Here is a 63,445-nt window from a genome sequence, read left to right on the forward strand (position 1 = left end):
TTTATTGTTTATAATAATTGGAGACTAATCATGACAACATGCATAGATAGATTTTGATTTGAAATCCCACGCATGTTTGCGATGGTAATTATGAAATAAAGAATCTATCGGGATGTTTATAAGTCTGTCCTACTAGATTTGTTGCATTCCCCGAAGTGAATGTAAATATAAAGAAAATAAAAGATATACTAATGGACCACTAAAAGAGGGAACATAGTAATAAATAAGAGAACAACTGGAATTCTCAAGATAACTCTTTAAAGAGTAAAGATAACTTACGTTATGAATATGTGATATGAAATATTATTGGCCACATATGTGGCGTATGCCCAAATATTTTGTTTCTGTTAATATTCTTTAAGGAAGGATATGAAAATGTAGGAATGAATTCTATCATTATAGATAGAAAATATTTATCTTATTTGGTATTGAAATAAACAAATATTATCCCAATATTTATAGTATAAAATTAGTTGAAAGCTCCGGAAGAGCTAATATATCACTAGCTAAAAAGCACAAAATTTGTGATGGTTAATGCATTACATTTAAAAGTTATTTGTAATAGATCTCATATTGAGATTGTGAATGAGGAAAATATTATATTTCATATTAATAAAAAGGGGATTGAGTTATTAATTTGTAATCTTTATGATATTCTTTTGTCATCATCCCTATTAAAGGGTTGAAAGTAAAATATTTGATTGTGAAAGATATACTCATGAGTAATAGAATATGATAATTCTATCTAAAGCTTATTATGGTTAGATGTATCTAAAGTTGCAAGTATTTTTTAAAAACTATGAGTATAACTCTACAGTATTCAGAATAAGTTTTCAATTAAAATTACATGGTAAAATATTACTGATGAGAACTTGCAAGAGAGAACTTATGTATGAAAAGTCATTGGTTATGTACCTATTATACACATGGAAAATAAGATTCACTCTCAAAGTTTGCTATTAATAGATTTTTATGGGCATTTGAAGATTTTGACATATTCCTTGAAGCGAATATTGCATACAATTATTTAGAAATTATATTTATTGACTTGGTGGCATTATAGACTTCACATTGATTTAGACATTTCCAGTAGTAAATGTCACAATAGTACTTATATGTGGATGTAAATTAAAATGAATGATAATAAAATTATCAATTTGTTACAATTTAGTACAATTGAAACACATGCTAGAAGTTTACTAATACAAATGCGTTTACTACTTGGCATGACCAGTTAGACCATCCTAGATCATAAATGATGCGAAAATTAATTGAAAATTCATATGGACAGTCAATTAAAGAACCAGAAGATTCTTTAATTTAAAGAATTCTCATTTGTTGTTTGTTCTCAATGAAAATTGATTATTAGAAACTCACTAGCTAAAGTTGAGATTTAATGTTTTGCATATATGAAATGAACATAGGCCCATTAATCCACAATGTGGATGGTTCTGATATTATATGATTTTTGTAGATGGATCTACAAAATAATCACATGCATTATCAACTCGTAACCTGTCCTTTACGAGATTGCTTGTTTAAACGATTAATTTCAGATTATGCAATTAAAACAATTCATCTTGCTAATGTTGGTGAGTTTACATCCCAAGTTTTTAATGATTATTGCATGTCAATTGGGATAAAAGTTGAACATCCTATAGCTCATGCTCATAGACAAAATGATTTAGCTGAATTGTTTATCAAATGCCTCCAACTAATAGCTAAACCATTACTTATGAGAACTAAACTCTCTATTTGAACATGAGATTATGTTGATCTATGTATTGTACACATCAAGCCAATAAGTTATAAATACTCCCCATTACAATTGGTTTTTGATCAATACCTAAATATTTCTCATCTTTGAATTTTTGTATGTGCGTATATATTTCAATTGCTCCACCACAACGCATAAAGATGAGTGAATCTTGAAAGAAAGTTAGGAAAATATATTAATTACATGTTTATTTGTGATTACAATTTTGATTCGATAGTTTTCCCTACATTAGGGGGAGAGAAATAATAACTTGTAATGAGTTAGAGGGAGAATAATTTGAACCAGAAGTTCAATAAGGATAACTCATTACAAGTTAACTGTTAGATGTATTTACAAACTTAATGAGAATAACCAAGTGTTATATACCATCTAATATTTTAATTTGATTCAAATTCCCAGTAGGACTATCAATTGGAATAAATAATAGATTGATCGGTTCCAAATATGAAAATTATTCTATATGGTCATATAGTGGAGGCGGGTGCTCCAGGAAAGACCCAAGACATAACTAATATGTAAAACTTCAGAAGAGATTCAGGTACCTGAAACTGAATTTTAAAATAATGAAAATAAGAGATCTCGATAAGTTATGTCAATTCGAGAAAATGTGGAACCGAATAATAACAGTGGTCGACAATGATTTTGCATGTAGTATTATTATAATGAAATAAAAGGAAGATCCTGAATAAATTTATTGAGAAATATAGATATAGAATAAATTGATCAAAATAGAAAGACCCAACTCAAGTACAATTAAATTTGTAGAGTTTTTGGACCAGTAGTCCAAATATCTAAAGGTATAAAGCCAGTAAAGGTGCAATTAAAGTAGTTTTGCAAAGCTGAATAAAAACATGAATTTTTTCGCCAAGTCCTGGCATTGATTATGAAAAGATATAATATTCTTTTGTGGTGGATGCAATAACCCTTAGATATATTATTAAATTGACAATTTATAAATGATTTAACTTGCGTCTAATGGATATTGTTACAACCTTTTATGAATCACTATATAGTAAAATTTATATTAAAATCCTTGAAGGATTTAAAATGCTAGAAGCATATTAAAATTCTTGGGAAATTTTTCATTTATATGAATTGAAATAATTGAACATATGTGGTAAATTTGACTTAGTCAATAGTAGATAAAAGATGATTATAAAATGATCCAAAATACCTATTTGTATTTTTATAGAAGGATCATGATTAAAGTTTGTTATGATTATTGTTGAAATTCCTGAAGAGATCAAAATATGTTTTCCCAAAATTTTCCCTCACTTATGATTTTCAAAAGAATGGTGGTATAAATGCTTAGCAATACATTCAAATAGTCATTTGAAAAACTAATATTCAAGATTGAATACGTAGAATATGAGAAAGTATGTTATGTTTTCATGAAGGGGAGTAAATACGCGTTGTACTCTTTTTCCCTTAACCGATGTTTTGTCCCATTGGGTTTTCCTAGTAAGGTTTTTAATGAGGCAACATATTATGCGTATTATAGATCGTGTACTCTTTTTCCTTCATTAGGTTTTTATCCCACAGGGTTTTTCCTAATAAGGTTTTATCAAGGCACATTATCTACCAATGGACATCCAAGGGAGAGTGTTATGAATATCTTATTAAGTAGATGTCCATCATGATCAAGATAAAGTTTTAATGTACTTTAAATTCTAATAGTTAATAGAATTAGATCTCTACTTCTTTTATATTTCTTATGAATAGAGACTCTGGTGAAACATTTTAATCATCTCTTTCAATCAATAAAGTTCATTCTCTGTTGCTTTCATATTTTCTTTGTTCTTTGTTCTTTGTTCTCTCCATCTCTCTTTATTTTATAACATTATTAAAATATTAATATTAATTATTTTCAATTATATGGGAAGAATATTATTTAAAATTATTATTTTTAAAATTTATTATTAAAATAAAATTGAAAATATTAAATAATTTATCAAAATAATAATTATATTAATAATTTATTATATGATTAAATATAAATAATTAAATATGTATGTTTAATAATATTTAAAATTATAATATTTTATATTAATATATTAATATATTAATAATTTTAAATATTTAAAATAAAATAAATTTTATTATCGATATGATAATATTAAGTTTTATTTAAGTTAGTTTTTATATAAGAATAAAGTTACGCATAGAAGAGCTTTTTTTCGAAAATTGACTTACACTTTTCATAATGGTAAGTCATTTTATAGTAAAAATGGCTTATTTTTTGTTAAGTTGTAGCTAATTTTTCGTTGACCAATTTGTTTTTTGTGAAACAAACATAAAAAAATGCAGAAAACATTTTTCATAAATTATTTTTTAGTGAAAACAAATGGAGCCTATTAAAAGGAACTTATTTTAGATACATATTGTTTGTAAATAAATTGTTTTTGATTAGTTTGTGACTAAACTTTTCAAAAGAAAAGATTTAGTGGGGGAGTGAATCTAGATAAATATATAGTAGTGAGGCAGCAAGATCTTTTGTACTATTGATTCATAATGAAATACTCTTTAAACAACATCCTGTAAACATAAGAGGTTTTGAATTGTATGACCTATTCTTGAGTTCATTAATTTTATTTTTGGGTTCCAAATGTATCTCTAGTTGTACCAACAACTCAACGTTAACATGGTTTATTACTAATTTATTAAGTTATAATTAATGATTGAAAATAATTTTTAATATAATTGTTGATGTCTTCTTGATTTGTGACTACGCTTTGATGACAACTTTTGAAGTAATTTTGATGACAACTTTTGAAGTAATCGAATTGAGCTATTACAACATAAATGTTAGTTAATGTTTTAAGTGCTAAGGGTCCTTTAGAGAATTTTTAGATAATGATAAAATTTAACGACTTTGTTATATGAATTAGACTTTATTTAATAATAAAATTCTTAAAACAATTATATAGTACAAGGTGTTAGGGATAGTTATGGTGGTGGTTCACACTGTATATGGTGTTAAGAGTCATTGAGGATGGAGGTTTAGGAAGGTGGGAGAGTTGTTGTAAGGTGTTGATATTACAAGTACGTACCCGAGTTCTTCTATGTTTATCTTGTGTCATCTTTGGTGTTGAAGGGGGGTCGACTAGGCATGAGTCGCAACCATCAAGCACTCTACACTATAGGTATAGAGGGTAGAATGACTAAATGTCAACTACAAGCACTGTTGCACTCAATGTGAGATGACTAGATGAAATGTTATCAAGCTTGAGAAGGTGATGGATTGATGAGTTTTTACATGAATTCTTTTCTTTAGAGATTTACATGATATGGCGTTTGACAAGATAGAGCTTCTCCGACTTGGAAGAGATGATATGACAAGAATATAAAAAAATATTATTATAAAAAATTTAATTATAAAAGTATAATTAATAGAAGAATATTCTATTGGTTTTCAACGCCCAACCAGATCATCAAATCAGCTGTGAGGCAAGCAATTTCAGGTCATGGCTTGACCCTATCATTAATCCGTGAACAAGTTTAGTTGGTCATCACATCAAACGCTCCAGAATTCTTCTCCTGGATTCTTTGAAACCGTTTGATCCTTTTTTCTGATTTTCACAAAGTTCTATGTACGTGGGCAGCTAAGCATTGTCCCAACCTTGTCCCCATAATTTATAGACAACAGCCTCAATTATGCTGTTTCATGTTACAAACACCTTAGCTGCCCCAACATGTCCAATTTCATGTGCTAAAAGATACCTTTGCCCTAAACAACTAAAATTTTCTGTTTAACATATTAATTAAAATATTTAAATGCCATCTACTTATCTTAATTTAATTATAATTCAAAATATAATAAACTTCAATCATTGTTTTTTATGAACGCGTAACGTGTAATACATCATTTCTTTAATCTTCAACTTAAAATTTTAAAAAAAATTATTTTATTTATTTAAAGACTAAAAATTTAATTGAATATGAGTTATGAATTAAATTTTCACTTGATTGCAACAAAAATATACGCATATGCTTAAATTTGAAATTTAATTTTTATATTTTAATTTAACATAATTTAATTATTTTATTTTCAATTTAATTTAATTTAATTCTTTTATTAATTTAGAGGAGCTGTTTTTAAAAAAAATCTATCCAAACTAATTAACTATTACTTAAATTAATTAATAACATCATAAAAATAAAATAAAAATATATTATATTATATTACATGAATTAAACCTCAAATTTCAACACTAAAATCATAATTTCAACACATACAATTGCTTATTAAGATAAAAGGTAAAATTAATTAATTATTTATTTATTTTAGCCATTAATTTTCTAAACAAATGTCCTTTACCTTTTTTACCGTAATCTTTCCATCTATAAAGATACCATTGAATTTCCGCAAGGCCTAAACACATGCATATGTTCTTTCTCCTCTAAGAACTGATCATCTTTCAGCTAAGCTTTCAATCTCTTAGAGCTAAATTTCTAGCTTTAGTTATAGAAAAAAAAACAGTGGAATTAAGGGTACTATGGCATTTGAGAAAGATCTCAACCTTGATGCCACCGAGCTCCGACTAGGCTTACCAGGATCCTCCGACGAGTCAGCTAAGAACCAAACGCCAGCAACTCTTCGGAGCAACAACAAAAGAGCCTTGCCTGAAGAATCTATGTCTAGTAATGCCACAGCTTCCAAAAACTGTGACCAAGAAACTGCTCCACTCCCCAAGTAAGCAATCTTTTTTTAATTTCGACCAAAAATGAAAGATTCCTTTTTTTTTTTTTTGTTAATCACTCATGTAATTGTAATAATATTGCAGGGCACAAGTGGTAGGGTGGCCACCGATCAGATCTTACAGAAAAAACAACTTGCAACCTAAGAAAAGTGAGGGTGAAATTAGTGGGATATATGTGAAAGTGAGCATGGACGGGGCTCCTTATCTTAGAAAGATAGATTTGAAGGTGTTTAAAGGGTACCCAGAATTGCTTAAGGCCTTGGAAGAGATGTTCAAGTTCAAAGCTGGTGAATATTCAGAGAGGGAAGGATATAATGGATCAGAATTTGTGCCCACTTATGAAGATAAAGATGGTGATTGGATGTTGGTCGGAGATGTACCATGGGAGTAAGTTCCTTTTTCTTCTCAAGAATAATTATATAAGCCAACTGAATTAAACTTTGGATTAGACTCGAAATGTTTAAGATCTGCGCGTAAGATTCGAGAATTATATCTAATAGATTTTTTTTTCCTGAATACAGGATGTTCACGAATTCTTGCAAAAAGCTGAGGATCATGAAAGGATCAGAAGCAAGAGGCTTGGGTTGTGTTTGAAAAAAAATAGCCCTTCAGCTTAGGGTATACAAAGAAGAAATTACGATCCCATTTTTTTTTTCTTCTTTGTTGATTAAGCAACAAAGAAGATTAATCTTAGGATGTTGTCCAAGGCATAACCCAAAAAATATATATTTTCATGTATAGTTTTGGCATGTTTCTAATTTCCTTGTGGAATTTGTACAAAGGAAAACATATGAAGTTCATAACATGGTTTTCCTTTTTTTCTTTTTCATGTATATTATAAATCAAATCCTTCTTTTGCCTTTGGTCTTTATTTACATTATCCATCACTCTTGAAAGAGGAAAAAAGAAAGATGGAATCTTTGGATTTCAAAGTTAATATATATAATGATGTAAGATGTTTTCAAAAAGAGAAAAGTAAGGAAGAAAAGGGATTTAAAGTAATTCTTAAATTTCAGTACGTCTAAGATATGATGATTTGTTCAGGAAAAAAAATAATTGTGGTTCCTATTGTGTGATATAATTTGAATGAGGAAAAAGATACATGTTTGTTGAGGTCAGTTTTTGGAAGATGGTCATGCTTGTTGAGTATTTATAGGTTTTATGACATCTGCTCGGAGCTGTCCGAGCTTGTACTAGCATCCATCTGTTATACTTCATTCATTTTTAGGGTTGTTAATCTTCGCTTCATTCGGCTCAACTCCCACCGAGTTGGTAGAAACTTATGGAAGCATGAACGAATGGGTGAGTGCTTGTACGAGCTCTTAGGCTCTGCAGGGAGAAGATTCGAATCGATTGTCGATTTTGATCTTTTTTTTTCCCTCATCCCTTAAAATTTATACGAGCAACTCAACAAGCTCTCATGCAAGATGAGAAGTTGGAGGACTTGAACTGGTTTGTATCGATGTCTGAAACAAACATGCACCGGTAACTATGTACTGAAAGATTATCTCACCATTTAATTGAGCAATCACTAACATAACTGATCTACATTCAAAATTATTTGTTCGATGTTCATCGATACAACAGACATACGAATTGAGAAATTTCACCAACAAGACGATGGTTTTAGGAATTCATACACTTTCCTTTGAGCTAGAGACCTCAAGATCTGGTTTCTTCTCTTCACTAACAGCAGTGGTATTCTCCTTCGGTTGCTCTGTCATTGACTCAGGCTCCTTTTTCAGTTCAGTCTCGAACTCCTTCGCAGCCTGCAAAATTTACGGACTATTAGGTTTAATTTTATCAATGATGTAGAATGTAAGCAAAGCAGGGCTAAATCGAATTAGAAATATTACTTGAAATATCTTTGGCAAACATAGAAGAACAGATTTTTTTAGTAATTGTGAAGGCAGCACAATCTAATTGGAAGTACCCATGCCCAACATCCGTATCTTGCACAATATCTGGGCATTGGTATGGATATATAACCCTCCAAGGACTCCCCAAATACATGGAAAGAATTTGAGAAAATTAAGCATACTTTGTATCTAACATAGAGTCTGAATAACAAAGAAACTGACAAGTGGAATAATGTCCTACAGGGAGTAAACTGTTCTTCGCAAACTGCAAAATGATTGCCTATGAACAAAGTCTAAGAAGAGCAATCACACACATGAAAAATTAAATCAAGTCACTAACAAGGAGACATTAGAACACTCGGCATGAGCTGCCAAAACGTTTTCAATGAATCATCTCAACATGAGCTGTACAAAGATTTCTTCGGAATTCAGTTTAAAAGGAAATGATTCTCAGGATATTTGAGACAAATAACCAATCTCTAATTCACGTCACTTACCGAACAAGAAAATGACATTCCTTTCACTGAGCAAACGAAAAAAAACCTTCATGAAAATGAGAAGAACGTAAAGCAAGCTATACCTAATTCAGATTTCCAATCATCTAGTTGCATGTTCTTCATATTTATCCCATTAAAACTAAAATTTTGGAATAAAACAGGCATAGTACAAATCCACCCTCATCCTAACTTGACCAAACAAAGAATGATAAGCTTTAGCAATTGGAATTTGGAAGCAAAGAAAAGTATGTTGAAGTTAAGATGATAAGAAAAGAGGTCTTTCTCAAATTAATTCACTGAATATAATATATATAGCAATTGCAATGCAAAAGACTGGTATGATGAAGTTTGAGGATGGCACAGAGTAACTCTATCAAAAGAACATAGCTATAAGAATAGAAAGTTCACTAACAGGAACCATACGTGATGTCAGTTTGAATTAGGATTGTTACATCACAAGAGAAGGTCATAATTTAGCAGGATTCTCATTTCAGCTCTCCACTTCCTGGGGAAGCGAAGAATGTTAGCATTTAGCTTAAGTGGAAAGCACCTGCCTCGGTCCCTTGTTAGCTGGAAACATTTAGCTTCAACATTAATCCATTGTGAAGCTTCCAACATGATAAATGACAATGTCAATAGGGATTCTTTCACCCCTGCTAAACTTACCCAAACTTATCAAAACTTTACATTTTGTTATCTGAAAACCTAAGAAGAAATTGTTTTGGTAAATCATGATTGGTTTTACCTTAAACCCGAAACCCCTAAGGACAAAGTTATTTTACACTCGGGTTTCCTACATTTTTTGACAAAACACAAGAAAGAAAGTGCATAATTATTCTATTCTAGTTATATTATACTTTGTTTTAGGAAAAAATTGTATTCTAGTATTATTGATTATTTCATTCTGGCTATGTGATTCATATGGGTTTGAAATAAAGACTTCACAAATAACGTGTAAACCAACCGCTTACAAACTTTTGCTATCAAACTCAAACACTTCCTGTAGAAGAGACGGCTGCACTAGAGCGGCATATGGCACTGAAGACTGCTAAGTTGTAAAACTAGCAACCACCGGAATTTGACCATAGTCAAACCTAGCTTTTAACAATAAGAAACTAATGCAATTATCATCCATGAAAACCAGTAAAACTAAACCATCGACCATACTTATCTGGATAAATTTCCACAAACACAAGGTGTTCACCATGAAGAACACAGTCAAAGCTAATACTGATGTTACTCTAAATTTTCTAAGTGTTTTCATGTATTCGGAGGGTTGAGAGTCATATCCTCATGGTGTGTGTGACATAGGTACTTCATGGGCATATTGCATTCATTTATCAATAGTTCCCCAATGTATTCAAGGTGATTATAATTGATGAATTTTACAGTAAGGAATCTAAAATCAATTCAAGACTCATTACTATTGGTTTACGGATGAAACTTCAGCAATTATTCCAGGGAAACAAAGCTTGTAGACCCTAGCTTTAGTACTAATTCAAGAAATGCCAAATAACTTACAAATGCAAATAAAAACGTTGAACATTTAGGAAAAAATCAGAATTTGAAAACCCGATTAAACAATTCACAAAAAAGAACACATTAAATTGATCATCTCTTAGCTCAATTATCTGTCAGATATGACTCTCAATCAAGACAACATAACAAAAGTAAAAAACCCGGTTCCCTTTTTATTGTTCTCCTAAAGTTTCTCAGTGAAAAACACCAAAGCCTCCATTTTCACAACAATCCAATAACAAAAGAACCAACTTTTTTTTTTGAACAAAACAAAAAGGATTCAAATTCTCGATCATTTTCTTGAGTTTTTGACATATCAAGCAAAACCCAGGTAAGGAAATCAACAAACCTGTTGAAAACTCTTGACAGTTTTCCCAATACTCTTCCCAACTTCAGGCAACTTCTTTGGTCCAAACAGAAGAGCAGCCACTCCAGCAATAACAACAAGTTCAGGCACACCAAGACCAAACAAAGCATTGCAAGTAAGACCCTTTTTAGCAGGCTCGGCTGTTGTCCCCCTCCTTGGTCGACCAACAACAAATGAAACAGATTTGGTGTGAGATTTTGCTTTGTTAAACAAAGAAATGGTGCTACCGGTACTAAAAAAATTGGATTGAGAGGAAGAAAAAGGAAGTGAAGGTGCAACTGGGGGTCTTGCAAGAGAGAGAGTTATAGAAGTAATTTCCATGGTATTCCCAGTCAAGATCTTAAAATTCAAAGAAAATTGATGTGTTTCTAAGAATTAGGGAGGTTTATGAGTGTGAATCTGAGGTTTTGAGCAAAGGTAAAAAAAAAAAATCAAGAAGAACAGATAACAGGAAGCGTAAGGTTGGGAACTTATTAGGGTCAGTTCTCTGTATTTATCTAGGATTTGACTTTATCTGTTGTAATCCTCTTGGCATGAATTTGATGAAAAATAAGAATTACATTCGATTAATTTTATTTAATTTATATCCTATATTGTTTTATTTCCCTACTACACAAATAAAAAGAATATTGACTTGGTAATTGACTGATAGTTTATAATTATAATGGCTAATTTCACAATTTGATTATTAATTTTATTAATTAATTATTTAAAAGTGTTTGGTAAATTTTAGTTGATAGTTAAAAGTTGATATGTATAAAATGACAAATAAAGACATGACATGTTAATTATTTATTTGTTTATAATACTTTAGTTTTTTTTAAAGGAAATTCATTAATTCATTGCATGAATAAGATCATACTATTCGATGAAAAAATAACAAACACCCGCTATACGTGCTGAAGAATGAGCTCTATCAACACAACAAAAGCTTTAGCTACAGCATTAATAGAACACTATGGCACGTTGACAATTAGCTCTATCACAAGTCAAGCACAACATACAGGAGTTATTGCAAAACTAACCCTAAAATCACTCGCAAAAGCAATACAACATACATAAATAAGAGCTACCCACTCTTCTAAAGAACCTATCGGTGGTCGGTGGTGTTTCAACGATGATATGCATCGTCATTTGTCCATCACAATTTATGAAAATAACAAAGATATTAGCTATTAGAGGATTTGACTATCCAATCCTCCATTTGTGCCCAAATCAACTAAAAAATGTCCAAAATTTTATTTATCAAACACTCTATTATGTGACAATCTAAAATTTCAACAATTGATATATCATACATTATAATATTAAAATAATAGTTAAGCCAATCATTAATTACAATATAATATTTAAAAAATACCTATATTACATACAATAATATTTAAGGAAATGGTTACATTACATACAATACAATACTATTTTTGGGATGATCCCCATATTTTGGGAAAGGATGCAAATTGAATGAGACATATCACTATTTTTAGAGAATTTGAAGGTTTTAGCAAATCAACACCTGTTTTAGATCTTAAAGCCTGAATATCTCTTCTTAATGCTTACATCTAATCGTGCCAGCCTACTTGTTGTCGTGGAAAGAACGATTGTGGTTGATATTCCGGGTGGGGACTATAAGTGTGATCTTGAGCATGTAGAGAAGAAGTTGCTTCATCATGCCAGGTTTGGAATCATAGGCTATGATATATGCCCTCAAATCTCTTGTACTTTTGGTATTTTGGCAGAGTTGCTCTTAATACTGTTGCTATTGTTGTCCATGTCCTAAGTTCTTATGCATCATTTGGTCTCTCTAGAACTCTCATTTACTCTTGAAACTCCAAGAATTACCCAAAGAACTAATTTGGGTTTGAATTAGGATTCTGGGCAATTTATTCATCGAACTTTGGTATTGAACATGTATTTGGTAGAAGGCGAAATGCAGCAATGTGTGGAGGTTGATGATTATACTAGCTCATGATGCATGAATGAGGTTTGCTAGTTTGACCATGTAGTTGAGTTGATGGATGTAGTAGGTTTTCAGGAATGTTTTTACTGGGCTGAGTTATATTGTAAACTCTCATCAAATCAAATTATTGAGGTCAAAAAAAGGGGGTGAAAAATGGTGATTCACACGGTAATGAAATGTTGAGAGCCACAAGAGAAAGGAGAGGAAAATATACAAGACATAGATGCGGAGAGTTGAAGAGAGAGAAGAAGTTTCCTTCTAAGGCCAAGGATGAATATTTATAAGCGAAGGTGACCTCGCCTTAGTCTTAAGTTTTGATAAGTAATTTGTATTTATCTTATCATGATTGACCATTTAAAAATAAAAATAACTTTCTAAATAAGTGATGATGTGATTGATATGAATCAAGTAGAATATCATGTGATTCATACAGAGAATAGTATATCCAACACCTTTTTTGAGGAGATAAATCAAGGGAACACCATGTATTCATTTGCAATTTAGATAGTTGATAAGGTGGTGGTTAACGAAATAATAATTTGATGAAGTGAAAGTAATGAAATCGTGATTTGACAAAATAAAGATGGTGAGACATTTTATACTTAGATATTAACTACAATTTTAAATAAAACTATAAAATAAACATAAAAATTTTAGTGAAACTTTTTTTTTTTAATATACTCTTTATCTATATTTGAATATGCCGTCTAATAAAAATAATAAGCATGAAAACTGTGAAAAATAGAGTCGGTGGCAAGAAAAATCGTCACACCATTTGAACTTCACCTTTAGATTCTACAAACGAAAACTCATGTGTATCATACACTTTATTATTATGCCTCCTACCCACTAACCTCTCTCCCTCATGCCATAATGCAAAGGCTTCCTCCCCATGCACCGCATCGTCCCCATTTTCCAGTTCTTCATCCGACATCCTCAGTGGAACTATTAACCCAATGAACCAGCAAATAATGCTGGTCACAACAACATTCAAGACGATCACGAACCCCATGGCAGCAATTTGAATCCCCATTTGTTTAAACCCAGCTGGTGTTCGACCATTTTGCAGACCATAAACAAGGCCGAGGTATTTTTCCCAGTCCGTCACCATGTAGAAAAGGCGGCAGAGCTTTGGGACGGCAAAGAAACCTGTAAGAATGCCTCCAAGGCCACCGGCGATGGCGTGGGTGTGGAATATGGCGATGGGGTCGTCGACCAACTTCAATAGCTTAACTTTGTTATGGAGAACCATCATTGTGTACCATGGTACACTTCCTGAGATTATTCCCATTATAATAGCTGCCCAACACTGAACTACCCCTGTTAAAATGTCATATAATATGCCTAAGTAACCATATTTTCCGACTCAATATTTTTCATGAAATATAAAGCCTCTCAGGATATAAATATAAGATAAAATCTTCTAACTATTCTTAGAATATATAGAAGAAAATTTCAACTTTTATACTTTTGCTTATTTAAAATTTAATCTCTTTAATTTTAATCTCAAAATTTAATTTTCTATACTTCTCATTTAATATTGATGTTCAATGACTAACATTAACAAAGAAATTCCTTTAAATTGAAATATATAACATTTCAAAGTTTTAAAAGAATGGTTATATAACTAATATTACACATGTGGGAGGGTAAATAGGCAAACACAAATCTTAAATATAGGGTTGTAAGATTTGTTTTTCTAAATTGGGAATTATTTTAAAGAAAAATTTTAAGAGATTAAATTTCAAATGTAAAAAAATATAAGGATTGGAAGCATAATTATACCAAAACAAATTAAACATACTGAATCAAATACATACATGTATCGAGTACTTAAACCTATCCATGCGAATAACATACTAAAAATCTACACCTTTTAACCATTAAATACAAGAAAAAGTTCAGACGCAAGCCCGACAAACATAACTTACACATTCACACACATTCGAATCTGAGTAATATATATAGGTGAAACGTACCTGCAGCTGAAGTGATGCAAACGAGGCCAGTGATCATCCCTTGTATGGCACCAAGAACAGAGGGTTTTCCAAAGAAGAGACTGTCAAGAAGGAGCCAAGTCAAGATGCTTGTAGCAGTGCAAACGTGAGTGTTAAGTATAGCTAGACCTGAAACAGTGCTTGCCACAAATGGCGCTCCACCATTGAACCCACTCCACCCCATCCAAAGCAATCCTGCTCCTGCTAGCATCAATATTACATTGTTTGGTGGGCAATTTCGCCTGTCTTTTTCAGCCCTTGGACCAACCTGAAACAAAATCAATTCATTCCTTAAAATGTAATATAATATACTTTCCTTTAAACCAACATTTTACTCACTACATTAGTGCTTTCTTACCCAAAAAGCTGCAGTGAAACCAGCAACTCCGGCCGAAAGGTGAATAACAAATCCGCCGGCGAAATCTATAACGCCTAGCTTTGCCAACCATCCTTGAGGACACCATATGCTAAAAGCTGCAATCGTATACGAAAACGTAAACCACAATGGCACGAACAATATCCATGCACGAAAGTTCATTCTACCTAAAAGCGATCCGGCTATCAAAACCACCGTGATCGCCGCGAATACCGACTGGAAAAACACCATCGTCGCCGTTGGCAAGTACCCCGCAAATGCCCTCTTTAGCAAGAACTTCTCGTCTAATGCAACACCCGGTTTTCCTAGAAAAAACACGAGTTTGTCCCCGAATGACATGCGGAAACCCCACCCTACCCAACATATGAGAACCATAGCAAAGGCGTAAAACGCCATGAAAGCCGAGTTGATAGCCCATTTCCTTTTCACCATGCTTCCGTAGAGGATGACGAGGCCTGGGATGGTTTGGAGGCCCACCAGGGTTGCTGTTGTTAGCTGCCATGCGTTGTCACCTTTGTTCATCCATTCAGGGCTTGCCTCATCTGGTATAAGGTTAGAAGGCAGCTCCATATGGAAATCAAAGTTGAAGTTATGAATATGAAGTCTAAATTGAGGAGAAATAAAATGGTGTTTATAGCTGTTTTGTAAACTTTTTGCTTGGGATGTGATGTTTATTTACTTGCATTGATAGTAGTTCCTTGAGGCCGGCCATGCAGGCTAGTAATTGGCTTCATCTTTCAATTTTCTTCGGTACTTGTGGAAATTTGACACTGACAAGGGAATATCCAAATTGCCAAGACTCCGGAAACAGCCGATCATGGAAAACCAACAAAAGAATGGATGTATAAATCTCGAGTTTTAGTTCTTTCGGATTCGGATCCGGATATCTATACTTCCTCTAAAATTATGTCCTCATTCGAAAAATATATATCGGATTAAATTAAAGGATTATATTTGCAGGATTTTCCATATATCTTTTTCACTGGTTTCAACTTGTAAGTTACATAGGAATTGATGTGACCTTTTAATAAAAAAAATTATGACCCTTTTGTTCCTCTTCATTGCAGTGCCGGCTTGGGCTTGGCGTCAAGTTTACTGGCAACCATTCAAATTTCTTGCCAATGAAATTTGAATGTTTAGTCTTTTTAATTTACCATTAAATCTAGTATTATGTTTCATTGTCCTGGAAAAAATTGGCATGACAATGACCAAGAGTTAAGAGAAATATCAAACAGGCTTTCCAATCAATTCCAAGCTCATCCTTATATTTTCTGAAATGCTTTAGAATGGTTTAAAACTAAAACTTCCAACAGCAAAATTGACTTTTAGCGGCGTTTTTTAAGGTCTTTAGCGGCACTTTTAACTATTTGCGGCGTTTTTACAAGCGCCGCAAAAAACGCCTCTGTAGACGGCGCCACTAAAGTTTGTGGCGTTTATTTAAAAAAACGCCGCTAAAGGTCAAGACCTTTAGCGGCGCTTTTCCCACAAACGCCGCTATAGGTCATGACCTTTAGCGACGCTTTTCCCACAAACGCCGCTAAAGGTAATGAAATTTAAAAAAATAAAATATTATAAAAGTCATGAAAATATAAAAAATTAAAATTCATTATCAAAATATTGAGAAGAATAATATCCATGATATAAATATAAAAATTTTCTATTAAAATTTTAACTAAAAATATTAAAATAAAATAAAAATTTAGAATCAAAACTAAAATAAATAATAAAAATTAGATTAAATATAAAGATATCAACGAAATAAGGACTTAAATCATAACCATGTAAAATATAAGATATTATCATCAAGATTTACATCCTCATCTTGCTCAAATTTTGGTGGCTTGTACCCTTTCTTGAACCATTCATCTTGTAGAATTTCAGGAATAGTTATACGCTGCCAAAAAAAAACATGCAGAATTTCAACCAAAATGCACGCGCTAAAGCTTATACTGTGATCAAAGATTGCATGTAATCACAAATTTTCATAGGATGAATTGAATTTGAAATTTACGTAAGAGGGTTTGGATCAAGAATACGCTTAATCAAATTCCTAGGACCAGATGAAAACCATGATGGGCAGCTGAAAGAAGCCTCCTAGATCTGAAATTTATCAAGGTACAAACAATTTTAATGAAGTTCTCATCTAAAAAGACTGGCCAAATCTGTAGGGTACTTACTTTCTTGAAATCACCTCAAGCAGATAAAACTTTCTTGAATATTTAGTGCAGAAAGCTAAGAATTCAGGAGGATTGTCTCAACTATCACCACAGTCCATTACTTACTATGAAGGTTGTTTCTATGAAGATGATAAAAGTACAAACCGTTGTTCTTAAGTGTGCAGTAAAACAGAAAAATTACGTTTCTCCACTATTATAGATAATAGTTATCTTAGAAACAAGAAAGCTGGCAATTTAGAATATTTTAATTCCAGTAACTAATATTTTGGAAACTCAGTCTGTTGAAACAGAAGCATAAACACTTAGAAAGTGATGTAAATGCTGCCAACTTACACATGCTAAAGGATTAAGACAGAGCATAGACATTAATAGCCACCTCTTATGCTTTGACCATACTGCGGGACAACTTCCCAAAAACAAATCAGAAATGAAAAAAGTGGTGTATGCCACACATTGCAGCAGTTTCCTAAAGAGCCAAATGTTATTCTTCATGAATCAGTATCAGTTCAACACTCAGAATCACAAGAAATTATGAAGTACCATAAATTTTTAATCATAAGCTAACAACCGGCAACATTGCATCAAAATTAATTATTATCATATGGTTTAATTTCACATCCTAGTAACAATTCAACATTCCAGAATTCTGAATAGCATTGGTTCCTAAAGGTGATTTACTACTCAAGCAATTAAAATTAGCAGAGTTATAGTGACATTTTCAAAAGACAAAAGCCCTTGAAAGTTATCAGAAAAGTAATCGTATGATTTATTCTAAGTTCTTAACATCCCAGCAATAGTTCAACATTCCACAATTAACAATACTATTGGTTCCCAGAGGTGATTGACTACTCATACTACTGGAATTTGCATACTATCAGTCAAATATTCAAAAGAAAGGCCTTAAAAGTTACCTGGAAATGTAAGCTATTGAGGCAAAGTGCAATCTGTCTGAAAAGCGGAACCATACATCGTTGGAACTCCACAGACTGTGTTGCTTCAAGTACTTCCTCAAGTTCCCCGAGGAAGAGAACTTCCTTCTGACAATTAGTCAAAGGCCAATACTTCAACAACCCTCTAATAACCGTATCAGCTAACTTATAATCCTTCTCAACAAACTGTATAATACAATAATCCTTCTCAACAAACCGTATCAGCTAGTAAATTGACATAACATTATATATAATTTATTTATCATATAAGATTTTTGAAATTATATAATTTAGTTTAAGGAATTTAATGTCAGAACTAAATTTCATTTTTTAAAGGAAAAATCGATTAAAATAGCCAAATTAGAGTATAAATACTAAATCAGTAACATAAACACAGTGCAATGACAAACAGCAGAATTTGACATATATATAATACTTTAAAAAGTTATAAACACAATTTTAAAAATCATTTATATGTAACTCAACAGAAATTATAAACAAGAATGGGCTCTTACAGTTCATTTGTCAACTTAAGAACACTTGATTATAATATGGTAGGAGAGGTTTGAATATAAAAAAAAAGCATTCAAAGTATGACTAGACCTCCAATTGATCAAACAAAAGAATACATAAATAAGACATCATCAAGGCAAGATTTAGACCGAAAGGCCAGCTTTGAACAACTCTCATAGCTTACCGTCAGATCTTGAACTGCTTGTTCCCTTGTAATTTCCTTTTGCTGGCGAGAACGTTTGAGAAAGCCAATGCATAACTCAACTCAAAATCACAGTTCTGAAGCCTTTGCTCAATTCCACCCCAAACTATATTTTATCAAGACATGAAAGTGAATGATAAACCTCAAACACCTCACTCTTTAATTACGTACAAAAGATTGGCAAAAATGCTTTAAATAAAAATGGTATTTCCCTACATAAATACAAAGTCCTATTGCCTTTGTACAATTCTCAGGGCTTTAACAATGTCATCTCTCAAATCAAATGGTTAATATTCTACATATCTCTTCAACAAAAAACAACAGAGTGGTAAAAACTAAAACTAACCCCAAAAGGTAAAAATAAAAAAAAAAGGGAAAAAATGATACAAGAACATCAGAAAATGCACATCAGCAGCGTAAATCCCTATTACATCACATTCAGTCTTTTTTTTCTTTTTCTCTTCAGAAATCAGAGAACTTAAAGCAATTTCAAGCCATAAATATCATCATACACAACATCGGTTTCGGCTTTGGTTTCATTCGAGTGCTAATTAACTAAAACATAAAATGGGAGAAGTAAAAATAAAAATAAATAAATAAAAAGCATGAGTTTCACTTCTACATGAATGCTGCTGGCAAAAGGAAAAACACCCATCCTACTGTCTCTCTCGAATTTTAGAATGCTGTGATCATTCTATTAACATTAAAACATGCAATTTTTATTTGGATATATACAAACTTATATATTGTCAATAATTCAAATGCAAATCCTCGTTATTTTTTATCAAGTTAAGACTTTTTTTTTGGTAATACAATAAAAAACTAAGACAAAACAATATTAGAATTATTCTGATCTTTCATCAGCAAACTCAACATTAAAATTGAGACTGTTTCAAATATTCGCATATTAATGATACTAGCAACCGAAATTTGTGATTTATTTAATACATAAGAAAGACATTATTAATTTAAACATAAACCTCATGATTCCACACACTAACGAAAACTAAAAATATGCTCGAAAATCAGATGTACCTTTGATTTATCTCTAAGAGACCATATAAAAGGAACCTGGCTAGCCTCTACTGCTTCTGCTAGTGCAACAAGTTCATTTGGAGGTGGGGTCACAACTGATCCAAAGCTGATATACACCACGGTTGCAGGTTTTTGCTTGTCGAGCCATGTCAGGCAACCATATGGATCTGAAGCGGATGGTGGTTGTGTTGCAAGGATGAACGGTCCAACATTTAGGTATTGCTTGAACTTGGATTTCAAATCAGTTGTCCTATCAGGGTCTAGTTCTTCACAAGAGTTTAATCAGGAAGACTGCAGTTGCCTCTGGTAGAACTTGGCCCATTCGATGCAGCATGCGCGAGAAGAATGATTCCAAGTTTCCAAAGACAATTCCTTCAGGCAAGTCACGGATTAACAAATGTATGCAAGCAAACAGCAAAAACCACACATATAAGCAAATCTGCAACTAAATCTCAGAAAAGATAAGTTGGGAATCTTACAGTCATAATATGCAATCAACAAAACAACATTGTACGTAATGTTTATGTGTACTTCACGAAAAGGGAAAAGAAAAAGAAGAAAAAAATCATAAGAAGAGAATCGCTTCAGATCTACTAGAAACCGTTCATAACCAGAAGAAAATACAATAAGTCAAACAAAACAACATCAATGTAATAGATCAGACAGATTTAAAAACCTTAATTTTAAAGATATGAAATGTTTGAAAAGAAAACAAAGCAAAAAAAAAAAAAAGAAAAGAAAAGGGGGGAAGGAGAGAGAACGTACAGATTCAGAGAAGAAGGCCATCAAGCGTCGGAAAAAAAAGCAAAAGCCATTACAACGAACTCAAGATCCGACGGCAGAGATTGCTGCCTCTCGTCGTCCTCAGACATTTGGTGTTGTTGGAAATGGGAAATTTGGGGGCAAATTTTCAGAGTAAAAGGAAAAAGAATTAAGTACAAACTTTTACTTTGGGGATTTAGGGCACGCGACAGAGATGGGAAGAAGAGGGAATAATAGGCGGGTAATAAAAAATTATTGGTCTTTTACGGCGTTTTCATAAAAAAAACGCCACTATAACTTAATCTTTTGCGGCGTTTTTAGCACCATTTTTGTTCAATTTTAATTTTTTTTTATTTTTAACATTTTTTATTTTTTCTTTCAAAATTTTTGTGTTGAGTTTATCATTTTTTTAAATTTTGAATATTGAATTTTTTAATTGAAATATGGATTAAAATATTAAATATTAAATTTTTAAGTTTTTATTTTAAATTTTAAATTTTAATTTTTAATTTTTAATTTTTAATTTTTTAAATTTTATTTTTTAATATTTTTATAATTTTAAATTTACATATAAAACACAAAAGGAAACTTTAATAGAAATAAAATGGAATCGATGAATTAAAAAAAATACAAAATGACAAAGCAATACAAGTATTATTCTTTTAAGTATAAATACATCAATATATTTTATATTGAATAAATATAAATATTTATATATGCAATATAATTGTGCTAATAATTTACAAGAACTGGATCAAATTAAAGTTCATGCATGTATACAATTGCACACTAAACTATTGTTCACGTATGCTTTTGGGATTTAACCCATTTTGATATATATTTTTAAAAATAATAATTTATATTTATCTTATTAAGATTTATATTATAAAAAATCCAATGTATACAAGTTAAGTAGTTCACCATATTTACCCCTAAACACTAAAAATTAAACCCTAAATCTTAAACCATAAACCCTAAATCCTAGACCATGAACATATATATACTTAATATCCATATGAAATTTATTTTTTAGATTTTAGGGTTTACAGTTTAAGAGTTTATGATTTATGGTTTATAGTTTAGGGTTTATAGTTCACGATCTATAGTTTATGGGTTTAGAGGTTAGTTTTAAGGCTTGGGGTTTAAGGGTTGGGGTTTAGGGGTTGGAGTTTTAAGGGTTTATGATTTGAGATTTAGGGTTTGGTGTTTAAAGAGTTATTGATTAGTGTTTATAGCAGCGTTTATAACCTAGCGCCACTAAAAATGCACCTATTGCAGTGTTTAGGGTTTTAGGGGTTATAGTTTAGTGTTTAGGGCTTGTTAGGGTTTAGGGGTTTACCATTTTAGGGGTTATAGATTAGTGTTTTATGTTTTTTGGGGGGTTTAAGATTTTAGGAGTTACATGACTTTTAGCGGCGTTTCACCAAAAGCGCCACTAATGCTCTGGTCTTTAGCGGCGTTTCACCAAAAGCGCCACTAATGCTCTGTTTTTAGCGGCGTTTTAACAAAAAACGCCACTATTGCTCAGTTTTTAGCGGCGTTTTGACAACAATGCCGCTATTGCTTTGTGTTTTACAATTTTTGCGGCGTTTTTTGATAAAACACCGCTAAAGCCCTATTTTCCTGTAGTGTATTTTGAGTCGAGCGGTAAACTTCAGTGTTGTCTCTTTATTAATGGAGAAAATAAGCTGCTATAACATCCCTAGTAGGTCGAGTTGAGAACTGTGTTAAATCGAGGTAAATATGTTAGAATTTGAGCAGTTATAAAATAAAAATTATCAATGTTATATATATATATATAACCGTCAACCTAAATGTCCTAAAAGGATTTGAGTCTCCGACCCTTGACCTGAGTAGACTTGACTTGAAATAGGTGTGTTCGCCAAAATAGGTCTCAAAAAAAGTTCACGGGCGCACCTCACAAGATGGGGTCACGAACTGTATTCATAGAAAGGGTTGCGAACCCTGCAAATAATCTAAACTCGTGACCAACTGGTACGAAGCTCGTTGTGTTAGAACACCTTCTTGACATAATATATGGGAAATTGAAGTACATCTTCTAACTTGACTAGAATTTATCATAAAATAATAATGAAGGAATACAGTATAAGAAAAATATAATATAAATATTAAATATGATTATGGTATAATAAAATATACAATTTTTTATAAATATACAATTTATTGCATCTTAAATAAAATCTAATTGAATAACTATATTAACATATAATTAATAGTACCAAATACAAAGTCATAAATTTTATTTAGAGAGATTGAGATAAAATTATAAAATTTTGTAGGACCTAAATTAAAATTTTGTATTAAAACTTAATATGCTTAAATGGCATTATTATTTTGGAGAAAAAAATATGAATTTTTATTTATTCATGAGTTTAAAAATTTTAATTTAAAGAATGTTTTTTCATTTAACAAAGAAAGTCAAGACCCTGACTTCACCTATTTTCAACATGTTAGACAAACACATTACGGAGCACATATCAAATATTATTTATAAATTTGAATCTATAGTTCAGATGTAGAGTGTACGTAGGACAGGTTAATGCCTAAAAAGGACTGCAATGAACAACCATTTTAAAAGTTTGATTAAAAGCAATTAATACATATTGCTCAAGTAATTTGACCTATCACAATTTGTTTCTTTTTTTTATTTATCAAAATTCACAATTAATTTTTTAATTATAATAATAAAATAAAATTTAAACAATCAATGCGATTAATATGATTCGAACTCAAATTACATCTAAGCGATGAATACCCTTAATTATAAAGTTAATTTTTCTTGTTACTTGAAACTAACTGACCATCAAGGGGTATTTTTTGGGTATATAATTCTCCTCTCCCTATAAATACAACAAGACATAGATAAGGCCAAATAATATGTACCAACTTAAATTAGGAGGTGGGTGGTTGATATTTAATGAACCTATATTTATTTTCTTTGACCAAAAGTCTGGCACTTGCCCAATTGAGGGCCACTAGAATTACATATAGAATTTGGCAAAAACTAAATAACATTTTTATATTTTACTTGAAATCTCTCTCTTCAGAGAAAAAATTACGTTTAAACACATTTAAATCTATGTTATCTTTGTTGTTGCAATAGTAATAGTGTTGATTAATTTAAAGCTCAATTAAATATATATATATGCAATAAATTAAATTAAATGATCTATACTATTATTTAAATCTTTAACTAAATTTGTGTCAAGAGTACCAATCGGGCACAAACTCGATTAAGAAATTAGGGAAATTTCATTCCTTAATTAAAATAAGCTATATTATTTGAGGTTACATTAGTATTTTTATTTTAACAAAGCCAATTAAAATATGTATATGGTGAGATTTAAGCCATGTTAATTAAATCAGTAAAACCTCAAATTTATCGTTCAACCAAAAGTTCGTTTTGTTATTTTTCATATGTTTTTATTTTAATATGCACAATTTATTACGTTCACCGATTGTATATATTAATAATATTATTAATTGAGTTGGCATCACAAGTTAACTCAACATTAACTCAAGATTAATAATAACATCACGATAAACAATTGTATTTACATGTTTAAATTTTGTTTTACTCATAATTTAGTCTAATTTTTTATTTTAATATCACACATATTTCATATATTATTTTTATTATTTATTATTTTTAAAACAATTGAATGAAAGTTAAGTTACATTCACATGCATAGCATGAGGTTTTAACACTTAATCAGGAATTGGTCCAAAGAAAATTAGGTTCTCCAAGTTGTTTATATTTTGTTAATTCAATGTATTCAAAATTAGAAAAGTTCAAGCTAGAATTTAACAAAAATGGAGGAATAATATTTCTTGAAGGACCCGAGCTGGAAAAGTTGGATTCGTCACCCCAAAATATATTTTATTATTCTAAAAACTAAAAAATTTTAATGGAATATATATATATATTTACAAGTCATTATCACTTAGGCCAGAAGCCTGGAGAAAATTCTCTTTGAAAATGAAAATGGAAAATTTTAATTCAGCCCAAAAAATCAATAAACAAGACTTTGGAAGAAATGAACTTTGAATTTAATTAAAAACCAAACAACTTACCAGAAAATTCATTTATTACAACTTTTTTTAACTATAAAAGTGCTTTGCTTTTTTCTAACTTAAACAAAGGTAGCTTTTGAAGATTCAGAGAAAAGAACTCACGCATTAAATCCAGAAAACATGGGAGAAATCATGTCTGAAGAACTAATTGCTGAGTTCCAAGAAGCCTTCTGTCTCTTTGACAAAGATGGGGATGGTAATTTTTCTTCTCATATGTTGTTTTTATGTTTAATTCTTCTCTATCTTCCTTATGATCATTATTGTTGGTTTTGTAGGGTGTATAACCATGGAAGAACTAGCCATTGCAATCAAGTCATTGGATCAAAATCCAACACAAGAAGAGCTGCAAAACATGATCAATGAAGTTGATAGTAATGGTAATGGAACTATTGAATTTGGGGAATTCTTGAATCTCATGGCATCAAAAATGAAGGTAATCTATAACTATATTCAAGGTTACAAGCTCTATATAATTGGTATGTAGTCTATCATTACAAGAGGGGCGTCGGAAAAAGATGTATTTCCGATCACTATTTTTCCCAACAAAAAAATTATTCTTATTATTATTAGCAAGAAAAAAGAGTGATTAGTATGTGAAATCTAACAGGAAGCAGAAGCAGAAGATGAACTGAAAGAAGCTTTCAGGGTATTTGACAAAGATCAAGACGGCTACATATCACCTTATGAGGTTTGATTAATTATTAAATATTTCGATCTTAAACACGAATACGATATTGTCACGTTATGATTATAGCATTATTTTCATGTTAAATTTTTAACTGTCTGTGTTTTTAACTATATGTTGTCGGATTTGATAATGTAATTATGCAGCTGAGGCTAGTGATGATGAACATAGGGGAGAAACTAACAGATGAAGAGTTAGAACAGATGATTAGAGAAGCTGATTTGGATGGAGATGGTCAAGTTAATTACGAAGAATTCGTCAGAATGATGTTGGCTGCTGCTTCTTAATCCACTTTCATCCCCCCACCCCACCCCAAAAAAAAAAAAAAAAAACTACAACTATTCAAATGCATCCACAAAATTTTAGGTTTAAGCTTTAAATATTTTAGGGTGGGCTGGCTAACAAGAGAATATATATATATGATAATGGAACTCAAATTTCAATCATGATGTAATTTTATATAATTATAGAACAATAATAATTTATTCTCGAGTCCAATTAGCTAGTAAGATTATGTATATATACTGCTGAACTAGTTTTAATCTGATTTTTTTTAATGAAGAGTCGGTTATTTTATTGAAACTAGAATTCGAAAAATACAATTTACAAAAGCAATCAAAAACTCAAAAAAAAATAAAAAATAGAAAGTAATATAAACAAAGTCCTCACAGACAGAGACCCTAACCGGTGTTAACCATCAAGTGAAAATAACAAGAACAACGATGAGCAAGTACTTGAGGAAAAAAGTTGGGGAACACTAATTGAATAAATTCCCCAAATCAAAACATCCCACGACCCGAACTAGGGTAGGTCAAGTGTAAAAACTTTTGAGAGAAAATAAATTCCTTCCGTCTCTATTAACAGGCCAAAAACAGTCATATATGATAAGTATGGAAAATAAATCACCCAATAAATATATGCAAATCCCTAACTTCTAAAATAAAATTTTTAACTTCTCTCCTAAATATATTATAACTAAATATATTATTTACATATTTAACAGATATTTGCATATCCAAATATATTCATTGATTTATTTCCTAATACCCACCCTCAACTTGGTGCATTAAGATTTTGAACCCCCAACTTGTGTAGAAGATATCCAAACTGTTGTGTCCCTAACACTTTAGTGAAGATATCGGCTAGTTGCTCAGAGTTACAAACATAAGCAATTTGAATATGTCCATGTTGAATCTCATCACGAACAAAATGACAATCAATTTCTATGTGCTTTGTTTGCTCATGAAACACGGGATTTGCACTAATATATTAGGCTGTTTGACTATCATATTACAATAACATAAGATCAGAGTGAACAACACCAAGAGACCCTTTAACCATTTCAGTTCACACACAGTTGTAGCCATGGAACAATACTCTACTTCAGCAGAAGATCTCGACACTATATATTGCTTTTTAGTCTTCCAAAAAATCGAAGAGGTGCCTAACATAACAAAATAACCAATGAGAGATCATAGTGCTAATGGACAACTTCCCCAATTAGAGTCATAGTAACCATTGTCGTAATCATTTTTTGAAAAAAACGGAAATCGACTTAGATTTTGAAAATGAAAACTAATAGAGGAGTCGCAACCAATCCTTTTTTGATGAGGTGTGATCGGATCACCTTAAATTAGTCATTTTAATAAAAGTTAAGATTTATCAAAACGATAAGTTTTGGTCTACGAAAATCAGAAAATGAGTTCGGGAGTCGGTTACGCACGAGGAGGGATTAGCACCCTCGATACGCCCAAAATTGGTGCCTAGTTGATTAATTAGTGTCTTAGTGTCGAAGATTCAAAAACTTGAAAGAATTTAAAACACAATCCCTCTTTGTATGAATGCTAATTTAAAAACGATCAGATAAGTTAAAACGGATGTTAAGGACCCTCTCGTCTCGAAGTAATAAAATGTCACGTCCAGTAAGTTAGGACGCGGCACCTCAAACTTTGAGAATGAGCTTGCCCTTTTTTTTAAAAATGCCCGTATTTTAGCTTATAAAAAGGGTATTCGATTATTTAGAGTAAACGAGAGAAATCGAAACCCAGTAAGTTAGGGCACGTTTTCTCGAATTCTCAAACATCGATTATTGCCTTTATTTTAAAATCAATTCTTATTTCGAGGCGACTAAATGTCATACCCGGTAAGTTAGGGCACAACGCTTCGTACCTCCGAGAATAAGCATTTTTCAAACCTCGTATAGCGATTTTAAAGAGTATTCTGTTATTTAAGTTAAATAAGAAAGATCGAAGCCCAGTAAGTTAGGGCACGATTGTCTTGAATTACCAAATACGGAATATCACTTTTATGAAAGAACCGAGTAAAACTTAATGTGATTTATAGGATTATGTCGTTACTCAGATTAAACGAGAAAATCCGAAACCCAGTAAGTTAGGGCACGATTTTCTCGAATCGTCTAAATACAAAACTTATTTTATTTTAGAAAACACAATTATATGCATCGAGTAAAGGATCAACGTAATCATTATCACATGGTGAAATGAGAAACGAATCGCAGGATTAACATGCATAATAATAATACAGAGGTGGTGATATAAACAATAATAATGACGAATAATGTAAATTTGCAGAATTACTGAGACACATATGAATAAACGAACAAACATGATGCCTAAAGCGTAATAATAGCCAAAATATGAATGAATAAGAAACACAAATAACTAAGTAATGAGAAAATAAGTAAAGATAAAAATAATAACATTAATAATGATAATAAATATAGTAATGATAATAGTAAGAATATAATGTATAGTATTAGAGGTAAATACATAATACGTACATATTAGAAACAATCTTAATATAAAAACAACTATTAATAACTATATAAATAAATATATGGTAGTAATATATACATGATATAGCTAAAAAACATAAACATAAGATAATATGAGAAAAAAAAAAATAAATGATATAATATTAAGGTATATGTATAACAATAAAAATACAATATTAAAAGATATATACACGTAATATATAAAAATGTATTCGCATTAAAATATATATATACGTAATAAAAATGCAATATTCGAATATTTACATAGTATATACATGCTAAAAATGATAATAACGTTTAAAAATAAATATTAATGATATTACCTAGATATATACATATATGTTAAAATGAGTACATGATAATATTAAAAGTATGTACACAATATGCATAATATTATATATATATACATATAATATTTATAAAAATATATACATAATATACATAAAGTATACATATATACATATATATAATACTTAAAAGGAACAAATGTACATAATAATGCTAATACATATATGCGTAGTGCAATGTATATACATCAAATGAATATATATAACATAAAAATACATTAATAAAAACAATAATATTAAACTATTAATAATACTGTATAACATATATACATAAGTATTAAATAAAGGTGGGACGAAATTGGGTTGAAAGCAGAATCTTAGTGTAAGGCCCAAATTATGCCCGGGCCCAGACCACAAGAATAAACCAAGAAAAACCAAAAATAATTAACAGCCCATCTAATGTTCATTTACAGTTCAAATCATTACAATGTCCACAAGTCCACTTACAATATTAAACAATCCCAAACCCAGCTGCATAACCCAAGACCCAATTAAGATCCAATAGCTAAAACCCTAACCCAAAACCCGGACGGCCCAATAGGCCCAATGCCTAAAACAAGAGTCAAGGCAGAAAACCCTAGCCCCATTCGCTCAGCGCCGCAATGACCCCAGCCCCAGCAGCCTCCGTACACAGTACGCCGTACTCCTCCACGCCAAGCTGCGCCAACTGGCCTCCGTACCTGCGAAGAAACAGACAAACACAACAGCAAGGACAAGCAAAAACAAAAAGTAGCAGTAGAGAAAAATAACAGAAAATGAAATTATTTGTATTTTTTCTTCTGATTTTCGGCTATATAAAAGCCTTATTTTCATTGTAGGTGGAGAGAATAGATACTCATATTGAATAGAGAGTTCAAAAGCAATTTTTTGGGAAGGTGATTTTCGATTTAAATCTCTGTGTATTTTTTTTTGTTTGTTTTTCATTCTTTTGGGTTCATAGTTTTAATGTTTGAAAGAAAATAAAAAGAGGAGAAAGAAGTTCTTACCTGGAAAATATGCCATAAACCTCCTTTTTGCTTTGTTTGAATCGAAGCCAAGAAGAGATTTGAAGGCTGAAAGATCATTCCCCATGCTTGAATATGTAGCTTAGTGTTTGAGAGAGGGAGAGAATCGGCCAAATGAGGGGAAAGTATGGGGTATTAGGTTTTCTGCCTTAATTGTGGCTTGAAGAAATGGCAATTGCCATTCAATTTCCTGCCACTTTGAAATAAATTGAAACGGTGGTGTTTAAGGGTGGGGGCCACATGTTGACCTATGTCATGACTCAATTTGTGCATTTGTATGCCAAGTGGGAAATTTCCACAATTAATCCCTCGCTTTTTGCACCAAATTTCAGCAGACCCCATTGGCACCCATGTGTTTTATTTTAATTTTTCCCCAAAAATTTGTACACTATTTCATTTTAGTTCGCTCCAAGGTGTTGCGTTTCGGGGGGTCTGGATTATTTTCATTTAGTCCCTGCGCATTCGCACTTGTTACAAGCTGACCCCTTTGTCATTTTGGCAGTTGTTTCCATTTATACTTTGTCCCTCTTGTTCTAATTCTCTTTTAATTGAGTCCCTCCTCTTTATTTATTCATTTTATGGCTTATTATCATTTTTTTAAGATGCATTCAATATTTTTTTATCCTTGTTTACGTATTTTTCTTTATATATTTTAATGATTTGATTTCGTCTTTTTTTACATACACTACTGTGTATACATATATACTTTATATTAAAGTCATTTTCTTTATTTCATATATATATATATATTAACCTTATATTATTTATACATATGGCTTCTTTTTTAGTTTATTCTTATATTTTATTATGTAGTTCAACGTAATATATCTCTTAAATTATTATCATACATATGTACATATTTAAGTTCTAGCCATTTTTCCATATTAGTTTAAAATTTGTCGTATCATTCGCTTTTAAATTATTTTATTATTAATCTAAGGTTTTCATATATTATTTATTTTAGATACATACTACTTGTTTTGTGTTGTTACATATTTTCCCATTTTAAAACTTGATGCATCCTTAAAATCGTTTTATCATTCATTTAAAAAATTCATACATTTTATATACATATTTATATTTTATCCTCATATTCGATCCTTTTATATATATGTTGTATATGTCATTTAAATTATTATTTTTTATGTATATGGTCATTTTAACTAGATACTCTTTTAAAAAAAACATACTTTGTACATATGAGCATATTTTTTATATATTAAAGTTAACTTATTTCGTATATATATTATTAACCTTATATTATTTTATACACATGATTTCTCAAATTTTTCTTGTATTTCGTTATATAGTCCTACGTAATATATCTTCTAAGTAATCATTATTTATGTATGTATATTTATTGATAGCTACATTTGATCTATATATATTATTAAATCCATGTGTTTCATACATATAGTCTTCTTTGTATATATAAGCATGTTCTTAAGTCCATTATACAATTTGTTATAAAATTAATTTAAGCTTGTAGGTATTTCTATGTCTTTACAAATAATTATTTTTAAAAGTTATTTATGTATATATGTTTTGTAAATCTATTTAGCGCATTATATCTTGTCATATATCTTTATTATTCTTTCATATTATATATATTATTTAAATTATTATGTACATTGTCAATTTTAAATGCATTTGTGTCTAAAACATTTTGCACATAATTTGATTCAAATTTTTATTCTATAATATATATTCCAAAAATCATATAGCTATCCCTAGTTTTCATGCAAATTTGTCAACTTATGTATATAGGTCCATTTATTCGTTATTATTTTAAAACCGTTTTATAGCACATTGGCTTCTAATTGCTATGTTGTTTTTATATCTTGCATTGGTTATTTTATTATGCCATGCACATTATCGTTGCATTATTCATTGTTTTACATTGACATGTTAATTATTCTCCATGCATAACGGAAGTTGAGTTATATTTTCAAGTTAGTCATACTTAGTTGCTTAAATGTTGTTAGTTGATTAAATAAATTGTATTATCTTCATTTCTCCATTGTCGTATTTTTATGCGTACACATATTACCCCTTATCATCGTTTTCCGCCTGATTTTTGAAATGTGTTTTTATAAAATCCAAATTTTATGATTAATTTCGTCTTATTTCGAAACGAGTTAATGTGTTTTAAGCTAGCTTCACAACTATTAGGAATTCTTTAAAACGAAAGCGATATTCGATACTTGGTAATTCGCGGAATCGTGCCCTAACGTGTTGGGTTGTAATTTCTCGTTTGCTCAAAGTAATCGAAGGTCCCTTTAAAATTTCACCCGTGTCTTCTAAAAATCCTTTAAAACAAAGGCAATATTTGGTGTTTAACAATTCGGGAATCATGCCCTATCGAGCTGGGTTGTGATTTCCCGTTTGCTCAAAACAATCTAATATTCCTTTAGGTTTTCATTCATGTTTATTAAAAACCTTTCAAAACGAAGGCAATGTCCGATGTTTGGCGGTTTGAAAATCGAGCCCTATCGTGCTGGGTTGCGCTTTTTCATCTACTCAAAACAATCGAAGACCCCTTCGAAATTTCACTCGAGAGGCAATGTTCAATGTTCGAAAATTCGAGGAATCGTGCCCTACCGTGCTGGGTTTTGGTTTTTCGTGGGACCAAATAACTGGGCATCCTTTTGTTAATTTCAAATTATAAACTTTCGGACGTCGAAACAAAAAGATTTTTGACAATCAACTCGGGTTATTCAACATTTATTAAAAAGAGCCACATTCCAAAAACATTTTTTTAGACATAAGGACAGTATTTAATTGATTTGGTACCAATTTTGGGCGTAGTGAGGGTGCCAATCCTTCCTCATGCGTAACCGACTCCCGAGCCCGTTTTCTAAAATTTTCATAGACCAGAGTCGTTGTTTTAGTAAATCAAAAATGTTTTATTAAAATAACCAAATTCTTAGGTGATCCGATCACACCCAAAACAAAAAGATCGGTGGCGACTCCCTTATTCCCTTTTTTTTAAAAGTCGATTCCCCCATTTTTCATTAAATTTAAAATTGTAAAATTCGAAAAAGGGATGGTTTCGACACTTAGAGGAAAATTTTAAAATAAATAAAAAGGGAAGGGGACTGATTTGAACAAGCGAGCAATCAGGAAGGCCTAAAGGACTAAATAGTCCAACCTTTCCAGACGACGTCGTTCAAATGTCTCTCCTTCAAACGGTCAGAGGATTAAATTAAAACAGAATTAAAATTTCAAAGCTAAATTTAAAAACATGAAAAGACCTGATTAAAACAGAAAAAATTGCGGAAGGATCGCATATGCAATTGTCCCAACTATCAAAAACGCACGGACCCTTCTGTGGAGCAAGTCGGTTTCGGGTCGGGTAGGGCGAAACGGCGTCGTTTTAGGGCTTATGGGTGCCGACCAAAACGTCGTCGTTTTATAACATCTATATAAGTTAAAAAATCAGCCTTTTAAATCATTTCTCTTGTCTCATTAAGAAAAAAAACTAAGCTTTTATTTTCTCTGCAGTCCATATCTTGGCAAGGACTCTACCATCGCTCATGCGTGGCTCAATCGCTTGACCACTGCGTACAATGGCGAAAATCGCTTTAGGTATAATTTTTTTTAATTTTTCCCTTGTTTTATATATTTATTTAATGATGCATGTTGTTTTAATAAACATAAATAATATGTGCTAACAATGTTCAAAGAAAGAGTAAAAGAAAGGGTAAAATAATAAATAAAAAAATAGTAGATAGACCTTTAGATCGGTCTTCGAAATTCTTTGTTGCAAGTTCGTGTTTTTTATTTACTAAACCCTTTGATGTGAATCTCCTTTTCTTTCTGAAAAAATGAAAAATCTCCCCCCGTTACAAATGATAGATTTCGGTTTTTAAAGCCAATGTTTTTCTTGTTCCCTTTGTTTATTATTTCTTCTCTATCGTTCGCGTGCCTTTTTGTTCCTTTTCTGTCCTCTTTTGTTTGCTTGCAGGGATGGCAGAGATGGTTGAAGGCAGAAGGTATGGGCGATGGTATGGGACGCCTGTCTCGGACGTTGTGCACGTTGAGGCCAGCACATGGAGGCAGAGGCGCAAGGGTTAGGGGCTAGGGTTGATTACTGAAAATTTTGATGGTTTAATGGGCTATTATTTGGGCTAGGGTTTGATGTAAATTGGGTTCGGGTATTTTGGTTTTGTTGGGTTTTAGGCTTGGTGGGTTTAGGGGTTTTGGGCCCAAAATTGGGCTTGTACAACCATATAGTCATAGATCACAATTAGCTCGTAGAAGTATTCCTTGTCCAGGACTTCCCTTCAAATAACGAACCACACGTAAAGCTACTTCCCAATGAGCTTCCTTTGGTTGATACATAAAGTGTGCGAAGATATGAACACTGTAGGATAACTCAGGTCGATTGAGAGTCAAGTAAATCAATCTTCCCACCAATCTCTGATACTTCTCCGAATCTGTCAAAACAACACTCTCTGCCAAAGCTAAATCATGATTTTGTTCGATGGGAAAACCAGATGGTTTAGCACCCAATAGACCAGCTTCATTAATAATATCCAAAGCATATTTGTGTGGCAAAAAAAAATCTCTTCATGATTCCATGCCACCTCTACGCCCAAAAAAAATATTTCAATGTCTCCAGATCTTTCATGTGGAAACAGTGGCATAAATAATCTTTAAACTTTTGAATGGCAACACTATTATTTCCTGCAATAACAATATCATCAACATACACCAATATACTCAATTGTATCTTGTCTCGATTCAAAGTAAATAGTGAATAGTCAGATTAAGATTGAAGAAACCCATATCGCTTCAATGAGGTTGTCAACTTTGCAAACCAACACCGAGGGGCCTGTCGTAAACCATAAAGTAATTTACGTAACCTACAGACTTTGCCAACCTGTTGAGTGACAAAACTAGAAGGCATCTTCATGTACACCTCTTCTTTTAAATCTCTATGCAAGAATGCATTATGAACATTCATTTGATGAAGTTCCCATTTCTTTGTTATTGCCACCAAAAGAAAAGTAACAATAGTCACCATTTTTGCTACAAAAGCAAATGTCTCATTGTAATCAATTGTAATATCCCGAAATTCACGGGCATCAGAAAAGTGAGTTATAGGGCCTCCGTCTTAGTGAAATAAGTTCGAAAATAATTATTAAAAATATTTATGAGCCTAGTGGTGTGTCTAATTAGGATCTAATTAGGTGAATTTAGCTTAATTTAGAGTAAGTAATAAAAGGATTAAATTGAATAAAGGGTAAAAGTTTAATTATAAAGCAATAGAAAATAAAAGGATTAAAATGGCAATTAAGCCATTGACTACAAATGAGTGACATATTGGTGAAATAAAATCAAAGATTTTTTAGGTTTTATATATTATAATGATTATTATTATGGTTTTATATTAAATTATTATAATTATTAATTAACATTATGGTTTTATATTAGATTATTATTATTAGCATTATTATTAAATAAATTAAATAGAAGACAATTGTATGGTAATAAAATATACATGTGTAAGAATTGTATTGGTACAATTGTAATTTAAATATTTAATTACTTATAATTTAAGTATAAAGATATTTTATAATTATTAATTGTATTAATTAAATCATGAGATTTTTATTTGATAAGCAAATTAGATAATGACATTTGTAATAATATAAATATGTACACTTGTTATATAATTATTACTTTACTTAATATTAAAGTAAAAGATATTTTAATATATGATATTAATATTATATTATGTTAATAAAATAATAAAGCATAAAAAGAATTAAGGAAACAAAGAAACAAAACAAAAGAAACAGAAATCAAGCAGGGAACAAAACGAAAACAGGGGAAGAAAAAGGGAAAGAAAATAAAAAGGGAAATTGGGATTTTAAAGCTTCAAGTTTAATTGGTAAGCTTAATCAAGTCTTTTTCTCTTAATTTTGATATTTTAGAAGCTTTAAAACAAGTTTTGATGAAATTAAGTTGATAATTCAAGAGTTTATATGTTTCCAAATATAGTTCATGTTGGATAAATTATGGAATTAGGGATTTAATTGAATGAATTCTAAGTTAGAATTGATTAAGGGATTAAATTGTAAACTAGGCTATAAGTTTTATGTTGAAGGGACTAAATTGAAGAAATTTCGAAATTAGGGAAATATGCGGAAATTTTATAGTTAAATATAAGTTTAGACAAAATTTGAATAGAAAAGAGAGTGAATTGGATTAAGAAAATAATTAAGTTTAGTTAGTATTAAATTGGGAATAAGGTAGGAATTGTTTAGAAATTTAATTATTTATTATAATTAATGCTGTAAATAATAATATAAATTACTATTATTTTCAGTAGCCAACAAAGAACCTGAAACGTCAACATCGAAAGGAAAGGAGAAAGTCATCGAGGACTAAAACGGAGAATTACGGTGTGTATTACTATAATTCAAATTTTAATTATTATTGATTGCTGAAATTTTAATTGTTATGTATGGTAAGTAAGACTTGAGGTAAGTATGTGATTATTTGAAAAGTGTATTGATTGAAAAATAAATAAATGGTGACAATTGTATGGTGTTGATGGTATACACTTGTGTGAAAATTAATTTGTATATGAATTAAGATAATAGATATTTGAATTGAATGAGTATTAAAAATTTTGTGTAAATTAAATTGAAATTAGAAAAAGTAAAATAATACCCTATTAACTTGTCGGACTAGATTTGATACAAATGGCATGCCATTGGATTTGTGATGTGATGAGGAGATTGTAGTTCAGTAGAAGATATTTCATTATTATATATTCGATTTATCCGAAGAGGCACTTAATGCCTTACTGGTGTGTTATGGAGGATTTAAAATATTCTGGGTGTGTTTGGGTTGGACATTCTGGTGTGTTTGGGTGAAAATCCGCGTATCTGTCATAGTCCGAGCTTTGTTAATAGGGTAAATAATTGAAATGAAATTTTGAAAATGAGATTATTTGTTTTAGCACTATTGAAAAGTACGAGAAAGAATGTATGAACTAAATTATGAATTGAGTTAGTATGAGAAAAATGAATTATGAATTTAAGATTTATGAAGTAAAATAATTATATATAAAAGTAGTTTAAATAATTATAAAATTTATGGTTGATGTTTGTAATTTATTAATGTTAAATAGTCTTGATTTATAGTAATACCATCGAGTATATCCATACTCGTGCACGGTTGTTTCCGTCATGCGAGTTAGTAGAAGTCAATTGTCCCGCTCGACATCCGAACAATCCGATTTCAACACAAACTTGGTGATGTATATTTTCTTTTGGGTAAAGGTGGCATGTACATAGGTGTTGTTTAGTCAATTGAATATGTATATTACTTTGAGTAGTGAAGGATGAATTATAAGATTTAGATGGTTAAATGAAATGGTAAGGAAAGTACATGATATTTTGATACATGAACATTAAGTTGTTAAATGAATGAAGTTTATAATCAATTTTGAATGATGCTATGATAGTTATTAAGTTAAAATTATGTTAATGATATAAATATTAGTTATATGAATGTGAAAATTGGTGTTGGTGATTTTGGTTTGAATTTGCAAGAGGTTTACGTAAAAATAAGCAGAAATGCTGCCGAAATTTTTTTATAAAAAAAAATAAAAAATAAAAAAATAAAAAAAAATTTGGAATACTCGAACAAGTCCCGTTCTACTTTTAATACGTGTTTGAACTTCGAGAGTCCAAGATAGGGACTTAATTATTATATTATACTATGAAAGTTATATTAATTGTAAATTATTCGTAAGTTGTCTGATATGTCCGGTAATGCCTCATAACCTTATTCCGGCGACGGTTTGGGGTTAGGGGGTGTTACACAATTCCTTCAATCTGATTATTGCCAAGAATCACCAATCAAGCTTATAATGTTCAACCAACCCATCTGAATTATATTTGATTTTGTAAACTCATTTACTCCCTATAGTTCGTTTTCTCGATAGTAAGTCTTCCAAAGTCCATGTCCCATTAGCCTTAAGAACCTCAATTTCTTTCTTTATAGCTTCTTTCCATCAAATATCTTTTATGGCCTGATCATACAAGGCAAGCTCCCTTTCTGCTTTCATAGTCGATAAGAAATAACAATGTTTTGGAGAAAATTTATCATAATTTACATAATGTGTTATAGGATAGAAGATACCTGAAGACATGATTGATTTAAATGAACATGCAAAAGGGTTTATTCGTTGTATAACATATGTCACAAAATCTCACAGTCGAGTAAAAACTTCTTTTGTTCTATGACCACGCCCAGGTTGTTCTTGAATAAATTCACCCAAGACTTTAGTGACACCCTCTATCATTATTATCACATTGAGTCACAATTGGATTCTTAAGTACTTCACTTTCTACATCCTCATTCAAGTTACCATCAGCATGATTGGTGATACCGAAAGGAGCACTCTGTACTGGATCTAGTCGTGCACCCTTCTTACTAACATTAACAAATGGAAATTCATATTCAGATAACGCAACATCTCTTAATACAAAATACTTTCATATATCAAGATCATAAACTCTCCACCCTTTTTTTCCAAAAGGACATCCTACAAACACACAATGTTGACTTTACTAGCAAATTTGTCTTTTTCCTTATTAAAGTTTCAAGCATAACAAAAACATCCAAACGTTCGAATATGATTATAACTAGAAGGTTTACCAAACAAGATCTCATAAGGAGTCTTTCCTCCTAACAATTTAAAAGGTGTCCAATTGATTAAATATCCAGCCGTCAAAACATATTCTCCCCAAAACTTGATGGGAAGATTGCCCTGAAATCTTAAAGCTCTAGCCACATTTAATATATTACAATGCTTCCTTTCAACACGGCCATTTTGTTGAGGTTTTCCTACACATGACGTTGTCGAAACCATTTTTTATTTTGAAAAATAGAAATCGACTTTAAAACGAAAATGGAGTCGCCACCAATCCTTTTTGTTTAGGTGTGATCGGGTCAACCTTGTGATCGATCATTTTAATAAAACACTTTGGTTTGTTAAAACAACGTTTTTGGTCTACGAAAAACTAGAATACGAATTCGGGAGTTGGTTACGCGCGAGGAAGGATTAGCACCCTCGCAACGCCCAAAATTAGTACCGTATTGATCGATTAATGTCCTAATGTTGAGAATTCAAAAATATTTTAAAATACAATATTTAAAAACGTTTGGATAACTTGAATCGGATATTGAGATTCTCTCGTTTAGAGGAATAAAAATTACGTCTAGCACGATTGGATACAATATTTTGAACCCTCGACACAAGATCATCTCGAGATTTCCAAAACACATGCACTTAAAACTTTTTTTTAAAAAGGATATTTGACTACTCGGCCCAAACGGTAAATCGAAACCCAGCACAATTGGGTACGATTTATTGAATTTCCAAATACGAAACATTGCCTCATTTTAATTTGAGAAAACATGGATTAAACTTCAAAAGTATATTCTGTATTTTAGTCGGATGGAAAATTGAAGCCCAGCACGATTGGGCACAACTCCCCAACTCCCTAAATACAAAATATTGCCTCATTTTAATTTTTAAAAAAAAATGGACGAAATTTCCAAAGGATATTCCGTATTTTAGCTGAATGGAAAATTGAAGCCAAGCACGATTGGGCACAACTCCCAAATACGAAATATTGCCTCATTTTAATTTTTTAAAAAATATGGACAAAATTTCCAAAAAATATTCCATATTTTAGCCGAATGGAAAATTGAAGCCCAACACGATTGGGCACGACCTCCCAACCTTCCAAACACGAAATATTGCATCGTTTTAATTTTTTAAAAAAAAATTGGACAAAATTTTCAAAGGATATTGCGTATTTTAGCTGAACGAAAAATCCAAAACCTAGCACAATTGGGCACGGTTTCTCGAACCTCTAAACACGAAACAATTCCTTAAGTTGAGAGGGTTCCAATTAACAATGATAAAAGCCAGGTCAAAATATACTTGTTTGGTTGGAACATTGAAATTTGAGTCACGATGCGATAATGTAAAAACAAAGTTCCAAACATGGAACGTGAATAGAACATTATAAAAATGAACGGCCATGATGTAAGATTTGAAAAGAACGATTTTGGGTCCATGCAATGGCGACATATCATACATTATACCAGTACTAACACAGCATTTGAGGACCAAGAGATTAAGAGCAAATACCAAACAAATTAACACAAATAATCTGTGGTGAGCTTGTTAAAGCATGTAAACGGATGAATGATGTAGGAAATGGTATTTAGAAATATGAAACAGACAATTTACATCGAAATTTGGAATAGTCCAAGAAGATGGAAATGATGATAATATATAAAGTAATGATATATAAATGAAGCTTGAAAGTAAACAATGTATATACAAAAGGGTAATACTACAGTACATGCGTCAATTTAAATAAGCAATATGCATAAAATGGAAACCTAATAATATATATATATATATAAACTATTAATTATAATTAAAATGTTTGGAATAAACAAACCTGTGTAATTATATATTTATGCACGAAAAGAAATAACGTATAAATTTTTAAAGTATAGTGCTATAAGAGAAAATTTTGAAATCAATATATCGTAGAGCCAATTAATGTAAAAAAAAAAAAAAAAATCAAAAGATAACAAAAACTTAACAATGTACGATTAATTAAAGTGGTACAAAACAACATGTTAAAATGATATACGGGAAAATAACAGTAGTACATAATCTATGATTGATATAAAATATGATTTCAGAATTAATTGAAAAAAAAATAATTTGTAAACCACAAAAATGTTAAGACTAAAATGCGAGGAGCAATGATCAACAGGGATCAAAAAAACAAATAAACCAAACCTCAAAACAGTTCAATTTGACGCGGACTGAAATGGGTGTCCGCACAAATTTCAGGGATAATTTGAAAGCATTCAAAGAAAAGAAAATAAGGCTTAATTGGATACAGGGGCAGAGGAAAGGGACTGGTTTCGGAAATGGACCATTAGGGGGAAAAAGGTGCGGATCTGGGCCATTTAAACTGCAGTACAAATTTTCAATTTGTGGGCAAAATTCCCTTTTGCCATTCAGCTCCCTTTTTTAAAAAGAAAAGCTCCCCTATACTTCTGCTAGGGTTTCTGCTTTGGGGAGCTGCCTAGGAGGGTCACCGGCGCCTCAACGCCTCCACCTCCGGCCCCGAACCACGAGGTATATTAGGTAAGTCTCATTTCCTTCGACTTTTTTTTTAAAAAAACAACTTGCAACAAGAAAACAAAAAGAAACAAGCGAAAAAGAGAAAGAAAGAAAGGGAAAAAAACCTCTTGAATCTTTAATCTGACTTTTATTGATATGGCTCGTTTTCGTATATTCTCTGTTATTGTATGAGTCAAAAAAATCGAGAAAAACCCAAAAAACCTCCCCTTTTTACATATGATTCAATTTGGCTTTATAGCCGATTTTACAACCTCTTTTGCTTATTTGCAGGTGCGTGGTGGGTGTGGACTCTGACGTGGAGGTGGAATGGCACACGACTCGGAGGAGACGCGCGACGTGCGAGGAGGCGCTCTGTTGGTTACGGCGCAAGGGCAGTCTACTTAGAGTTTGGCTGAAAATTGTTTGAGCTTTTGGGCTATGGGATTGGGCTTGGGGTTTTGGGTTAGTTTGGGTTTCAATTTTGTATTGGGTTTGGGTTTTGTTTATGGTTGGGCCCATGTAATGTTTGAATTGGTAAACAAAGTGGACTTGTTTATTCTGAATTCTGTTTATGGGTCCCGGGCTGAATTGGGCCATAACAGAAGTCTAATATAAAATTCTATTTTTAGAATAATAGTCTTTCAAGCGTGCAAATTCAGTCCAATGATCAGTTCTAACTACTTTCACATCTTTATGAAATTGTCTTTTAATCATAGCAAATAAATTAGGCATGACAATGTCCACTTCTATTTTTTCAGTCAACAAATATATCCTAGAAAAATCATCAACAATGGTCAAAATACGAGGCACCACAAGAAGTATTAACACGATAAGTTCCCCACAAATCACAATAAATTAATTCAAAATTTTCATTCGCTTTAGTGTTGCTAGAAACAAAAACCTCCCTTAATTGCTGAACTCTCAAACAAATTTCACATGATTTATTCTTCACCAAACTATTACTATATTTAATCTGAGGAAGAGATTCAACAATTTTTGCAGATGGATGCCCCATCCTTCTATGCCATAATTCAAAGGAATCTACATTACTAGCCTTGCGTGCTTGGACTGTTGCTGCCGACTTCAAATAGTAAAGCCCCTTGCGTTGTTCACTCGCTCCAATCACCATCCTCGAGCTGCGATCCTGTATAATACAAATTTTATTAGTAAATTGGACATCACAATTAGATCCATCAACCAACTATGACACAGTATGTTTTCCCAAACAAACTGATTCCTCTTCCAACGCCCATTACCTGCTCACCATTATGCAAACCAATTGGAAGGGCCTCAATTTCTTTCAAATTTGTTAAACATTCTAAAGTACCTGACATACGTTGGAAAGCACTCAAATCAATTATCCAACTCAAATCACTATTACCATTCAACTTTTCGCTAGTACCCGATTTGCACATGTTCAACATATTGCGAAAAAAAGGTCCATTGTTCAACTGACAAGGCCTCGGAAATTGTATTTTCTCCTATGCAGCTATTCATGACTATTTTGCTTTTCTCTAGCTCTTGATACCATGTAAAAGCTTTTGAGAGAAAATAAATTACTTCCCTCTTTATCAACAGGCCAAAAAGAGTCATATATATACATGATAAGCATGAAAAATAAATCACCCAATAAATCTATGTAAGTCCTAACTTCTAGAATAAAATATCTAACTTCTCTACTAAATATATTATTTACATATTTAACAAATATTTACATATCTAAATATATTTATTGATTTCTTTCCTAATATCAAGCAATCTTCTGTCCTCATCAGCGATAGCAACAACCAACAATGGTGCCTCCTCCATCCAAAAGCAATCCTCCCTCTAATATTTTTTATTATATCATATTAATATAAAATCTTAAATTTAAATCTAAAATGTAGCATAAATTTTAATTCTTAAAATCAGTAGGAAATAACTATATTTTTTTATTTTTTATATTTAATTATACATGAATTCTTTAAAATATGAATGTTATAATATTTTATTAATTAAAATTGATGCATTCTCGATTAGGTATTAACTCTTCTTAAGTATTGATTGATACTTATAAAAATATTTACTTTTCTACTTAATTAATTAATAAGCTATATTTTTTATAATTATAATTATTATTATCTTCAACTATTAATTATTTATTTTTATATTATATATCATTTATTATTTTGTATATAATATTTTTTACTCGTGTATTATAAATTATTTATTACTATGTTAAGAAGTGTTTATCTTTTCATTTTAATTGATTACAAGCTATTATTGATAGTTTACTTTTGTTAAGTTTTTATCGTTGTAAAAAGATTTTAAACAAAATTGATATGCAAGTTAAGCAAGAGGATAAAAAATAACAAGAGACCAAATTTATTAACAAGGTTCGGATTAAACAATTCAATATCCGTAAAGCTTAGCTAAAAGAATGAGTTTACTAAATAATCTTTTCAATACAACACTTGATTTAGGCTCAATACTCACAAGCATAATTGCAACTTCATTGTTGCCCAATTGATTCCATTCTCTCTCCCCAAAGCCTCGCATACAAATGTAATCTCTCAAAAAAAAAAAAAATACTTAAAAGGAACTAAGAGGATTTTCACAAATATTCAGAGTAACACAAAATAAAACACTCCCAGCAAGGTACCAACGAATGATTTATAGACTATGTTTTATTTAATTTATCAGATGAAGATATATTAGTTTAAAGTTAAAATTTGAATCGTGCCAAATAAAAGTTAAATTATCTCTTCCAAATCGAAAACATAATATCTTTCAAAAAGATCCTTGCAGCTTAAAACTCTTCCCTTGTCCTTCAAATGAGTCTGTCCAAATCATATCTAGTTCCCTTTTTACATCGAAAACTTGCATTTACAATAAACTCAACATTTTAACATACTATGTAAATTATTACGAGTTGAAAAACTTGTGATATATCAGAAAGTTGGAAATTTAAATTATTTTCAGAGAAAATTGAAAAATAGATGAATCCATTATTTGAGTGGAAAAACTTTATTGGTTTTGAAAAAGTAAGTGATTTATGATATTAGCATAATTGGACCTCACATATTCTTTAACTCACAGCTAGGAAGGAATTCTTCACTGCTATAAACACCTCACTAGATTCTCTTTCAAAGGGTTATATCTTTATTTTTGTATCACCTGAAGAATAGAGGTGAGTATTCAACCGAATTGTAACTTCGATAAAATTAAAAGTTTTAAATAAGTCTAATTGAAATCCTGATACACTTGATTTAATATTTTCTTTTTCAAAGTAATTTACTTTTTTAAGGCCTCCCAAATTTGTCATTTTAATTTTTAAAATTTTATATAATTTAATTTTCTTAATATATTTTTATAAACTTTTCAATTTTATAAATTTTAAATAATTTTTACCAGTATCAATTTGCTATTTTAAAATTGTCAAAAACCCAAAGAATATCTATGTCAATTTGTTATTAAAGTTTAAAAATCAAATTATTTGAAATTAAATTAAAATTTGAAAAAGAAATTCAATTTCTTTTTTTCAAATTAAATACACCCGGCACTCCCATCACGTCCAGACACGTATAAAAGGACCACAATAACTCAGTTTCTGAGATTCTCATACACCAGTACATAAAAACCTTTATAACATTTTGGACGAGGACAACATGGGGTACCCAGAAAAAAGGATAAAGACAAACCATGCTTTGCTTTCTAGCTAACCACCTCTCACCAACCACATCCCAAAGAACCTCCCATCTTCGTAACAACAACCAAATTGTCAGGCTGGCATGTAAATGAAAGAAAACGAACTTAAACCATCATCAAAATAATGAACCGAATTTTCAACAACCAACCCAGATGAAACACAATCAGAAGAACCTTAAAGACATCACATCAACAACAACGACAACCACAATGTGATGTCAAAAGCTGATGCTGTCACATAAATATAACATTTTTCAGAATTTAGGTGCTCCATTTTTCTCATCACAGTAATTCAACGATCCAAAACTAAAAGAAATGGATAACAATGCTTATAGTATCCCAAGCCACAAGAGTTCATCCATGTCCTTGCTTTTTCCTTCAAGCTCCTTTCAGGGTTAATGATCCTCAATCTTCTTCAACCCCTTCATGTCCGTCGTTTCCACCCTGCATTACATACAACTTATCAACAATGTCATCGTATATACACACATACAGACATATATCTGTTCGTGAGCATGTGATATAAGCTGATGATTATATCATGCATTGATGATAAATTTATATCATGGAAACGGGCGGCTGCATAGCATTCTTAATGCCAAAGTTAAGAAATGTCACTCATGAAACCGAGTTAAAGATGATAACACCCTAAAGTCAGTCAAGATTAGAACCCAAATCCTAGACCAAGAACTAACTGGAAAAACATACAAAACCGACTTAACTAACATGATAGCCAACAGAAGCAATGAAGCAAAATCCTCCGGAGGTAGATAGATATCCTTGGTTCTAAGTGATCGTTTTTACATATGGACCAAAATTAAAAAAAAATACCGAAGCTAGTTGGTAATAAAGCAAAAGGAGCAGCATATGTTATAACAAATTACGGCGATGCTCAGCTCTGTTTTGCTTAGCTAGTTTTAGGGGTAATTCAAACAAGCTCTTCATTAAAGTAGTTCTCAGATTTGGAGAAGTCAAGCGTAGAATTACTTGGTTTCTTTACTACCAAGTACTAGTAAATAATATGCATTGCGGTACTTTGAAAACGAGTTCACAAGTGACAAATTCATATAAGTTCAAGGTCCAAACAACATATAATCATAAACATATATCCTGATTGGTAAGAAGGAACTAGGAAATTAAAATTTATAAGCAATTTCTGGTTGTATAGATAAAACAATGCAGAAAAGTAGGAACTATAATTATAACAAAACGTACGTTGATCCATACAAAGCAATCTTCTGAACCTTTGTAATTTCTGAACCTGACTGATTGTCTTCAATAAATATTGTCAAGCTGGTAAAGGTAAAAGCAAAATTAACACTATGTTACTTAATGTTATAATAAGACAAAGATGAGGACATCAGTACAAAAACTATAAACATACCTACGGACATTCTGAAACTTGACATACTTCACGACTACAGGTTTTCCCTGCAAAAAAGGAAGAGAAGGCAAACTTTATGAGATTTATCGATTCGCGGTGTTTTTTTTTTAAATACCCTTATTTTTCCAACAATGGAAAGACGGACAAAGAAGAGGTACCTTTAGATTATCCTGGGATAAAACAGCAGTGTCACTTGGAGGGAAGTCACTCACATTACTGCATTAAGTAGAACAAAACATCCTCAGTGAAATGTGACAATGAGAGAATGTAACAAATTGTGAGAATGTAACAATGCCTTTGACCTTACCTAAACCCCATATGCTCCCTGTTTGCAAAAAGTTTCACTGTCTTTGGACCTGAAAAGACAATCATCATGTTCAACAATCAGCAACATCAAAGGTAATTCTACTAGAGTACAACTCAGAACTGGCATTCGTGATCCGTCAATAAAATAAGCCAATGGGACTTTGCTTCCATGTGATTGAATGCATATGGAAAGGTAAAAAACATACAAAACTTTACCATCCTCTTCAGATCCCATGACAACAATGGAATGTAGTTTAATAACTTGAGTGAAAGGGATATAAATCAGAAGTTGCTCATCAGCATCGCTCTCTAGGTTCAAGCCTTCATCTTCTCTATAACCCTAATTCATGAGCATAAAATTGAATGATTTCACACAAAAGCAACTTAATTAGCAAAATAAATACATGGTCTTTACAATGGAGAATCAATTAACCCTAAAATCAATGTTTAAATAGAACTTTAACAAAAATCCACTATTTTTCCACAAAATAAATAAGCATATCTGCGTAATTGATTCAATAAAAAAAATTAAAATCGGCCATTATTAAGAGAAACAAGAACAGCTTGAAGAGAGTTACCTGTTTGAGAGCATTGGGCAAAGGGTGACTGGAGCTTTGATTAAGGCATTCAACTCCAGACCAATCAATAAAATCCAAGAGATCAACCTAATTATGAAAAAAAGAAAGTTCCCAAATCATCAAGCTACTATAATTTTAAAGAATCCTTCTTTGAATAACCCCCCAAAAATACACTAAAGACAAATTCTTTCAATTACCCAAAACAATATATATATTTAAAAAGAAAAAAAAAACTAATCTTTCAAGTAAAGAACACCATCTGAAAAGATACCCATTTCTTTTCCATTCAAGAAATTTTCAAATTTTCTGGGAAACCAAACAAAGGATATCCTATAAAGGAAAGAAGTTTGAAGACAAGAAGACCCACTTGGTTTCTGTGAATTGCAGTAGCTGATTCAGCAGCCGACATGGTTCAAGAGTAAAACGAGATTGCTGAGATAGGAAGTTAGAAACTTTGTTTTATACAAAGAAAAATAAAAGGGTTCAGACGGAATAATCGGAGAGAAAGTTAAAGAAGAGAAGAGAGATCTTAAGACAATCAAATAGTGGTCATAGGAAAAGACCAAACTAAAAGAAGTTGTTGATACGTTGTCGTTTAGTTACATAAAACAAGTCTTTGGTTTTTGACATCTTTGCCCATCGAATCGAAAGAAAGAATGGTATTCAAAATCGAATTAGCAGTCAAATTGTATAACAAGAGCTTTACATTCCGTTTGGTTGGCTGTAATGGAATAGGACTGTAATTGAATAGAGCTGTAATGGAATAGAGCTGTAATAAGTAATTCAACTGTTTAGTTGAATGGAATGGAATAGAACTGTAATAGTATTCTTGTGTTTGGTTGAATGGAACGATGTTGTAATAGCATAAGAAAAAAAACTAAAATGACCAGAATACCCTTAACATAATTTTTTTAAAATAGATGATTATTGTTATTGTTATTAAATTTTAATAAGATTATTATTGAAAATAATTTAATAAAAATATAATTTAATAACATTCTTAATATAATTATTATTATATGAATTAAAAATCAAAATATATAATACTATAAAATATATATAATCTATTTTATTATTTTTAAAGCGCAATACATATTTAATGTGTTAAAATATCATTCTTGAAACAAATAATTTAATTATTCTATAATAAAAATAATTAAATATTAGAAGCAATAAATAACTCATTGCTAAAAAGTAATAAATAACTTGAAAATTATATTTCACATTCAAGCATAATATTCATATATTAACAAAAGTTACATGATTTCAATAGTATATATGTCATAATCCATATGTTTTATAATTTTACAACATCAAAAGTTACATCATTGTAATGACATTCTATCATGTCATTATACCATCCAAATATTACAAACACAAAAGTTACCAAAATATCAACACAACCATGATTTTTAATGGTCGAAGAAATCTTGACCCATTCCAATCGCACAATGAAGGTAAACTAAAAAAATGAGCATTTGCGTTGGATGATCGGAATTTTGCTCAATGCTTGATAGCGTTCATCCTCGTTAAACCTTCCACTTCACATAATGTTGGATATAATTTGAGCACTTTCTTGAATGGTCATTTCGACTTTTGTTGAATTACCACCGGATGCAATACTCTTATCGATTTCAAGGCCAACGGCCGTATATTTCCGCCAATAAAGCGGCGGTATCATTAAATGAAGTAGAAAAATCACTTGCATCGAAATCTTTTTTCTTCTTTGAAAATGCGAATCACCTTGGTTTCTAGCTAGTTGCGGTTCGGTTGAGGTTGTGTATTTGAAAGATCCATGTCATCTAAAGAAACATCACGGATCCATGGAAATCGTTTCTTTCTTCATGAGAATTTGTAGCACTACATCTTTAACATTTATTTCTTCAATAATATCGCAATTGTTTGAGTATCTTTTCCGATTGGCTCGATCTTTTGCGTAGATGGCGATAAGTTGGTCATAATAAGGAAACTCCGATGTCCGAATTGAGTCGCTTCTTTATGACTCTATAAAATTAGAAATTCATATTAGATATAAGTTTTGTTAAAATAAGATAATAAAGACTTGAAATAATTCTTACACTTATATATGAGTTCCACACGCATCTTCAAGAACAACAAGTCGCCTATGCTCATCCCAACCAAAGCCGCTATTGTTTTTCCACTAAGCATGTCATAAACGATTGACCAATCCTTTTCAATGTCCTAATCCTCGATTCAAGATTAGGTTTAGCCTTCAACATGGCATTGGGTAAAACTTTTCTATCATCTTTTCTAACTCATTTAAATAGTCGGCTTTGAATCCCGTATCCGCATTAAAGGTTCCAGCATTGTGCAAGTCGACCATACAAGCAACCAACGCAGCATCTTCTTTTGGAACCCATTTTCTTTTGGTTCCTCGAGAACTCTGGGAAGAAACACTTGATTGGGAAAAACGACATAACTATCTTAAGAAAAAAGCAAATGAAAATTAAGTTCAATATTATGCATCAAAAGGTCAACACTTTATTAAATTATAACACATGATGAATCAAAAGAAAATAAATTATCATTCAACAAGTCTAGTACAATACAAAAAAATTCAAACATCATCAAAGTTTCATAAACTAGATATATGAAATAACATAAACAACTTAAACGTTTACTATTTTTACCCTAAACCTAACTAATTTCTAGATGCTTGCCATTCATCGAACATTTGGTTGGCTAGTTCCATCCTCCAAGTAGCCCATGCATCCGACGGATGAATATTTATGATATTCGGTTCATTGTCATCTATCACATTACTAGGCAATCCTTCTCCCAACTCCTCTTCAATAGGATCAAGACTCATATAGGTTCGAATAAAATTATGGAGCAAACAACATGCAATAATAATTCTATTGTGCACCCTTACAAGATAAAATGATGGACTCCTAAGTATTCCCCATCTAAGTTTTAATAACCCAAAACATCTTTCAATAACATTACGCACTGAAGCATGTTTCATATTGAAAAATTCTTCTGGAGTACTTGGTTGGTAACCCTGACGCCACTCATTCAAATGATATCTTTGTCCTCTAAAAGGAGCAAGAAATCCCTCACAATTTGTGTATCCAGCATCAACAAGATAATAACAACCTATAAAAAGAAACTATTTGTCATGGTTAATTTCCCAAAAAAGTATGATCTTAAAAATTAATTCAAATTCCTCTAATTTTTGCAATTTACCATGAGGAACTTTTAGTCCATGTCTCCTACTAATGGCATCTCGAAGAACTCATCCATCGACAATGAACCTTCCCAACCAGGAAGAACATAAACAAATTGCATATCAGGTGTACAAACACCTAACATATTTGTTGCTATGTCACCCTTTCGCGTTCGATATCTAGGTTTATCAACTGTTGGAACCCTAATCTTGATGTGGGTTCCATTTAAAGCACCTAAGCAATTCTACATCACATGTATAAAATCTCAAGTTAGAATACTATATTTAAACCCAAATGTACTAAATTATATACGAGCTATATATAGAACTCACTCTGATACTTTAAACCATTTCCACCTTGGATCTGTAGAATTAGCTGTAATTGGCTCTGCCTTTTTAAATAACACATCTTGTAAGCGTATGACAGCATTTAAAACATTGTGAAATGATCTGCTAACAGTTTCCCCGGACCTATTAAAGTAATGCTTGATAACTCGATTTTTAAAGTGATGAGAAATGATATGTAAAAACATTGCCACTTGCTCATCAACAAGCATGTTCCTTGACGACTTCAATTCCCCTAAAGTTTGTAACATCTCACATAGTTTAAAAAAGGTAGTTCTATTCATCCTAACTTGTTCGATACACGTCTCGTCACTAGCATAAACAAGTCTTTTTATATAATCTCGTTTTGCATAAAAATCTAAAATATAGGATCTAACTCTTGGCCTATAAGTATGTAGGCTATGAATGGCACCCAATGCAACTAAGAACCAACTCGCAACTGTACACATTTGCAACCACATTGTAATAGCAAGACCAATTCTTTTACGCCTCTCACTTTGTACTATTAAAGGCAGACGAGCCATTACTGCAAAATATTAAAGTATTACATATCTTCAAATCGTAGTAAAAGGGTCACATTTCTCCAATACTAATTTCAATAACAGTAAAACAAAATCAAAAAAATTAATTGCCAAAGAACTTATAGTGATTTAGTGACTATAAGATGCTCAACTTTGGGTGGAGAAAGCAATCAAACAAGCCAAATAAGAAGAGGAAGCAATAACAAACTATCAAAAAGAAAAATGAACAATACATATATTTACAAAGCACAAAATAGAAATTACAACTAAATATAAGGGTCTATTTAGATTCTTTAAAAAAATACATATTAAGAAAATGAACAATACATATTAAGAATCTTTAAAAAAAAACAAAATAAATTCACTACTTTATCCTAGAATGCGCTTGTTTTATGTTTTTATCCTACAAAAAAATCCCTTTTTAAAACATCCTCTTTATGACTCATTTGAATGGTTGATAAGGTAAGTTGAAGTAAATTTATAGATAAAAATTAATAAATAGGATAAGTCTATTTAAAATTATATTTGCTTATGTAAAAGTAAATAATTTATCAAGAATTTAGATTGATTTGTTCAATCTTTTATTTTTATTTTTTGCAAAACAACAACTTAGATTGGGTGTTAACATTTACCTCCTTATATTATATTATATTATATTATATATTTTTAATTTAATCTCTAAATTTATTTATTTTTTCACATTAGTACTGAAATTTGACAATTTTTCTTAAATTTAAACCTAACGTGGTATTATGATATTGCATAATGTGATTATATAAAACATTATAGTTTTTTTATAAAAATAGGTGATAATATGCATTATTAAAAAGTAAATATTGTTTATTTGTTGGTAAGGGCAGGGATTTAGAGGCAATTAACATTTTGTATTGTATTAAATTAATTAAAAGGAAATAATAAACCGGTGTTGGAAATAATATACCACTACACATTTAACGCATAATGGTTCCAACTAAAAATTCAAATAAAATAAACTTGGTAAAAACCAAAGGCAAAATGAACACTATAACGAGGCCAAACAAACACTTTTACTTTGTATTGGGGATTAATATTCAATCGCACTTTAGAAAAACTATTCCAACAAAAGCGCAATACCATAAGTCATATCGATGTTCAAGCTCAATGCAATACCATAACCATAGATCACATCCAAGTTTTAATGGCATAGCAATATCTTAATGATGATGAAGATGAGTGCAAGGATAATTAGTGGTCGTAGTAATGGAAGTGTCAACTCCATAATGAAAACAGAGGTAAAAGTTATAAAAGGAGAATTAAAATTACTTCTAGCAAACCAAGTGCACAACAAGTCCAGTCTTAATTTTTTCAACCTTTTAGGTAAGCAGCAGACTTGCCGATAAGTCCAATAGTACTTGCAGTTGGTCAAATGTCTTAGGCACGCAAAACAATGTAAAAGGAATATAACTCATTGATCTCGTAGCGAGAATCTTAAGCCATATCTAATGTTCAAGCTCAATGCAATACCATAACCATAGCCCACAATTACTTTAACTTAAGCAAACGGGTAAAGAATTCAACAAGTTAAGATGCATACTTTCAACAAGCTCCTCGGTAAGCGTAAACTTACTTTGTTTCCATTGCCAACATCACGAAACTCTACTTGTAGTTTTAGAGGGGAACAATTATTTTAGTTAATTTTCTTTTATTGTAGGTCACTAAAGCATATAAGCAGTTAAGAAGATTGTGATAAGTGAACAATACATATTTATCAAATTTCTATTATAGACTTTTGCACTTATTTACAGTGAGTGCAACTCCAAAATAATTAAACAATACATAAAAAAGCAAAAAAATCGGAAAATGAACAAAGTTAACATTTCTTACTTCAAACGTAACAAAATGAAATCGAATTCCATTTTGCTTTTGCATTCAAACAGACGCAAGTAGTATCCATAGATACTCAGGATAGATTGAGCAAATGTAATGCTTAACCCTTCTATGAGAGATTAGAAAAAAAGCTTAGTAGGAAGCACAAATTTAAAGGAAAAGCGGAGGTAGGAAAAATAAGAGGAAAATGAGAAAAGAAGTAAACATGGCAAGCGAAGCGATAAAGGTCGAGCTTTCAAATTGCAAGGGAGTTTAGGTGGAATTGGCAGCGGTGTAGCCATGCGATCTTGATTGGTTAGGGTAATCGATGGAATATGACCTCAATAATAAGCTAACGGTGGTGGGAGAGTGGCGTGAAGGAAGAAAAACAAGAAGAATGAAAGAAAGAGCGAACAAACGACTTAACTTTGTTAACATTTTACAACCCAAGCTACATAAACAAACAAACAAAAGTTTGTAAAAAAATGGTAGTATAGCCTCACCTGAACTCGACGCTGACAGCGACAGTTGGAGATGACGGTGGCGACTAGCAAGCTTCAAAGTAGTAGATACAACAGCAGCTGGAAAGGGGTAACACCATAGCACAGCCACTTAAATCATGAAATAAAAATTAAGAAACAAAAATTAAGCATGAAACATTTACAAAATTCACACAAACAAACTAATAACACTTTAAAATAATTTGTTGAAGCTTTTGATTCATTAAAACCCAAAACAATTCAGCTACCAAATCAAACTCTAGAAACCCAGAAAAAAGAACACAAAAATTATGAGGATCTAATGAAGAAACTGAGAAGGATCAAAGTGAGACCGAAAAGAACTTTAACTAACAAAATTAGAGGAAAAAAATAGGAATCAAAGGCCATCACTTACCGTAAATAAGGAGGTTCAACGGAAGGAAGATGAAGATGGTGAATGAAGCTTGATTTGTCGTCGATAAGGATCCAATTTCTATAACATTTACTTTGGGAAAAATGTTTATGAAGAAATTGTCTAAAGTGTGAAAGTGAAAGCGATGAAGATGAAGATGATGAGACAGGATATTTTGGTCCAAAATAGGGAAAAATGTTATTACCGTGCCTTTGAATATCTAATCGGACCCCAAGACCTGAATTGCTATTACGGGTCGTCTTGTAATAGAAGATGATTCCATTCGATGTAATAGCCATTACAGGCAACCAAACGTTGGTTTGGTGGTGGGCCCATTGCATTGGGTTGTAATGTATTCCTATTACACCCAACCAAACATTACCTTAATGTCGGGTGATTCCTCTAGGCTTGAGAGTTGATTCGGAAAATAGGTGAGCTTAGGTAAAATATGAGGCTTAAAAATAGATTTATGTAAAATTTAAAATTAGTTTTTATATGTCACATTTTGAATAAGTTTTTTATTTCCGCTCAACTCGAATATATTATGTTATGAAAAATATTATATTAATTATATATTTTAAATAATTATTATATATATTTATATTTATATTAAACCATTAACTCAATTAACAATTAAATTAAAAATATTATCAACTAAATAACCCAACTCAAAATATAAAATTTTAAAATTATATTTAATACAATAAAATATTTATTATATTTATTTGTGTTTTTAATATAATAAAATATTTATTATGTTTATGGAAGTGTTTTTCAATATAAATATTTTTAATATATTTTTAAGTGTTAGAAAACTTTTATTTTAGTATTTTTGTGCATGTAGTGTATTATATATATATATATATAAATGTTTTTAAATAAAAATTAATCTTAAAAAAAATCAAATATGGTCGGGTCGAGTCGAGTCGAGCTTAAGTTTACTTTTCTTAAATTAAGCCGGGCTTAGACAAAAAAAGTAAGCCATTTTTCAGGCTTGGCGAGGCTCGGGCTTAAAAACTTATCTAGATACCTTACATGGCCCGACCAATGAGCATCTCTAAATATTAACCATCACTCCATGCAAATTAAAACAGTAAATATTGATTTTTGAAAATTCATTATTTCATAATTTTAATATTATTAATATGACATTATTTATTTTATTTTGAATACTTTTAGATAAAAGTTTAAGATAATAAATTGAACATTTTAATTTTAAATAAAATGAGATGATAATTTATTTCAAAATGAGATTTTGAAATATAAAATCAACTTAATATTTTTAACATCGAGTTATAAGTAATTATCTACTAATTGTATTCAATATTTTTTTTGAAAATTTTATATGAAATAAAAATCTAATCTATTAACAAATATAATTAAAAATTTAAATATTAAAAAATTCTAAATTTGGGTTGGTTGATTAGGAGGTTTAGGGTTGACTTTTCTTTACTCAATTTGAGAAGAAAAATGCTTCAAATTCAACCGCGATTCAACTAAATTAATATCTCTCTAAATCAAAATCTCAATTAATTATTGATTTAATTAATTGAAAAGAGAAAAACAGTAAAATTGTTAAGCAGGTTTTTTTAATAAAATAAATTCAATCTGAAAAAATAAAATAAATGAAAGAATTTAAATTATAAAAAAGAATTCAACTATACTCAAAATTGGAAAAGGAAAACTAAAGTTTGAAATCTTTCCAATTGTAGGGTAAGGGTAGGGCCTAGAGTTTGTAGTTGTCCATTGCTGTTTACAAGTTTTCCATTAAATTTATTAGGCCCAAACACAGCTATGTCCAAAATCCAAGCCCAAAAAGAATTAAGAAGTCAAGGCAAATTCCTACACTTGAAAAGAAACCTTTTTTTTTCCAAGTACTAGGATGAATGCCACAAAACTCCAACCTTAATCTTCATTGTTAACGTATAATAATCTTACTTTAACTGTGGCTATGTTATGTGGACAGTATTAAACATATTTGCATCACCTTTTGAATATAATATCTAGATATTTGAAGTTGGAATTTTAATATTGTATTTTCGTATAAGATGTTTGATAAAAATTTAGTGTGGATATGTGTACTTTTCATTTGGATGAAATTTTCGATTTGTACCGATCATACCACTGTATTTTGTCTCATTCAACCTATACTAACTAGTGCATAATTAATGAATAAGACTAAAAAATACGTTAATTAAATTCGGGCCGACTTGATTTCATCCAACTTAAATTATTGTTTTTAATTAAATTTAATTATGATGTATAAACTTGTTAATATCAAATCTAATATATAATCTTTTTAGCTCGTAAAATGAATTGTCTGAATAATTTATAAAATAATTTTGTTGTTTAATGTATAAGATGATTTTTCTTTTTCTGGTTTATTTGGATTTGTTGAAAGCATTTACATTTTAATTTTATTTAATCTCATTCATTTTATATTTATTAATGTTTTTCATATATATTAAATTATTTTAAAAATATCAATATATCCAATATAATAGATCAAAATATATTAATATGTATTAGCAAAGAAATGATTTGTCCATCATTATCAACAAGGGTCTCGAATGCCATTTGTCACGTGTGGCACTCCAGATTTGGGGGTCTAAAGTTTTGACTTATAACAGTAAATAATCTTTCTAGCATAGTGTTTTCCGCCCAAATGATTATTTTGGTGTATACGTGTGGGTGTATAGTAACCGCTACATGAATTAGTAAAAATTTGACTTCATGATATTCTGCTACATTAAAGAAAAGTTTGTGTTAATTGATAAAGGGTAAGTATGGAATGAGTATTCGCCAAAATGGAATGAGGTATAGTAGGTCTAATTTGTCCGGAATACTGTGTTAGTTATATTTTAAGTAATTTGGTTAAAAATCAATTGGATAACTAAGCTGGATAGTTGTGATTGCAAGGTATTTATTAATATTTCTCTCGAAAACTGTAGGCCATTAAGAAGGAAAGTTCTAAAACGTATGACACTTGTTAAATTCCACTAAGTAAGTTGAGTCATATTTACATGTGAGAGATAAGTTATGAAAAGGCTCTTCTTTTTAATTCTTATTCCTTAAGTGGTATTTATTGATACCTTCTTTAAAATTGAATGTATGTTACATCTATGATCTAGAAGCTATGGTTCTTTTATAATGAGTGGTTATTTCGTATCAGGGTAAGCATTTCAGCTCTTCATGTTAAATTTTGAATGAGTAAATTTGTATGTGGTAATTGAGCAGTAAGACCGTAAGTATAAGGTTTTGGCATGAGATTGTCAGCAAATTGATATGATAAGTCTTTTGTATGTACTAGAGCAGTAATAGTGAAGTTATGTTTCTAAGTCGTGGTCGTTGCTGGTTCGAGATGGATATTTAGATCTAGAGTTTCGAACTATAGTAAGTAAGAATCAGGTGAGTCTATACTCTGACTATTGCATGTATATTGTTCATACTAAAGTATATATATATGAAAGTGATCAAACTGGAAACTAGAAATTATGGATAGTATAATATAAATATGATACTTATACAACTATACGAATAAAGTTATGAGTAAATAAAATATAAGTTAGTCTGCTTGAAAATAAGTTCTATGGGAAGTATGATGAATGTTATGAAATTATGAAATCTTGGATTTGGGATGTGTTTGGTTTGTAGAGTTTGTAAACTGAGTCGAGTAACTGTTGTGGTAAATAAAGAAGTCCATCAGAACTGTAAACACGAACTCTAATATGAAACTCTAAAGGAAAAAGTCCATGGCCATGGCATACTCTAAAAAAGAACTATTGAATGACATTTTATCTAATGGGGTTCTTTGCATGTCCTAGGACAATGATGGACAAACCTCACTCAATGTTAGTTTAGACATATCCATATCGCAAACACGTCAGTTTTTGGATGCCTATGTGGAATCCTATCAGCCTTTGTGGCATACTCTGTGTGGTCCGCCTTTGTGGCATACTCTAACTAGATTGCTTTAGAGTGTATTCTATAATAAGGACCTATGGCACATTTGGTATATCATTTGTTGGTCTCTAATATGTTCTATGAAGCCTGTTGGGTCAGTAAGCAAAAGATTTTGTATAATTGCCTATATGGCATGAACTGTTAGGTATGTCTGGTAAGGGTTGAATCTGAATGTCTATCTCTATTGTAAAATATGAGTAAAGTCTTTTATTTATGTATTAAGTTAGGCTAAGATGAGGTATGAATATGTTCTGGGCTAAAAGTGAATAAATCTTAATGCTTTTGTGAAAAAGAAAAGTGTATCTGTATGTTAAGAAGAGTATCCATCATAAGGATCTATAAAAATACAAAGTGAGTGGTATTTTATTATCTTCTAAAATTACTTTGAACCTGAGTTAATGTTATATTGAATTATGGGATTATAATATAACATGATATGGAATTCGTCAGAATGGTCTATATAGAGATTTTTCAATATGGATATGTGTGCTACTGAATAAAGGTAGATACGAGTATGAATTGATGGCATTAAATTTTGCGTAAGTATTCATTAAACATACATGTATCCACCCGTGATAAATGTCAGTGAACAACTATTTGAAATAAGAGTATGAGTTAAAGCATGTATTATTGGAAGTGATTTTTTAGGGTATATTGTGTTAAGAAATTATTGTGGGATAAGAGATTTATGAAATGTTTGAAAGGATTCCTCAGTTAGTTAGATAAGGAAGACTGAGTATGACAAAAGCATGATAGTTGCTATGTAAGAAAATGGTAAACTGTGGTGTTATTCGCAGAAATAAATGATGCAGAATAATTGGTACACAGTAGTTCCTACAAAATTGCAAGTATCCATCAAGAAATTATTTTTAGCATTTTGGCCTTAGCGGGGTTCGAACCCATGCCCTTATATTGCATTTCGGGTAAGAACAGTACCATGGTACCACTTGGTTCTATGAGCTTGCAGTCATATCTCTACCAATTGATGTATTCTCTAAACTTCGTGAACTTCTCTAGGATCTGCTTGAAGTATGGGAAACAAAATCCCTACGAGGGCAATACCTTCTGTTAAGAATTTGAGACACTTCAAAACAGATACTCGCCTTCAACACAACTTCTTATTGTTTTCTAAATGTTTGCATATTTTTATTTTTTCAAAAATAATTTTTAAAATTTTAAAATAGAAACGTTTTCTTTAATATATTTGATTTTAAAATAAAATGATGAAAAAAACTCTATTTCCTTAAACTAAATGGATCATAATTTTTTAATTAAAAATAACAATAAATTAGTGCTAATAATTGTACCCATATTAACTAACCCCTCACTAGTTAACAAAATCATTATTTTTTGAAAGCAACAAAATCATTATCTATTAATATTGTGCTTTACACCAAAAAGAAATGGATAATTATTTAAGAAAACAAAAGGAGGAAATCATTAACGCAATGATTAAGAACAGTAAACAAAACCAAAAAAATAAAAGCAAATATTTCTAAGTGGTTAGCAAAACCCTTTTGATATTGACTTCTCTTTTGTTTTGACTTCTTCCTACACTTGTGCTTTTTTCATTCCATTAGTGGATTAGTGGTCACCTACTTCATCACAAATAATTAGCTCTTTGCATGTATATATGTATTTAACAAAATAAAATAAAACAAGAAACATCACCTTCTAATTACAAAATTCAAATAATAAATAGATTTATATTTAAAGATAATTATTTAATACATTGATAATATTTTTATAATAATAATAAAAAAGAATCAAAAGATTTACAACTTGCATAAATTTATCTCAAAATTAGCACAATAAAATTTCGATAAAACCGGATAGATACATAACTGCCCAAGCTGAGCGGGCACCATCTCCCGGAATACATGCTTCACCAACACTTGCCCAACATCATCACGTAACGCACTAATACGGCGCACCAACTCAAAAGGTCTCACACCGGCAGAGGGATCATTAGTCAAACTCACAGCCTGAGTGCAATCAAGTTCAACCAACAGCCTACTGAAGCCCCTTGATCGGGCAAGCTGCAAGCCATCAGCAATGGCCCAGTGTTCAGCTTTGCCCAAATTCCGACAGAAATCGAGACATCACTGGCCAGCGTCATCTACCATACTATTTAATATCCTTTTGTAAAGAGATCTATCTACCATACTTACAAAGGACAAAATCCCATATTTAAGAATTGTACTTGTACCCCATTAACCAATCTCTCTATTTTATAAATAAAAAAAATTATATAATAAGTAAATGCCACTTTTCAATTTATTTGTTTTAATTCATTGGAAATAGATGTCCATCTTATTTGCGTCATAATGGTCTGCCTTAAAAGTGCATCACATTATCATAATGAGCAAAGTAGTTGAGACATTGACTCATTCTCAACATACAAAAGTTAAACTTTTCATCAAACACTTGATGGGCAATACATCCCCCCATTAAAGACGTTTGGTTTGATTTTGCTCCCCGTTCTATTTCCCCTTTTTAACTATACAGTAAACAATGAAATATTCACTAGCCTAAATCACATTTGGGATGATAAACATCTTTAACCATCATGTCAATATACAGGTTCATTATTTTTATTTATTAAACATGTTAATATTGAATTTTTTACATTAAATTCACAACTAGCATGTGTAATTTATATTGATGATTTTGATCCCTAACTTTAGACAAACGAAGAATAATATTTAATAAAAAAATAAAGGCTACTTATATCTATAATATATATGGTTTGAATAATTTAGCTATAGCATTTTGATTTAATTAAGTAAGTAGCGATAAAAAGTAAAAAGTTATTAATATAAAATCACTTTATTAACGAGACTTCAGCATAGTTAGTAAATGTAAAAGTTTTGGATTTTGAGTATCTTAATCTAAACTCCACGTTATATGCATGAACCTATGAATTTCATAATATGCAAGTTTTAATTCAATTAACTCAATATTCGTCAATTGGATTATAACAATTTTTATTGTACGTCGATTGTACTCCTTGAATGAATAAATAATAATTAACCTTTTAAATCTTATTATTTATTTTGAGCAAACTTGTATATATGTTTTATTAAATTTAAATTAATTTTTAATTTTAATTTATAACTAAATAAAAATTTAGTCTAAACAAATCAATATATAATTATTCAATGGGTATAGAAAATACAAAATTTTAATTTTAAAATTTTCTCTCATCAATAATAATTGACTCAATTAAAAGGGTAGCATATTTGCATAAATGATCCATGGCATAAAATGATTAATTATAAAGGACCATGATCACAAAACTAATTTATTACAAACCTTTTTTGGTAAATAATTTATTACCAACTTATTTTTTTTGAAAGGACAAACTTTTAATTCTTACAAAGATATTTATATAATTGGTCTTCCTTTTAGATCACATATTTATATTTGCAATTAAATCATTTATATATTTTGCTTTCATGATTTTTCGGTTCGTTTTACGCGTCATGTGTCTCATTTATTTTATTGTCATCATGATATATTTGGTCATTTAATTTTATAAAAAAGGTTATTATAGCTTTTATTTAACATTTTATCTATTTTAGTCCTTAAATTTGTATTATTTATCAAATCACCTTCAAAATATATGGAAAGCTTAATGTACGTTAACTTTCTTGATATAACATATCGTGGAGTGTCACATCAATAATAATTAATTTTTAAATAAAAATAAAAATTGTTAAAATTGTTTTAATTTTAAAATAATTAATTAATTGCTAACGTGAAATATTTATGAATAGACATGTAGATGTCACGTTAATAAAGTTAAGTCTTGTTTCTACTTTTCCAGTCATTCTAGATACAATTTTTAAATATTGGATCTTTCGTTATTTAAATCGTGTATCTCCGTCACTTGTAGTTATTTATCATTCAATGAATGACTGAAAAATGATTCACGGATTCAATTAGAATCTTTCTTACTTTCGAGATAAGCAAAGCATGCAAAGTCGTACTTACTTTACTCTTTCTACCCATCGAGAATACAATTTCTCCTCTGTTTGATCATTTTTTTTTTAGCCAAGAAAAGTAAATAGCAGAATCGTGGCTAGGGAACTATACTAGTGACCTACCTAATTTTATGTGATCAATTTTTTCTTCTATTTTAGGATGATTTGACAAATAATGCAAGTTAAAAGGTTAAAAGAAGCACTTCGGATTACAACATATCATATATAAACCGATATCAATTCCCATATTGAGAGGGACGAATCTCTCTTTTTCTCCCTTCTCCACTCTAAACCCTATGACCACCTCCATCATCAACCTCATTCTGACCATCATTTACAACGATTCTCTGCCTTGTGTTAAGTTAGGTGAACTGCCAATCACCATCGCAACTCTCTATTGTTTAACCCTCGTATCAACACATTTATATAATTGCATTGAATTAAAGTTTATATATAATTTTCAGATTTATCCCTATAATTTACTTTGTAAAAAAATAATTTTAGTCATTTTACAATTGAATTAATACTTAATTAATTTGTAATACCAATTCAACAATATTTTAAATATAATTTAGATAAATTCTTTTGACTTTCTATAACCTACATTCCTAGTAAAATGTAAAAAAAAAATCAAAATTTTAAGTCATCGGAAATACTTGTTTTAAATATCAAAATTATAATACTTTTATTATAAATCTGTCACATATTTCATATTAGATAAAAAAGTTATTCAATGTATTTATTGAAAAATATGTTTCTAGAAATAGACAATTCATGAATAATTTTTTGTTAATCAATAATTTAATGAATTAAAAAAAATTCATGGAGAATTATTGATGCAAAATATACATTGTATATGAAAGAGAAGTCGAGTCGGATATGAATGGGGGGCAAACTGACCCAAATGCCCAACAAACCAAACCCGACGGGGCCCACGTAATATAAAATGACAAGCTAACCCACACTTCAAAGTCCAGAGTCCCTTTTTAGTAGTTTAGACGAAAAACAAAGGGTATTTTAATAATTTAAATGGAGGGAAAAAACGCGCCGGATAATATGCATCGTGATTGCAGATCAAGCGAAACAGGTTTTGGCCCCACCTTGTTCCTTCTGTCGGTCTGTACTCTTCCTCCACTTAACTACTTGTAAATTAAAAATAAAACTAATACATAATAGAAATTATTTTATATATCTTATATCAAATCGCTCCATTCTATCCAAATCTCCAAATTTTGATTTAATAAATTTGAAATTTGAAATTTTATTTATAAAATTAATAATTATATTAATCCATTTAAATCCAATTTACACTTAATTAATTTGAATAACTTGAAGTTGATTAAAACTCCAAATTATTTGAATTAATAATAATATTACATGATTGTAAAATAAATACAGAAAGACTCGATATTAATTAACTAAAATTAAAATCATTTAGTAAAATTTAAAAGTATATTAGGAGTTTGATTTTTATAAAAAAATCACCAAACATATGTTTCATTTATTAATTATTATTGTATGTTTTTAGTTATCAATGAATTCTTGATGAAAATATAAGAGTCAATTTTATTTTATTTTTCAAAGTATTTATCAAGTGAATTTAGTAATTAATCATTCGTATTCTGTAGGCCCATTAAAAGGTTAGATATTGATTACGAGTTTTAAAATTGCTTTCATATTCGAGAGCGAAGACCGAACTCTCAATAATTGGTTAAGATATAAGAGACTCTTATTATCTCACCTAACTCTCGTAATTTTCTAACTTAAATTATTTGAAGACAAATTAGGTAAATTAACTATTTAATCTAATGCTTATAATAATGAACTCATAGTTAATAAATTTTAATGTGTTATGGTAACTTATTTCCCATGAATAGGATAATATTTTATTAAAAATGGTAACATTCGTCAATAATTAATGTTATATGCAGAGTTGAAACATCTGCATATCATTTCATCAAAAAACTCGAAAATAT

The 63,445-nt window shown here is 30.6% G+C and overlaps 5 protein-coding genes and 2 long non-coding RNA genes across 8 annotated transcripts; 3 read left to right on the top strand and 4 right to left on the bottom strand.

The window, feature by feature from the left end:
• Positions 1-6,117: 6,117 nt before the first annotated feature.
• Positions 6,118-7,487, top strand: LOC108464177 (auxin-induced protein 22B-like). The gene is made up of 3 exons (XM_017764323.2): positions 6,118-6,470; positions 6,562-6,864; positions 6,999-7,487. Exons 1-3 carry the CDS (start codon positions 6,274-6,276, stop codon positions 7,069-7,071), a joined length of 573 nt encoding a protein of 190 aa, XP_017619812.1. The 5' UTR covers positions 6,118-6,273; the 3' UTR covers positions 7,072-7,487.
• A 505-nt stretch (positions 7,488-7,992) lies between these two features.
• Positions 7,993-11,234, bottom strand: LOC108464178 (sec-independent protein translocase protein TATA, chloroplastic). Its single transcript, XM_017764325.2, has 2 exons — positions 10,701-11,234; positions 7,993-8,246 (listed from the first exon to the last, which is right to left on the bottom strand). The coding sequence occupies exons 1-2, from the start codon at positions 11,037-11,039 to the stop codon at positions 8,112-8,114; spliced, it is 474 nt and encodes a 157-aa protein (XP_017619814.1). The 5' UTR covers positions 11,040-11,234; the 3' UTR covers positions 7,993-8,111.
• Positions 11,235-13,354: 2,120 nt separating this feature from the next.
• On the bottom strand, positions 13,355-15,618 carry LOC108464176 (ammonium transporter 2 member 4-like). Its single transcript, XM_017764322.2, has 3 exons — positions 15,031-15,618; positions 14,655-14,940; positions 13,355-13,995 (listed from the first exon to the last, which is right to left on the bottom strand). Exons 1-3 carry the CDS (start codon positions 15,616-15,618, stop codon positions 13,442-13,444), a joined length of 1,428 nt encoding a protein of 475 aa, XP_017619811.1. The 3' UTR covers positions 13,355-13,441.
• A 1,142-nt stretch (positions 15,619-16,760) lies between these two features.
• LOC108463346 (uncharacterized) lies at positions 16,761-20,952 on the bottom strand. 2 transcript variants are annotated; one of them, XR_008277130.1, is made up of 6 exons: positions 20,670-20,952; positions 19,905-20,276; positions 18,852-18,975; positions 18,137-18,340; positions 17,060-17,148; positions 16,761-16,942 (listed from the first exon to the last, which is right to left on the bottom strand). It is a non-coding gene; the product is annotated as an uncharacterized LOC108463346 (long non-coding RNA). The 2 variants fall into 2 exon arrangements; XR_008277129.1 differs by having other exon boundaries at positions 18,137-18,262; positions 20,670-20,951.
• Positions 20,953-24,639: 3,687 nt separating this feature from the next.
• Positions 24,640-25,944, top strand: LOC108462580 (calmodulin-like protein 11). Its single transcript, XM_017762513.2, has 4 exons — positions 24,640-24,957; positions 25,037-25,194; positions 25,369-25,449; positions 25,593-25,944. The coding sequence occupies exons 1-4, from the start codon at positions 24,882-24,884 to the stop codon at positions 25,731-25,733; spliced, it is 456 nt and encodes a 151-aa protein (XP_017618002.2). The 5' UTR covers positions 24,640-24,881; the 3' UTR covers positions 25,734-25,944.
• A 14,526-nt stretch (positions 25,945-40,470) lies between these two features.
• LOC108463115 (uncharacterized) lies at positions 40,471-41,410 on the top strand. The gene is made up of 2 exons (XR_001868006.2): positions 40,471-40,800; positions 41,068-41,410. It is a non-coding gene; the product is annotated as an uncharacterized LOC108463115 (long non-coding RNA).
• Positions 41,411-44,597: 3,187 nt separating this feature from the next.
• LOC108461479 (PITH domain-containing protein At3g04780) lies at positions 44,598-47,300 on the bottom strand. Its single transcript, XM_017761334.2, has 8 exons — positions 47,099-47,300; positions 46,732-46,818; positions 46,370-46,493; positions 46,155-46,203; positions 46,006-46,063; positions 45,848-45,894; positions 45,679-45,756; positions 44,598-44,907 (listed from the first exon to the last, which is right to left on the bottom strand). The coding sequence occupies exons 1-8, from the start codon at positions 47,138-47,140 to the stop codon at positions 44,859-44,861; spliced, it is 534 nt and encodes a 177-aa protein (XP_017616823.1). The 5' UTR covers positions 47,141-47,300; the 3' UTR covers positions 44,598-44,858.
• Positions 47,301-63,445: the final 16,145 nt, after the last annotated feature.

The sequence above is a fragment of the Gossypium arboreum genome, chromosome 13, assembly GCF_025698485.1.
Source record: "Gossypium arboreum isolate Shixiya-1 chromosome 13, ASM2569848v2, whole genome shotgun sequence".
NCBI classification, from domain to species: Eukaryota; Viridiplantae; Streptophyta; class Magnoliopsida; order Malvales; family Malvaceae; genus Gossypium; species Gossypium arboreum.

Coding starts and splice junctions, on each gene's coding strand:
- LOC108464177 (XM_017764323.2), top strand. CDS start 6,274: ATGGCATTTGAGAAAGATCTCAACCTTGATGCCACCGAGCTCCGACTA. Junction 6,471..6,561: donor GAAACTGCTCCACTCCCCAA/GTAAGCAATCTT, acceptor ATAATATTGCAG/GGCACAAGTGGTAGGGTGGC. Junction 6,865..6,998: donor GTCGGAGATGTACCATGGGA/GTAAGTTCCTTT, acceptor TCCTGAATACAG/GATGTTCACGAATTCTTGCA.
- LOC108464178 (XM_017764325.2), bottom strand. CDS start 11,039: ATGGAAATTACTTCTATAACTCTCTCTCTTGCAAGACCCCCAGTTGCA. Junction 8,247..10,700: donor CTGTCAAGAGTTTTCAACAG/GTTTGTTGATTT, acceptor TAAATTTTGCAG/GCTGCGAAGGAGTTCGAGAC.
- LOC108464176 (XM_017764322.2), bottom strand. CDS start 15,618: ATGGAGCTGCCTTCTAACCTTATACCAGATGAGGCAAGCCCTGAATGG. Junction 14,941..15,030: donor GTTTCACTGCAGCTTTTTGG/GTAAGAAAGCAC, acceptor ATTTTGTTTCAG/GTTGGTCCAAGGGCTGAAAA. Junction 13,996..14,654: donor TTGCATCACTTCAGCTGCAG/GTACGTTTCACC, acceptor ACATTTTAACAG/GGGTAGTTCAGTGTTGGGCA.
- LOC108462580 (XM_017762513.2), top strand. CDS start 24,882: ATGGGAGAAATCATGTCTGAAGAACTAATTGCTGAGTTCCAAGAAGCC. Junction 24,958..25,036: donor CTTTGACAAAGATGGGGATG/GTAATTTTTCTT, acceptor TTGGTTTTGTAG/GGTGTATAACCATGGAAGAA. Junction 25,195..25,368: donor TCATGGCATCAAAAATGAAG/GTAATCTATAAC, acceptor GAAATCTAACAG/GAAGCAGAAGCAGAAGATGA.
- LOC108461479 (XM_017761334.2), bottom strand. CDS start 47,140: ATGTCGGCTGCTGAATCAGCTACTGCAATTCACAGAAACCAA. Junction 45,895..46,005: donor TATCCCAGGATAATCTAAAG/GTACCTCTTCTT, acceptor CCTTTTTTGCAG/GGAAAACCTGTAGTCGTGAA. Junction 45,757..45,847: donor AAGTTTCAGAATGTCCGTAG/GTATGTTTATAG, acceptor TACCTTTACCAG/CTTGACAATATTTATTGAAG.